Here is a 72089-nt window from a genome sequence, read left to right as displayed (position 1 = left end):
TTGTCACTTTTTTTTCTCTCTTCAGTGGGGCTCTGTGTGAAGTGATTGTACTGGGACTAATCCAAAGTGCAGGTCTTCCTCCTGCCTTATCATAGTGAAGTGATTTTGTAACAAGTTATCAGCTCAGCAAGGCATGGTTGATTTTGAGTCCTTGGAAATAAGGGACGAAGGGGAAGATGGAGGAGTGGGAGTAAATGCCTTCTTTCTCCATGCAGTGACTTGGCAGTGCAGTGTGTTGAGTTCCACACGAAGCAGGATGCCCCAGACTAAGAAACCCCTCATCTAGGAGACTGCGTTTGCCTCCAACTACTATGCAGTGATTCTGCAAGAATGCCTGGACCCAGGGGAGTTTGAGCTCTCTCATATCTCCTGATGTCTGTGGTTAGCATCTTCTGTTCACTCAGGGAGGTGCCTCCTTAGGACCCAGCTGAGAAATGCTGTTGTTGCTTCATTCAGCAATGACTTGTGTTGCATATACCTCCCTGAGGCAGGTCAGGCCTGATGGGATACTGCTTTTATCCCATGGTTTGAACTCTCTCTGGTGGAAAAGGCATTATGTGTCGTCTCCAGTCCTGTGCTAGTGCAGAATTTCCAGTGGTAATCCATTAGAGGAACCTCTTCCTGCTTGCTTTTGTGTCCTGCCCCATCTCTATATTTTCCAGAAAATATAAGGGTGAATTTTACTTAAATTAGGAAATAGTTCTTGAAACACCTGGATTTGACTTTTTGAGGCATAAACTACTCCTCAGTGGTATCTTTTTTTCTCAAAAGCCCAGCTTTGCTCCTCACATAATGTTCCTCACTTACATAATGGATCCATCCTGAATTGCATCCAGCTGAAAGTCAGCCTTTGAAAGATTGGAGGCACATTAGCATTCAGAGGTTCTCAAGGTGCAGAAATTTGGCAGCCTCAGTACATGTCTTCACACTCCATAGTCCTCCCTTGAAAGGTGAAGGCCTTCCAGTTACTGAGTATTATCATACAATTAACCTTGTTGGGAGAAGTGTCCACACAATTGTGGATTATAACTGTAAAACTTGTAACAAATCACAGCGTAATCAACCCCACCAGTGCTGGAAACCTTTCTGGGGCACTTAAAATGTCATTTGCTATGCACATTTTTCCCCTTATTTGCTTTATTATTAATAATAATACAATAATAATGAAAAGATCTTTGAGGAAGCCTCAGGAAAGGAATTTTATAAACATTAAGATGGAATAAAATAAGCACATTCCTTTTTATCAGGACATTTTCCATTATAAATGGCCAGCTTTCTCATCACCCTGCCAACAGCTTTGCCTGCCATCTGTTCACTGATGTCATACTATGAAGTTCACTCACAAAACTGCTTGTTGGGAAGCCCAGGGTTGTGCTAGAAAAGTTTTGTTTAGGAATAAATATGCTGGCATCTCACACGTTTTGGATTTTTTTTTTAGGTTTTTTTTTTTTTTTAGGTTTTTTTTTTTTTTTTTTTTAAAGAATGACTTTTTTGTTTCTTTGAAAGTTCAGGTTGCTATCTTCACTATGCAAAGATAATGACCAACATTTTCTGAAGTTACTGAAGCTTTTGGCTCTTTCTGCTATGGAAATATAAGTATAGGACATCTTGAGACAAGAGAACCAGTTTTCAAGAGATGCTATATACTTCTCTTCTGGAAAAGAGACTCAATTCAGGTCAGGTTAGTTGGGCATCTGGAATCCTTACCAAAGCCTCAGAAAATACAGTTCAAACAGAGCTGGGTGGGGAAAGAGAAAGAAAGGAAAAAGAAATCCACTTTTTGAGGATGAAGAAAAGAAACTTAAAGAGAAGAAATGAATGTAGTAATCAATCAAGCAGTCAGATCTCTCATCTCTCCAGTTTCTAGGAAAACCCAGAGAAATTTCTGGTGGGAAATTAAAATATTATGTATTTAACTCTTTCTTTCTCCCAAAGAAAGAGAATTGTATTTGGAAATGATAATGGGCATGTAATGGAAATGATGTGTGTTTCTATAGCCAAGCTGAGCTTTGGCTGGATTGTGCTCTCCATCATTCTGTATCGGATTTATGCGACAAGGTTTTGGTGATGGGAGGGCTGCAAGGCTGACCTTTTTGAATCCAGAAGCTGCCCCATGTTAGACAAGAGCCAGCTCCAGCTATTCCAGAAGGGACCTGCTGCTGGCCAAAGTGAGCCAATGAGCTGCACTGCTTGCACTTCTGTGAGAGCAAATTTAAGAAAGGGAAAAACTCCTGTGCTGGAGCAGCTCCTGTAGAATGGGCCCCATGGTATGTGCACTATGTTGGAGCAGCTCTTGAGGAGCTGCAGACTGTGGGAAGCCCATGTAGGATCACTTTGGGAAAGACAGCATCACGTGGGAGAGTCCCCATGCTGGAGCAGGAGCAGAGTGTGAGCGTGAAGGAGTGGCGAAAACATTATGGACTGATCACAGCCCCCATTCCTTGTTCCCCTGCTGCTCAGATGGAAGAGGTAAAAGGGAGAAGGGGTTTTCTTAGTTTACTTGTATTTTCTCACTGATCTAGTCTCTCTCAGTAGGCAGTAAATTAATTTTTTTATCTTCCTATGCTGAATATGTTTTGACTCCAATGATAATTGGAGAGTGATATCCCTGTCCTTATCTCAGACCTTATCATATTTTCTCCCCTTGTTCCTTTGAGAAGCGGGAATGAGTGTGATGTGGTGGAGCTTAGTTTGCCATCAGTGTAAAAACACGACAGGCCATCATCATCATTTTCCACGTTTCTGAACTCAGAGAAGCAGACACTTTTCCCTCTTCACCATAGTTACAGCAGCACCCAGAAGCACTGATCTTGTTACCTCTGCTCTGCCCAACCTACTGCTTACTAAATGCTTTCAGTGAACCCTCCTGAGAGATGGAGGTTTGTACTGTCCAAAAATCAGGCTGGATAGCGTGAGAAGCTTTTGTCATCTCCATTTAATGAGACAGCAGCCTTGCACCTGTCCTGTACGCATCTGTAGAGGGTCTGCCATGGGATTTCCTTACTTGAGGAGTAATCTTGCTGTTAACATGAAAGGATGAGACAGGGATTCCTGAGTGGTCTGCATCATGGAGGCTTGAAAGAGGCATGGACGGACATGCTGAGAGCTGACAATCTCAGAACACTGTTCTTTTGTGTAGAAACATGAAAAATACTTCTGGCATAGCCAGGAGGAGTCTTTTGTGTTTTTGCCCTCCAGGACTCTGTTCATCCCCACACCAAATCCTGTTAACTCTGTGTTTATGCTATTGCCTGTGTACTTGTAGCCAGAACTTTCTGCTTTATGATTAGACTTGCAGCCTATTTCTGTACACGTTAGGCACTGAGGTTAGCACAGAAATGAAAAAGTAGGTCCCTAGAAGAAAAATGGAATAGAGGACCCTGTTTCATAAGAGGAAGGAGGGAACTTTGCTTGTTTTTTTCTAGGAAAACAAAGATCAAGGAAGAATGGCATAACTTTTCATGACTATTGTAGGATCATTGAATCACTAAGGTTGGAAAAGTCCTCTAAGATCATCTAGTCCAGCTGTCAATGCTGAGGTTGGAAAGAGAAAGATGCCAGAAAAGGGGAAAGAGCTATTTGTTTGAAAAGTTTCATACTGGAACACACGAAGATAAACGTGGCCAGGAACAAACTAAAACTGGAGAGGGTTTCAGTTCACTTGTGAAGTTTTCTGACCTCCCATAAAGAAGAGTAGGGGTAAGTATGCAAGCCTGCCCTCAAGTGGAACTTTCCTCTATATGTGGAGAGAACAAGCTTGTTAGCAGAAGCCATGCTGGCCCACGAGTGTTGCAGTTCAGTTTGTTTGGGCTAAAGGGGTATAATGAACCCATACTTTCTTTTCCACTGCTTCACAAAACCAAAGTGTTAGGCCTTGACTTCTGAATCATCTCCCTGCTAAATCCAGCATTGCTGCCTATCTAAATTGGAACACCACATTTGTAATTAAGTCTCAGGCAAGATCATTATTCAGAAAGTGGTCCTAAAAAGCTTTTTTTTTTTTTTTCTCCTGTACTTGGCCAGATCTCAGATCATTGAGGAAAGCAGCATAGAAGCTAAAAATGATTCAGTTTAGTAGAAAATGGAAAATGTTCCTCCATCAAGTGTGCATCTGTGTCTCTCTGTATATCCTAGTCTAAATATAGGTGCTCTGAGGGTTTTATACAGATAACTGGAGAAAGGAAGGTGAAAAGAAAGAAATCACTTAATTTCCTCTTGTCCTTTCTCCAGTCTACATAGTGTTTTCAAATGCCTGGGCTATTCCAGTTTAACCTCTTGAAGGCTTTGCACAGTGAAGCCACAAAAATGAGAGGACTGGAGGAAACCCCACCTGCAAAGTAGCGCGCCAAGGAGAGGCCTTTCAGTTTTAATCACCCCTCTTAATCCTGCCATTCCTAAACACTCTCCAAGGTTGGAGTTGGTCATTTGTTTTCTTAAATTAACATAAATTGGAATTTATGGGCCAGGTGATTCTCTTTGAAAAGGGTCCTTGTGTGCTAGGGAGGTGGGGGGTGGGACTGACCTGTCAGCAGGGAGCTTTTGGGCTACTCCAAAAGCAATTCTTTGTTGTTCTCTCTTCCCATCAATGCTACCCAAAGAAAAATAAATAAATAACAGTGCTCAGCCTTCTTTTAACAGCTGCTCACAAAGATTCCTTTCTTAATGCTTTTTTTTCCCCCTCCTTCTCTTGGGCCTTCTGATACCTTGGCACAGCAAATGGGAAGAGAGACAGTGGGATCTTCTTGGGAAAACTTTGTTTTCAGTGTTTGCTTTTTTGTCTGCTTAATATAAGCTGGTATGGGGACAACTAGGTATTGTTTCTTTCCCCAAGGAAGATCGTATAGGATAAATCAAGGAAGCCTTGGGACTTGCAGTTTACCCCTATTAAATCTGACCTTGTATATCCTCTTTGCTGAGGAGGAGAAGCACGTTGTTTTCTGTTCCCAACATCAGAATAGCTTTCCATGGGATGAAAACTCAGAGCAACTATCTACACTGCATACTGTACACTTTTAGTGAAGTATATTCTGATGTGTTTTACCTTGTGCTGCCTGGGGCTAAGAAAGGGAATAAACTGTCTTCTGGCTCTTCTATAAGTTCTGTAAGAAGCAAAGGGATTAAACTGAGAGAGTCAGATTAGACATTAGGAAACACTTTTTCACAATCACAATAGTTAAATACTGGAATACATTGCCAAGGGAAGGGGTGTAATCTGTGTTATTAGAGATTTTTAAGGAGAAGTTAGAAAAGTATTTGGCAGGAATGCTTCAATAGAGCTTAATCCTGCCTTAGGACAGGGGATCAGACTCAACTGGTTCCTCAGCCCCTATTTACCCTCTCTCAGTTCTTCCAAGGATGACTTCACCTTTCTGATCTGGGAGGAATCATAGTCCGTCTAGTACAGTGTTTCTACAGTAGATTACACTTCCAACTGAACTGTTGTCATCCCTTTCCACAGCTTCCTTACTCAGTCCCACATGTGGAAATGAGTATATATGCTGGCAAGTTGTGATGTTTCTGGGCTACTGCCTGATGCATGCCAGACCATGGGCCACAGGCTGAAGAATGCTGGCTGTAGTGACCTCCTGAGGTTCATTTGAGCCATAATTTCTCTGATCCTAGCAGCGCTCATGTGGTCCATCATCACAGCTCTATTAAAACACGGTAATATGAGCTTTGATAATAATTATGCCCCTAAGTCCCAGGAGAAAAAAGACAGCTCATGGGTGAAATTGACAGTCTGGACATATGACAAATAACATAAAATCCCAACCTTTTGGTAAACCTGCTGTTGTAATGCTTGCAAGTCTTTCAGGTCCAAATTTTCAGGTGTATTCTTAGAGGCTGACACACACTGAGGTTAGACAGCCTTGCCTTTCCAACCTCAGAATGCAAATGCTGTTCCTGCTCAAGGACGAAGGAGAATATCTAAGACACTGTATGCCACCTGCAATGAATTGAGGAATCATTCACTGAAAATAGGAATAGGTGTAGATAAAAGTGATGTAATTATCAGTTATACTTTCTTATGCACATATATAGCCAGATTCTTCAAGTTTTTAAAAGTTTGAAGTAGCACATCTGATTATTAAGAACATCCAGGTGAATACAGATCAGAATATTGTGTACCATTAAAACTCTTATAGCCTCTTCTATAGAGACCTATCAAAGCTCTTAAGAAATGTTTGGCCTTTATGTTTTTGGGACTTAATTCTGTAAGGACAAGTTTATTTTACGTGAGTTTTTTGAAAACAAAATCTGAAGTATACACATGATACGAACCTGTCTTGTTCTTTCAAGCATCTCCCACCTATATGGCTGAGACAGAAAAGTAGTTAAGGGTGAGGATGAAGTTAGGCAGTGAAAAAGTCATGTAGAAACTGGATACTTCTTACGTTTTTCCACACCTATAGAAAAAGAAGTCCACTTTCACCCTCTAATCATGAGAGACTTTTCCATTTGCTCTAGCTTAATGGTTGTCATCATCCAAGAGTTATGTTTGAGACTGGGTAGGTGTGTAGATATCCAGAGAGGTGATATAGCTCATGTAGCCCTTCAACAGAGACAGATTTTTTTTTTTTTTTTTTCCTGCCTGTTTCCATCATCTACCCTGCGGGAATCTGATGTATTCAAATAAATATTCTATGAATCATGGTTATCCATTCAAAGCCCAAGCCCTGAGGGCTCTCACTTCTCCTGTGCTCCAGTTCACCTGCCCACACCTGTTCAGCTCTTCATTTGCCCTTGTGTTGTGCCCCTCTTTCATCTAGCTCTAATAGTTTCTAGATGCTCCGTGTGAGACAGGAACGATACAGAAAAACAGATCTATGCCCAGGAGTATGAATCAAACACCAAAAGCCAGGTCCTCATATACTGGAAATGAGTTAGTTCCTCTGAGTGACACGAAGATCTGCTTTTTATTCTAAAAGCATAAATGCTTGGTTTTTTTTTTGTATGTTTTTTTTTTTCTTCTTCCCTGCCCAGGCTTAAGGACACTTAAGTTACAGGATGTGCACTGTCTGGGATATGTTTGTGAACATTTCTTCCATTCTTCGCACATCAAATCCCTCTGCTTTAATGCCATGATTCCTGGCTCAGAGATTTGTGCGCCTTCCAGTAATCTCTGGAAGAGCCACAAGCTTGAGGTTCGCCTAACATAAGGTGACAAGAGGTGTAATTCCCTCTGCATGTTCCCGGAAGCCAGAGGCCTTTGAGGTCTTTGCATCCTGAAAAGAGTGCACAGGATGGTACATCATTTCTCCTTTGCTTTTGGGCTGTGCTTTGCTTTTGCTCTGCGGGGAAAACCTGGATGTTTCCCAAAGATAGAAGGAATCATGTATAGGTGAATGTCTGCAGGCTGGAGAGTGAACAGTACCCTAACAGGGAAGAGAGATAACATATCTGTGAGAGAATGACTGGGGCTGATGCAAGCACTGAATCTTCGTGTTTGAACTGGAATCAAGATTATAATTTTTAATAAACTTTTTTTTTCTTTTTTCTGATGGTTGCTGGGCAATGCAAAGGCTAATGGAATATACCATCATTTCTGGAGCACAGGAAAGGGATTTGCTGACCTTCATAGAGGAAGAATGACTATATAGGGCAGGCATTTGGATAGGACTCCTGGGACTCCTAGTTTTGCCACAGATGCAGGCAAGTCACTTAGGCCAAGTCTTTCAGAAGCATTTAATGAAGAAAGATGGAGAGTAGCTCAAAATGGCAGTCTCCACCCATTTGAAGTGGGAACTGGCTTGCTTTGGGGACAGCTGACGAACAGGATTTGCAAAGTAGAAGCCCGACGACAACAAGATCAGACTGTCTAAACAAAGGAAGAAGCTTGACACCTTTGCAAGGGAAGCAGGATAGACTGATGTGACTGAAGGCCTGAAGTCACCTCAGTGACCTTTATAAGAGAGAAGATCCTTTGATGAATCTCCAGCAAGGCTTATTTTTTAATACTTTTTATCTGATGCTTGTTTTCCCCTAAGAACTAAGCAGTGACATGCTGCCAACCTCCCTTATTAGATACTAGGAAACATGCATGGTGAAGAAGTCATGACTCATGATATAATCTCTTTTGCAAAGTTGAATGCTGTGCAAGTAGTTTTTCTGGTGCCCAATACAGCGTAACGCTTACATTTTTTAGCACTGACTAAGTAACTCTTTTCTAATGGGTCATCTATTTGTATTCAATTTAAAGTGTTTTGAGACCTCTGCTTGTGAGTTTTAGCTTTTTCATGTCTCTAGTAACTGACCAAAGGGGGCAAAATTTAATCAAGTAAGCATTGTTTCCTTAGCTAAACTAGGCAAAGATTTATATGTATGGTATATGAAAATGTATGATTGGTTTTAGTCTTTAGGATCTGAAAAATGGCAGGAGGTCCCCCAAGACCTGCAGAGGGATGAAGTCAGTGACTAGGGAACATCAATTTCAGAGCTCCTGTTTATATGTGGCAGAGCCTGAAAGTGCAACCTATGTGCCATCAAAACACAGAGAGAGGAAGTGTTGTTTATAAGAATGGCCTTTTTAATTTGTGTCTTTTAACATTACCTGTCCTGATATAAGGAGTGTGAAGACTGCTGCATAGTTAAGGGGTTACCTCCACAGCCCAGGCTCTGGTCTCATCTGTAGGCACTCAAAAGTACCAGGTGCCCTAACAGTCACCCTTCTGTGACATGGTAGATACAAGGTTCTTGGTACCTCCTCTGAATTTATTCATTTGGGATGTGGCTCTCCAGGGCCAAAAGCACATATACCTTCAGCCTCCTCATCTGCAAAACACGTTCCTTCCTTTTGTGCAAGATGTCCTGATGGGTAGGATACACTCCGCTGGGAAGAGACAGGGATTACACAAGCAAGAAACTATCCTTCAAACTTAATTTGTATGACAATGCTGGCCTGGTTACCCAGGGAGTTTTCAAATGTGACCTCAGCAGGGTTTTATTAGTGGATTTCTCATTTTGTTTTACTTCTTTTTTTCCTTTCCTCTAGAGCACCTTGGTTTACATGTATCTGTTTTATTCCTTTCACATTTTATACTAATGACAGACTTCCTGGGGAGCAAGGTGTCTTCATTATCTGATACCTTCAGATCTCTTCTCTTGGCCGTGGGCTATTCAAGCTCTTTCATATGAAAGGGAATGGGAGACTGGGTCATGACATATCTCTGTCGTCATCACCACTGCAGCTGCATTAAGCTCCACATGCTGACCAACTCCAAATCATGAGGAATACTTCAAGGTGATATCCTCAGGTGTCCTGAGCTGGTGTCTAGATCAGAGGCTTAACTAGTGAGTCCTCAAATCAATACATTTGCTTATAGCTTCTGAGAGTAAGTGGCTGATTAAATCCTCCAGTGCTTGTCAGTGTTTCAGCAGAAATATACTGCTTAAGGAAGGAGAGGATAGGGAGGGGAAGGAGCTCTGAATTGTTGGGGAAAGAGAATATGTTGTAAATAAAGCTACATTCCATTAATTAACTTTGCAATTACAAGGCAATTAGGCTTTAGTAATCGTTTTATCTTGAGCTCAGACCAAAAACCTTAATGGGAAAAATCCGTCATATCCAGTTTTTGTCCAGATGCTTAATTCCACCATCAAAATAATCCTAACGGTTGTCAGCTTCATTCCATTAGTGATTGAAAAGTAGAAAGTGCTCAAAACTTCTCTGCTTCCCTCCCCTGCTTGTCCCAGCCAATGGGGAGAAAGAATGGAGGAGGAGAGGTAAAATACGGAGGCGACCGTATTGCTAACTGGCCTTGTTAGTAGTTGTGTAAGAACTGTTTGGCAATACTTTGGAAGGAGATTGTAAGTAGAGGATTTTAGGGATTGATGTTATCCTCAGGTAAAGAGCTGGCATGAGGCAAACAGATTGCTTCTGTATTTGTAAAGCCTTTGCACAAATTCGGATCTGGCAGCCTGGAAAATAAGAATGGAATTAAGCTTCAATTAGGCTTCCTGAGAAAGTGTCATTTTTTTGTTGTTGTTCCTATGTCTTGTGTCTTGACTTTAAATTATCACTTATGTCTTGATTTGACCACTATGGAAATGACAAAGATGTGGTAGAAGAGAAAAAGAAATTATCTGTAGGCCACATGAAGAATGGGTGATATTTGGGTATTTGAGCATTCCTCCACATCCTCAGCCACAAGCTACTAGTTAACTCAATTATTTGCATAAATTTACATTGTATATAACTGCTGAGGTCACTGAATACTTGAATAATTGAACAAATTGGTTGGTTGATTGAACAAATATATTAACTGAAAATGAAAGAAGATCTTGGCTGAAGTGTGTTAACACTCATAACTTAAACTGTCAGTCATACTGGTTGTGTCTTGATATGAGACAAGATAATTTTGTAAAAGATTTTCCCACTCTTTCCAGATTTTTATCTTAGCTTGTAAAAAATTACTGCATGTCAGCTCTGTATAGATTAGTCTATATATTGCCTTGCTATTTTTTGAGAAAGAGAAATTGCAAAATGAGGTCCTCTGTTGAAGGTGGAGTTCTTGATCCAGAGAGGAATTTGAATGTTGGCAGCTTCTGTTTCATTTAGGAGCTGCACCCTGTTTCTTTTTAATTCCTCATAAGCATTTGTGAAGAGGTCATATATACTGATGAATACATTCAGGTCCCTGCAGTTAATTATGGCTTTAACAGTGAACCAGCCTTCAAGAACCTGAAACACATCACTGCTTTCTTGAAAAACAACATCTACTTCAACTTCGAATGCATTAACACTATTCTCCTAAAATGAATTCTACTCACCTTCTCCCTTGTCATCTGCTTTTATTTTATTTTAGGGAATCCAAGCTAAGCAAACTACTGTTTTCTTCCAAAGAGGGATGCACTGAAATTCAGTTTATTCTCTCCCATACAAGTTCATAGATCTAATTGTCTGAATTCACGTGCACCTCCTTTGTATGTTGTAAGAAATAAGGCTTTCTGCGCTGGGGAAGGACTTAGAGTCCTATGAACTGCATTTCAAAGTAGCCCTGAGGACCTGGACTGAACAACAGTCTGTGGCTCTGCCTTCCCCAGCCAGCCAAAAGCAACGAATGGGAGAGCTGTGCTTATGGAGGGAACACTGGTAAATGCTCAGTGTGAGCTAGAGAAGCACTAGTCATGGTGTCAGCCTCTGCAGTGTGTGAACCTGAAGAAGGAGAAGCATCCTCCATGCTGGAGAATAGAAAGTTACACTGCAAAGTGATTCACAGAGTATGGAACTTAGTGAGTAAGAAGCTGACTTTTTCTTCTATTAATTTGTCAACAGAGGTCAGCATTAGCTTCCTCTTCATCACTTTTTCTGCACAAAGTTTCATTAGCCCTTCAGGGTGACAAGGCTGAAGAGGCTGGGAAGATGCATGTGTTTGGATGAGCTGTTTTATATGCCAGAGGCCTTGTTGTTGCTCTGGTTGTCCAATATTAGTGCTGCTAAGGTGGAAACAGGCTGTCCAGATCATTAGGTGCTATGCTGTAGGAATCCAGAGCATCACAGTGATGTGCTTAATTGTGTATAGAGTGTGAAAATCCTCGTGTTATCTAAGTGACCCCACCCCATCTCTCAAGGCCTTGATATCACAGCTGAGGCCTGATAATAGCTAGGCTATATGGATCAGCCCCATATTGCATTTAATATTGCCCCTCTCTGATGTTTAATAACCTTTTCTAGGAAGCTGATGACCCAATACGAAAATCTCTCTTCTCTCCTTGCTCACAACACAGAGGTGATCATTGGAGACTTTAGAGGGTGTTTATTTAACAAGGGAAACAAACCTAAACACAAAAAGGGATGGTTAAAAAAAGAATTTTTAAACAAACTCCAAGAACAGCAGCTGATCCTTCTCTTTTGTAAACAAGACCTTACTGTAATCTTTTTAACTCTCACCACAAGCCAGATTTATCTTTGGACATCCTGCCCAGAAATCGTTGCACTTCTCTGCAGCAGAATAAACACTGGAGGGAACTGGCCACATGGACACACACACACAGCGGAGGGGAGAGGGATCAGGGCAAAAATGTTTTATTGCAATGGCTAAAAGAAAAAAAAAAAAAAAAAGAAAAAAAAAAAAAAAGAAAAAAGCCGTGAAATCAAATTGCATGTGGGTGGATAGCTCACTTCCTTCACGCAGTTCTTATCCACTGATCCTGTATGCAGTATGCGAGTACTCTAGCTCCTGCACCTTCTCATCATTTGACTCCTTAAATCACTGCAAATATATACAGGGGAAAAAAAAAAGGAAACATGTCTTGCACAGCAGAGTTGTGGTGATGTGACAATCTCTTGACCCCCATCCAGAGAGCTGACGTGGCTGAGACCTGGAACTGCTGGGCGGTGGCCATTGGGTGCAGGCAGTGTATTCAGGGAGCTGAGGGGATGCAGATGTGTGCGCTGCTGCTTGGATGTGGCCTTGGAATCTCTCCTTTGTGCTTCTGGCCATCCTGGTAACACCAGGAATCACCCAGAACTCTTCTTTCTTTTCTTTTGCTTTAAGGGCAAACTTCTGGGGCGAGTGCCCAGACAATCATTGCTAGGAGCAGGAACAGTGACCAATTAAAGTTCCTTTGTGTACAGTAATGCTGAGATCTCCTCTACCTTTAGTAGAGAGAAGCTCACAGCTTTTCAAAAAGTTTGTATTAGGTGCTGTAATGGTTTTCCTAGTAAATCCCAACATAATGAACCTTAATATAGAAGCTGGCGGTAGGAGCAGAGTTATATGCTGGTGATTGCATTCAATTGATCTGAACATAAAAAATATTTCCAAATCATGCCACAGGTGGCCAAGAAAAGCAGTGGCATTCTGTCTGTATCAGAAATAGTGCGGTCAGCAGGATCAGGCAGGTGACTGTCCCCCTGTGCTTGGCACTGGAAGTTTTGGGCTTCTTACTACAAGAAAGACAATGAGGCCCTGGAGAATGTCCAGAGGACAGTGAAGCTGGTGAAGGGTCTGGAGTTCAAGTCTTATGAGGAGTGGCTGAGCGAACTGGGATCGTCTGGGGCTGAAGAGGAGGCTCAGGGGAGACCTCATCACTCTCTACAGCTACATGAAAGGAGGTTGTAGCGATGTGGGGGTCAGCCACTTCTGAGTAACAGCAATAGAACAAGAGGGAATAGTCTTAAGTTGCATCAGGGGAGGTTCAAGTTGGATATTAGGAAAATTTTTTTCTCAGAAAGAGTGGTGAGACATTGGAACAGGCTGCCCAGGGAGGTGATGGAGTCACCATCCCTAGAGAGTTCAAGAAAAGAGTACATGTGGTACCATGGTCTAGAGAGTTCACAGGCATGAGTTGATAGTTGGACTGGATGACCTTACTGGTATTTGCAACCACAATGATTCTATGATAATGTCTTTTTACTATATTATGTGGATAGGTAAGCAGGAGCCTAGAGACAAAATTTTTTTTCAACTATCCGACACTGTGAAACAGTGAATGTGTAGCAGGCTTTTGTCCTCTTATATGTTGGAGGGGAATAGAACTGAACAAGATTGATCAGGGAGACAGGTGGCAACATGGAACTGATTAGGAAAGAGATAAAGTGAATCAAATGCAAGTAGTCTGGGCACAAGTTCTTACACTCTTGAAGCATGCACTGCAAACGTGTCATTAATTACTAATGAAATTCACTTGATGTTGCACTTGTTCCTGTTGCCAACCTGTGGTCAAGAGTGACATCATTTTTTCTGTGATCAACATCAAAGGAAGGGAAGAGAAGCCTAGGAACCCATGTAAATCCAAAGGGAAGCAAGCAAAAATGTGTCATTAACTCTGTGGATGGCACGATGAGGAAAAAACTTCTATTGCCACTTGTTTTGGGAGGATCTTTGCAGCTTTGCTCATGGCTCTGCATGAGTAATGTGGTTGTCCTGTGTCTCCGACAGTGGAAAAACAATAATTATACTGCACTGTCACATTATTTCCTTCCTTTTCAGTGAGTGAGCTGAAAAGCAACACAAATTTATCCAACTCCAACTGTATTTTTGTCTTCTTTCATTGCTGAGCTGCTGTTTGCATCAGCTTCCTGTTTCATGACAGGCCATTGATGGGGGCATTCTCTGTTTTTCATTCTTTTTGTTCCTTACAGATGCAAAACTTGGGGAGTCTTCACAAGCAATCTGGAGGAATGAGTCTGCGGTAGAAAGGACAGTGCCTGTGAAATTATTACTTAAAACAGAGTCCAGAGTCTCAGGATGTTATCCTTGAGTGACCTGGGAAGGAGTGAACTCCTTCATAGCTGAAGAGCATGTGATGTTGACTGTTGTCAGGAAACCTGCAGCTGCAGGAGAATGGCCTGAAACTTTTTAACGGGGAATCTTCTTTTCTGTTGGCATACTTCTTTACTTTTAACTTGAAGATCTCTGTGATATTCTTCTTTTTTAGCACTTTGGCTTTCTGATTTCATACTGCAAAACAGATAATTTGTAACTCTCAAGATCTTACCAGTGCTTCCAAAGGATGCATGTTGCCTCACAGACTTTTTTTTCTCCTCTTTTATTTCTTTTTTTTTTTCCGGCACATAAAGCTATAAACAAGCAATGAAGAAATCCATCCTTTAAAAATAGCTGGTGACGATCAGAGCACATGTTTTGCTACTCATGCAGAAAAGGCAAGCATCTGCTTTGAAGAGAAGGCTTCAATGGCTCCAGCAGCAATTTATAGTCATGAAGCTGTCAGCTTGCACCTGCACTGCAAGCAGCAAAAGAGAAGGGGAAGAGGATGTCTCTTATTTAAAATTCAGAGTTATTCAATAGAAATCATTCTTTTGGCCCCCCATAATCTTAAAAGGCCAATTTTAAAACTGTGGTAACAATGCTGAGATACAGTAGGTAATATATGCTCTTCTGACACTATCTTGGACTGATCTTGAGAGTGGCTGGGGTGTAAGATAGGAATACAATTTACTAGTAATGATTAAGTTTTCTGTAGTGCCCTAGTCCTTCTAACCTCAAAAACTGTGGCTCAAATCTGTAGGACAGAGGAAGCAAATTATCTTCTTGTTTCCCCCAGACTCCTTTTGCACCTTTCTTCTGCCTGTCCCCATATTTGTGCCTGTATCCAAGCTGCAGTGTCTGTGCCAACAGGGAGAGGATGTGAAGGTGGATTTCAATTTCCAATAACTTTCAGTTGGATAGGTTTCCTGCCAAAGAGGAAAATGAGCCCAAAGTTTCAAATTATGGGAGAAAAGCCCTAGCAGCATAGCAGTGACTGAGGGCAGATTTTTGCTTCTGAGAAGAACTAAGCTGAAGAGCTTTTCAGCAATGACATTGAATAAAAGACCAAACTGAGGTCTGCTGCAGGAGCAGTCCTTTGGTTTAGCATCAATCTTGAGCTGAATGTTAATGGTAAGGCTATCAAGAAATAATTTCATGTTCTGTCAGATATTCAGAGAGGATTCAAATAGATTATCTTAGATTGACACACATAATTAAAAACTCATTTAATACTTAGAATGAAACCACTGCAAGATATTGACTCTGAAATACCAAAATGACTACGTGAGTGGGATTCAACATTTTGTTATAGTCTGAACAACAAACTATACATTCTGTATAAAGACATAAATGTCTTAAGAAGTAGTTTTAGCAGTATCTAGAATGCTTTAACTTGTATGAAAATAATTCAAATCAATGACAAGCTCAATGAAATGGTCTAACGTAGTCCAAATACAAGTCTAGTTTCAGGATGATTTACTCTTGCTGAGAAGATATTCCAGCAAAGCAAGTCTATTCTGTCAAGATGGCATTTGCAAATAAAAAAATACTCATATTCCTTTCCACTTCATCTTTTCTGATCATTGACCTGTTCATTTTTCTTATAAAATTGCAGATTCCTCTGTAAGGAGACTATTTTTCCCTCCAATTCATTGGAAACAAGTAAGTTGCATTTCAGTTTCTCTAGTAAAAAGCTTAAGCTAGTCTCTTTAATCATGCATCTCAGAAAATGTGACTGTTGTCAGAAGAGATTTCAAGCAAGATATTGCCCATGGGAGAAAATGTAGTTGTGTGCCAGGAACACGGAGATAGATTCCCAAAGGGGAAAAAAAATAGTGAAAGACAGAACCAGTCTCGCAGAAGCACCGTTATGCTTTGGTCTGGGAAGTGAAACACCCAACATACTATTTCCTCTGTTAACTAAGAGGGGCAAGGATTAACCAGCCCTTGAAAAGGTAATAATTTAAGCAAGTGGAATGCCAGCAATGCTCACTTTCAGGGGAAAGTTTATAGTGCTTATATCCTGTCTGCTTTACTTTAATAAAATGTAAAATACTTTCAAATAAACTAATGGACTAGGGATACATATCCTCTGGCACTTTTCCCCCTATGTTCACATCCTGATTGCTGTATAATTCAGTATTTTTCAAGTGTAAGTTCAGTGTTTGCTCTGTCATATTTGGCTGTTGGGGGCTGGACTTAGCACTCAATCAGGGGAGAAGCATTGGTTCTTCAGAAAGAAATGATGGTGAGATTGGGAAGGTTCAGACTGTATCCCACAAGCTTGTTTTGCTATAGCTGTATTTCTTCACAAAGTTCTTGTTCTTCATCAGAGAACACTAAGGCACATACACAACAATTCAACACAAAAGCAACATGTTCACTGTTGTGTCCTTTGTCAAAGATAATAACAGAAGTTATGGCTGGTCAACCCTACAGTAACTAACTGTTAGTCACGATTCAGCCCTTAAGATTGTTTATGTACTGATCTTATTTATTATGTTTGTGCACAAAAGATACCAAGGTGCCTTTCTGATAGCTCTTGGAAAGGCCTTCAACAAGAACAGGATTCTGCAGAAATGGAAAGCAGCACCGGTGACAATAATTATTAATGAGGGCTACCTATCCTTGGTGAAAAGAACTTTAAGAAAGACTCTGCATTGTCAGATTTAGAACAGCTTTCAGTGGTTTGGGGGAAAACAAATATGTACTGCAGGTTGGAGAGAGTCTTCAAAAGGCCGTTGTGGTTCATCAGCTACTCACAGGAAGCCTCGGTAACTGCCTCAACTTTACTTCAGAGTCAGTTTAGTTTTAAAACCATAGAAACCTGAAGTCCAGAGTTGGAACCTAATCACTGAAGCATTTTGCTATTGTGTAGTGGGGAAATGTTGATGTTTTTTTCTTCTTATCTTTTTATTTTACATAACTTTGTTAAAATGCTGCTCTAAAACATGTGAAACAGCATTGAAGAGGAGAGAATGACTTTGACTTTCATGAGGTCCAGGCTTATCTTTTGGCTGCTGAGAAAAGCAGCTGATCCAGTACTCCTGTTAGTTACACTTTCACTTCCACGCGTTTGTTCTGTGCCTTAGTCTTTTGGAGCTTTTCCTCTGCAAAAGTGATAGCCATCCAGATTCCCAGCATCTCACAGCAACATCAAACATCCTGAAGGGTCCCTTCTGGAGACTTTGTCTTCTACACAGCACCAGAATAGATGGGCAGCACATCCACAGTGCTAGAGCTCACTAGCTGCTGATGCCAATAGAGAAAGGATGAGTTCTAAGCTATTATCTCCACATTCATCTAGTTTGGAGACTGCAGGATCTCATTGCAGCAAAGCAAAATATCCTGTGGGCAAAAGGAAAGATGAGAAAGTTAATCTGTTCTTCCCCCCTCTATCCAGTTGTCCATGTTACAGGCATATGATTTTTATTTAAAATAAATGGGAAGGCATGAATCTCTACTGGTATCCTGCAGGTCTTATCATTTTTTGTAAGGAGAAAAACCAGAACGGCTTTGAAAGGCAGGAGTTGTTTTTATTTCATTCTCTTCAGATAGCTGCTAAATCTCTGTGCACAGTGAGGCCAGTCCCTGGCTTTCATCTGGCTGTTTTGATGAATTAGTCAAGTCATTGGCATATGCTGGCAATAGGGTGTATGTTAAGATTGTTCCTCTGCCCTCAGCTCTTTACTGTTGTGCTTTGTTCCCCAGGTGTTCCACACCCTAAATTGAGGAATTTTGTACATCTCTCCTTTCGTGTCTTCATCTCTTGACATCTATATCCTCTGCTGGGTTTTAATAGCAATTGTGACTTCAGGCAAAGGGTACCCCTGCCCTGCCCTGCTTTATTGTTTTTCCTGACCTGAGTTGTCTTGGGACTTCTAGTCCAGATGTAAAGGTTGTAGGTTGCACTAAAAGAGATTAAGGGAAGAGAGGCCAAGGGTATATGTGAGTTCTTTCTTCTTCTGTGACAACCTGAAATTAGATGAAGAGGAGGGCTGCTTGTTGGATGTCTTCTGATAAATGGCTTAGGGCTGTTCTTGTAGCAGGCTGAGGAAAAAAAAATAAGAAGGAAGTCCCTGGGAAAGTCACAAATTTACAAGAAGATGACTTGGTTCACAAAAGGCCATCTAGCCAGTTAGAGAGGAAACTGAGGTGAACTCCATATCTGATGATGACAGGATAATCTGCCAGTGTTCAACAAGAACAAGGTTGACCCTTTTATTTTGCTATCAGAAGAGCAAGACAGCAGGCAGCATGTGGGCACGTCTGTCTTTTATCATAGATAAGCCCATGCCATGAAAATGGAGAATCTGTGGTGGGAAGTATTTTTTGTCTGGCTTAAGTCCGATATTTTCTGTGTTGGTAGTGATTTAGGCCAGGTAATGCCCAGCTCAGTCCTTGCCAGCTAGCTGTGTGTCTGTTGCTGCAGATGGGTACATAGGGTACACGTCTCTTGCCATTTAAAAATATGTTATCCAGAGAAGCCAAAATATAACTAACAAGAAAAAAATGCTCTGCACAATAAAACAGAATGCCATAAAAGTGTCAGCGCTTCCAAACCTTTCCCTGGTGGGTCACAGCAGAAATATCCATCGTTCCTCTGGGACACGTCTCCTGCCATCTGCTTCTCATTTATTTTCCCCCCATGCCACCCCTTGGAAGGATTCTGGAAAGAAGAGCTTGGCACCCATTACCAGGAGATTTGCATCCCATGTTTTGATTTGAAGGGTTCCCTCCCCTGAGGGAGAAGTTGGCATTATCCAGTGACCCAAGTTAAAAAAGGAAAACAAAGGGATACACCCAATTCTGCTGCAACTCCCAAATTGATTTTTGAGATTCAGGTGAAAGGCAAGCCAGTGTTTTTCCACTTGATGGCTAAGAAGAGTTTATCTCTGGGGCTGAGCGGGAAGTGTTTGTCTCTGTGGCTCATTTGTTTCAAAGCTGGCTTGGCCTGGCTGCGTGCTGGAGTTCGAAGTGGTTTTAGCACTTGTGAAGGTGACCTGTTGCCTCAAGGCAGCTCTTGAAGCATGAAGGCTATTTCCAGACTCTTAGGTCAGCCCAGGACTGTGGCTTACAACCATCCAATGTCCTGATGTGTCTCTTGTGCCAGTGTAGTGGTTCACTTGCTGCCTCAAACCAGTCTATTTCATCAAGTAGCACAGGAGAAAGTCATGGGTACAACCCTGAATCCCACTCCAGAATGGATGAATTCTGGAACAGCCCTGAGCATCACTCTCTGGGAAAGCCAAGAGAACTTAAAGCACTTGTGTGGCCCCATCTGCTCTGCTTCTGTCTCTTCTGCTGACAGAACTCAGGTATCCCTTCTGGACCTTCAGCTGATCACAGGTGGTTTCCTCCAGAGGGAGCCAGCCTAAGTAACACAAGATTTTCACCTACTCTGTTCTGCCACTCTTTCTGCCGCAGAACGGATGAGTGTTGTCTTACAATTGGATTCTGCCTTTGCAGTTTGCCATCCCTTTTTACAAGAGGCAAAGCAGTGGCAAACTCAACCTGAACTCGTGTGTTTGTGTGTCACAGAGAGGCTTGATAAATCCCAGCACTGTGTGTAATTACACAAGGTTTTCCTGCATTGCTGCCAATGCAACAGTTCTGATTAGAGAAATGACAAAGGTCATTTACAGTCAAATATACAAAGGTCAAAATACAGTCAAATATAATCAGATCTTCCATCAGACCTGCACAGTTTATCCATGCATCTGCAAGGGATGGGGATGTAACTTTTGCATATCTGCAGTCCAGTCCTTGTTACCTATTGCCAATGGCTTTTAGAATGATGCTTCTCATTAGGTGTGGTATTTGTATAGCCTTGGTTTGCTTCATTCTTTGTCTTTTGGAGGCATGATAGTTTTATTTATCCCTGGAATTTAGATCAGCATGGAGCTCAGCAGCCTCGCCTGTGGTCAGCTCCCACTATCCTGGCAGCCAGGCAGCCATCCTCACTCCTTGCACATATGCCAGCAGCTTCCAGCAGAAAGATGGAAGGGAATGGAGACAAAAGTCTGTCCAAAGTGAGGAGGAAAGAACACAAAGGCAGAAAAGGGAGGGAGCAGATGCTGTCCATGTGCATTTGCTGGTTCCTCCCATGCATGCTGTGTTGAGCCCTCACAGCACATGCTGCATTGCTGCTCACAGGCAGCTCAGAGGGAGATGAGCTCTCCTTCACATACCCTCCATTTTGGCCTTCCCAGAAGCTGGAGTTTGGTCTCTAGCAGATATCAGCAAGCCAGGCTGGCAAAATACACCTCTCCCTCTGGCAAAGAAGGACTAAGCGTTGCTTACTGATCCCAGAAGGTCTGGATTATAGAGAGCTACCTTGCAGGAGAATTAATTCTATCATCCAACAAGTGGTTATTTAAGTCCTTGTACCTTATTAGTGATCTCTCCCATGAATATAAGTGATTGATGTGGCTGAGATAGTGGTTTTCATAGGTACTGAGAAGCAGGGGTGGTATTTAACACAGCCAACAGATGTATTTTAGAGCTAGCTGGAAGTTGGAGCTTTCTCTCCTGCCTGTGCAACAAGCAAGAATCACTTCCTGTACCTGCCTCAAGACAGGGAAACTATGAGAGATACTTCAAGCACTGCTAAGTGCAAGCTGCAGGTCTACACCATTGACAGTTAGCAAATGGCCTGAAACGTTTTACTCAGCCCCGGTGTAAATGATCCCCCCACTCTCCCTCTCTGAGATTTTCATTTTAGAGCTGGGGGAAAATGCACTGAAGGAAGAGAGAATTCTTGGCAAGATTCATAACTGTCTGCCAACCAGAAACTGAGGCTGCAGCAAGGCAACCAGTTTGAAATCAGACTGTCCCGCAGGACGGCACTTGGCAAATCCACTGGGATTTCATTCAAATGGCCAGGGAGGACAGGCTCACCAGATGATGCCTATTAGCATAGCTCTGTCCTTTATTGTCTAAGCAACCAAATACACGCACACACAATAGGTCTGGAAGGACTTGTGCTGATGACAGGGCTGAATGCTTGATGCAAAAGCTTTTGTGCCCAGTGGACTTCTGCGGTCTTTCCTGAGATACTTATTTAAATGTTTGTTTGTTTGCTTTTAAGAAAAAGCTTTAGAGTTTCTTACCTTGAGCAAATACAGGTGATGATGTCAGCCCACACTGGAATCACACTTTTGTGTGAGTCTGCTCCTTTTGGCAAACAAGCCATTTCCAGGCCTGAGTCACCTGCCTTTAGTTTGCATACCACAGTACACAATGTCTGGACAAATATTTGAACCAGTGTGCTAAATGCATAGGTCCAAGTATCTCTTTTGTGCTCAGCAGTCAGGCCTTCAGAAAATATAGGTGCTATGCTGCTTAAATCCTTCTTCTCAATGCTCAGGTTATGGATTAAACAATAGCAAATGTATGTAATAATTCAGCAGAAAAACTGCTAATTGTATTAAGCCCTCGATGACGCAAATAGCTTTCAGGTATGGAACCAGGGGTGGCTGGCAGGAATGGCTTTGTGGGTTAGGGTCTGTAACTGAGACTTGGGGGTTTCTCTCAAGAGAGGTGCAGAAATGCTGTGAATTTCAACGAGACTTGCAGGTGAGGAATTACTTTTCATTGCAAGGTCCTTGGGGACAGCCACATCATACAGAGGTCGTGAGTAAAACACAGGTTTAGCCCTCAAAAATTATGTCTCTGTTCCTAACTCTTCCTATGACCACGTGCACTTGGGATAATCGTGCACATGTCCCTTCCAGCCTCAGTTTTCCCATATGGGAAATCAGGATCCTGTTTGTCACCCCTTCCATACACCCTAATATCTACACATGGCAAGTGTTGTAGCATAACTTAGTAGCAGGGATACTTTTGCTCCCAAGTGATGTATGCAACTCAAATATTTACAAGTGTTCAAAAGTCAAGTATTTGAAAATTGCAAGACATATTTTTCCATGAATGCTTTGCAGACATCTGAAAGAAAAAAAGAAACAAAATTGGACATACGCTGTCTACTTTTGCTGAACATCATGCAAACATTACAGTAATTGCAGTGTTAATTGCCTGTCTAAAAGCCTTAATGACTTCAAAACCAGATGCAGTCACCTGGACTTATTCTTGCTGTTGTGTACTCTCACCTTCAAAAATATTAAAATGGTACAAAAAATCAGTTTATAGAGATTTTATGAAAGAGAAGAAAAATCTTTTCCTGAGATGAACTTTAAAGCTGGTACTGACAGTCTGTTCAGGCTTTACTTTTCCTCTTGCCTCCTTCTCTGCACCATTTTTCCTTGTGCAACAAGATTATATGTTGTTATCATTTGAAATTGGACGTACTAGACATCGGCTATCCATTGAAACTAACGGAAAGAAGCCAGATAAAGTTTTTTTTTTTGTTTTTTTGTTTTTTTTTAATTGAGTTCTGGTGACAGTGGTGTGCTATTATAACCTGCCTCAAAGGTCTTAAAGGAGAATGAGTAGTAAAACAGCAGGCTCTGAGATTTTGCCTGAGCAGATTTCAGTGTCTGCCTGGAGTTACAGCATGCCCCTACTGCAGGCTCCAAGCCACCGCGGTTACTTACTGGAGGAAGAGAGGGGGAATGAGGAAACTCTGAGGGTTAACTTCTAGGGGAGTGGAAAAGAAAAAAAAAAAAAAAAAAAAGAATCTTTTGCTTAGTGGGTAAAATCGGAGCATTTCTTCTTCCTTTCCTCCCTCCTCCCCAGTCAGGACAAAATAAATACTGTAATTTCTAATGAAATCAGGAAGGGGGTAATAGTTCCTGGAAGAGGAAGAGAGAGACTGCTAGGAGATCCCTGCCAATGGTGTTCAGTTACTACAGAGAGAGCACTGAGCAGCCCCAGGAAAGCACTTTGTGGGATGGATTCCTTTGGCTAACTCTGATTGAATTTCGCTTTTTCATCAGGCGACGAATTTTTTCACTTTCCTGCACTGGAGTGTGTTCCTATGGTGTGTTTTAAAGTGAAGCTGTTGCAAACAGCCTCATTCTGTCCTTCTCTTGCACGCCTGTAAAATGAAACGCCATCCCATCCCTTTTTCTCTTCCCGCTGAGGTGCTCTGGGGGGTATATTGCCAGGAATCAGCCGTGCTTCCTCAGAAATGTTAATGATACCAATCAAAGCCTTGTTTGCAGGCCCCACACTGAGCCCTGGAAATTCTGGGAGTCAAATAATAGGGAAGCCACCGCTAAAGATCAGAGGGAGCATCTGGGAGGGACTGTAGTGAGGACAGCAGCATGATCTAGTATCTCTTTGTAGTCTGCAAATGCTGTGACTCCCAGCACTTCTAGTAAGTGATGCTGGAGCATTTCACCCAGTCAGCAAACCCTGCTGACATCTGCACATTGCTGCCCACTAGCAGCCGGGCTGCTATATTTCTTTTTCACTTTAGCAGCGGGGGACCTGAAGCATGGTGAAAAAAAGTTAAGATTCTAATCTCCATTGTTTCAGTGCAGAGTTATTTATCACAGTGGCTAGTCTGAATTCATATAGCACCTGGGGGAATGATAACCATTCTTTGTCAGATGCTGTAGAAACGCCAAAGGAAGAAGACAGACCACATCTTAGGGAGTTCATGATTGAAGTAGAAGGCAAGGGTTAAGATATTCTATGGATAGATGGAGAGTAAGCACAAACCAGGGAACTACATGTTGGATATTGCTCAACATCGTACTCAGCAGGATGTGATGTTCACAGAGATATAATAAAAGCCATTGGGAGAGCTAAAAGTGGAGTCTGGATACCCTCACTCCTCTTCTAGCTTTGACTCCAAAGTGAATTTCCTCCCTTTTTTACATCCTGGGATTTCTTTTAACTGCAGTGCTCAGATTCTCTCAATCTTTGAAGATTCTCATTTTCAGTCCAACTGGAGCCATTTCTCCAGGTCAGCCTCTGTGGAGTTATCCTGGCTCATCCCAATGACTCCTATTTGGACAAAATATCTATTTCCAAACCTTTGTAAGTCATTTTCATGTGCATGAAAACACAGAAAGGTCATCTACCACTGTCCTGAGCTTGGTTCTTTATGGTTCTTTCTGGTAGCTGCAGGTGTAAGAGGGGAGCCCTTTCTTTTGGATCAGAATAATGTGCTGCTAGATGGAGGCAACTCCTAGGGCAGAAGAATGATGACTTATTTTGAAAAGGAGGTGTGAAGATGAAAAAGAGTAAATGAAATGTGCTGTTGACAGATCTGTGCACTGTGGACAAGCAGTGTTTGAGCCCTGAGCTAACATGGCACTATACAGACTGGGGTGCAATGGGATTTTGCAAGTCCTGGGGTAAGGCAGTGTACCAAGTTCAGTGGGGAAGGCAGGAAGAGAAGGAAGAAGGCATAACTCCAACATGCATGTGCAGTGCACTCACACACCCTATTACAGACCTGAGCTTTGGGAAGGATTAAAGGCACACGCTGGTTCCATTAACTGAAGTAGAGAAGAGGGAGGTGTATGTGTAGAAGCAGCGAAGTGGGGGAGAGCAGAAATAATGCAGTGCATTAATGAGATAAGAACTAGACAAGGACAAATAATGTATCATTACACCCCAGGGACAAAAGGGCAGCATTTGGAGGGCTGAGGCTTGCACTCTAATCATCTTGACTTTGTAATGTTATACAAGTAAGGGCACATTCTGTGGCTTGGGAGACTTTGCTGAGTAAAACCCTGCAAGCCACAGAAAAATGCTTAAGCAGCCTTTTAAAGCTTGGCAATGTTCCAGCCCTCTTCCCTTCACCATGCCCCCCTTCCCCTACCCACCTTCCTCTCCCATCACCCCACCACCATAACCCAGCCAAAGAAGTGGGAAAATCCTTGAGACAGGCGATCTTTGTTGGTGACAATGTAAAAATCTTTAAAAGACAGTGGGAGCATTAAAGCATTAAGGCCATTGGCTGCATTCTTGTAAGTGATCAGGTTGGCAACAAAATATTTAAGCTCCCGCATGGCCAAAGACTGGGTTCAATGATGAAAGAGGGGGTGGCTGGGAGGGAATGGCTTCTGACCATTGGGTTTGATTTATTTTTCAATGCAATGGGGCTCAACCTCTGCACACTGTCTTCTAGGTCCTGGCAGAGGCGGGGAGAGAACAAAGGAAAGAGTCAGACTGTGTCGAGGTGCATCCCGGTAGGATGTGACCTTGGCACCAAAAGGCCATCTTGCCGCAGCCCTCACTCCCAAATGTCACCCTACTGTTCCTGATCTCAACATGCAGCTTTCGCTGCTGCTGCTATTTCAGGAGGTGGCAGCCCCCTCCAGATTTGTCTGGAGCCACCAGCTTGTAATTTGAAACAGCGAAATCCCTTTTGGTTGAACTTCCCCCTTCAGGATAAGGCAGAGTCTGTTCTCTCTCAGCTGCACAGTCACTCAGCACTTCTTGGCTCCTATCTGCAGTGCCCCAGCTCTCAGCTTCTTAGGATAAGTGCAGCACAGGCATCTCCTGCCTGTACCAGCCACTCATCCCTGCCCTGCTGTCAGTTACAGCTCACTTAAATCATGGGGCGGACATACACCACCCTTGCACTGGCACTGGTGATGAGAGAGAGAAGGGCTGCCAATGGGAAGCAAAATTTTGATGACATGAGGTGGAGCTGTGCCCACTCAGGAAAAAAAAAAAATAAGAAAGAAAGAAAAAATACCTCTAGGAATATGCCAAGCTGGGATATGAGCAGAGCTGGGAAAGAACAGATACCAGAAGTACTAATGGAGTTCTTCCAACCTCACTCCAATGTTGAACAGGTCTGATTGGATTAAAACCATTTTGAATGGTGGTCATTCCAGATGAGTTTCCCAATGGTTCCTGCTAGCAATCCCATTGCAAGCCAGGACTGTTGTAGCTAGCAGGAGTTTCACATGTCTGTGTGCATGTATATCCTTAAAGGCTACTGCTGTTGGTGCTCTAGGAATTCTCTTGTAAAATTGTTCAGGAATGAAAAATAGGAGCCACCACTTTGCTATGGGATTGTGAACGAAGTCTACTTATGAGGTGACCAGGTTTCAGGTATCCAGAGACTGGACTGTAGATGCATAAAGTGTCTGGATTATTTTCTGAATGGTAAAACAAGCACTCAAACATTCCACAAACATGAAGGGAGAAAGAAAGACAAGGAGAGTCAGACCTGCTCCATGTAACTACAAGTTTCACCAGAGTAAGTAATTTCAGAAGACGTCTGTGTATCTTTGGTCAGGAGAAGAGTGGCAGCTGAATTAATTATAAACTTCATTTTACCTGGTTTCAAACCCAGTGCCTTTTTCAAGGGCCTGTTTTTGCCTACTTATAACTTTTGTTTCTCTTCTTTATTGAAGCAAGAAGGGGCTCTTTTCAGCTTCAGTGCAGTGGTTTATTGAAAATTATCAAATTTGCTCTGTCTTTCATGGTATGGTCAATTCTGAGTGCTTGATCTGTGTATGAACCTGTTGTACCCAACTTCAGAATCTCATTGGTTATATTTTTTCATTCATGATTTTGTGCACCTTGAAGTTTGTCTCTTTTTATCTTTCTTTTCCTTCCTCTCTCCCTCTCTATTCTCTTGCCATCGAGTTAAGAGAACATATTTCTGTTGTCTACTCTCTATTCTTATACTCATGATTATGTTCATAAGTGCTGGCATGCTTTCCAGTTATGTATTAAACATTGCAAAGAGCAGAAGAAATGGGAGTAGTGGAACATCACAGCTGAGGAAGGCTTAAATAAATATGCATGCATTTCCTCATGTTTACACTGCAGGAGGCAAGAAGGAAATCACTTGACGTGTAAATGGACCTGAAGGTGGTGTGGTTTGGGATGGTTCTCCTGTCTTTCGAGGATTTGTTTCAAAGTGTTGGACCCACTCCCGGAAAAAGTTCTGTGTCTCTTCCACATGAAATAACTTTCATAACTACCCTTATGGTAGAAAGCTCTGGGGTTCCAGGGGAACAAAGTTGTCAGACATCTTTCATCTTTTGCTAGCAGTGCTGCTATGGATGTGATGGCAAAAGGAGATCATTGAGACTAGATCTGTCCGGAGAAGAAGAGATTTTCCAACTATAACTACTTCCTGATGCTACATGTCTGGCTTCTTGGCCCTGATCCTCCAGGGAGACTTACAAAATACTCTAGAAATCTTTGCTGGAAAGTTAAAGTCCATAATTCTACGGTATTCCTAAAGTCATAACTCAGAGGAGTTTCTTGGTGTGTCACATAATACACATATATAAAATTATAATTTAATCTGCACCTTGCCAATGACAAGACTTCAGTATCTCATAGGCAATAATTGTGTGCTGAGGGATGAAGACAAGCGCCAACCTAATCAACTTTCCCATTGCAAACTTCAACTTTCCTTCAGCAAACTTTTCCCTCAAAGTGTGCAGTGATTTTAAAGTTAGGGCAACTGCGCATGCCTTGAAATCTGTAGCTTCTATTTTACATCAAGATAAAGACTTCTTATGATGGCAATATGTAGATTGTTTCCAGATAGATTATCAACTGTAACATTAAGAGATTGCTTCTTTCTCTCTGAAAAAAACTTTTTCTCTTTTACCTTTTACCTTTTACATTTATGTAGACTTTAGTAGTATTATGAGCTTATTTTTATAAGCTGGGAAAGCAGTGGTTATCTCTATGTTTTGGCTAAGTGTTCCTGCAAAACAGAACAGAATTTAGTTTGGTCTTGCTGCAAAATAAAAATCTTAACAGAGACATTGATGTGTTATCTACCCCAAGTTAAGCTTGGTCAGATGTGGTCTTGTAGCAACAACAGTAATGGTGCAGGACTTTTCAAATTTGCCTTGATCACTTCCCTGTCTTTCAATTGTTATGGTTGGGATGAAATTCTTTTATTTGAAACTTCCAGAAAGATGAAGACTTTGTATCCTGGCACACTATGTTGCTGCAATCTATCCAGTACATGGTGCAGGAATGAATAACTAACACTGAATTTTTTTTTTCTGCCAGGAGCTTGCATCTCCTGGATAATTATCCATAGCTGAAACCATTACTCATGTCTGCTGCTGTATGAAATGTACAGCCTCTCTGTCCAAGATTGTTCACTGGTCAATACAAAGTTCAACTGCAGAAAACCAGCCTATATGCTGCAAACAACAGTTATTTCCTATCTCCTGCCTTCACTGGCCTCAAACTACTTTCAGCTTCAACAAACTGTTCTTAAATTTCGGGATGGATAAATCTATGTGCTAGTTCTGAGATATTCAAATGATGGGTTCAGATCTAGACTCAGACTGAGCAAATTTAGATTAAATGCTTGCAAATTTTATTAAAAAGCTTTGTTTGAGAACATCGAGAAGATATTCAAGAAAAAGAAGAATGCCAATATTCTCAATGCTTTTTCTTCACTAGTAATAAAGCATGACAGAAGAGAACTGTAAATTAGCTTTTGTGGCATTAGAAGCTGAGAACATCTTCATTTTTGATGCACAAGCTGAGCATATTGGGTCTGGAAACAACTGAGAAGGAATAAATCAAAAGTCACCCAGTGACATTTTTGGGGGATAGTCATTATTTTGATGGCAGCCATAACCACACTTCAAAGTCTGTTTGCTTCAATCCATTTGGAAATTTTAGAACAAACATATCAAAGGGGGAGGAGGGCAGAGGAATCTTTTCGGTAAGTGACTCACTTCAGGCAAGATGATTTATCTTGTGAAGAGCTGTATGACACAAACAGCAAGGGATCAACAGTGAGATACTGTATGTGAAGTGTTTCCATATTTTCTTAGGCTACCAAGTAGCTATGTGCTGGGATCATTCTGTTAACCAGTAGTAGGCAGCAGGGTGAAAATGTGTTGCTATTTTTTAATGGTATTTGAGAAATTGGACATGCTGGTGACTGAGGAATGATTGTTGCATCAGCTCCCTTTGAAAAGGTTAGTCTTGCTATTCTTAAGTACTTTATTTTAAGTATCTTTTTTTTTTTTTTTTTTTTTTTTTTTTTTTTTAATCCAGCTCAGTGCCAGAGGACCTGATGCTGTGCATGCAAATACAACACTATGTATAGTACATCACCACAGATATGTCCCACACTTTCCTTTCTAAGGTCATGTAGCTCTGGCAACACATAAAGTCATGGTAGTTGGAGATGGAAAAGAACCTAATTAGCTCATCTATCTCCTTTGAAGGCTAACTCCTTGCCAAATATTTTTTAGGAATTTAGTCCAATATAACTGAAATGTTCCAAGCATTTAAGTTCTCTCCTTATCTCTTGGGAGACCACTTAAAGGTCAAATCCATATCAAGAAGCACTCTGATAATGTTTAAGCCACAAATTCCACTTAGCTTCACCTTTTCATTAGGAGGTCTGCTCCCCTGCAAAAAGTAATTCCTTTGCTTCCTTGACCCTTTCATGCCCTTCGCAAGATTAGTGTAGTTTATTTATAAACTCTTCAAGGCAGAGGCTGGTTTGTCATTTCTCTTGGTGTAGCACAAAAAAGAAAGTGAGATTTGTATTACAAATTGTTAGAATTAATATATCCAGCTGACCAATAATTATATTTTTTTCTCCATAAACTCCTTTTTTGTTGAACATTCTAAGTTAAGATAATGTAGAATCCAGAAATAATCTCTAAGTGAGCCAGTGGAAAGTCATAGGATTACAACTTCCCAACTGCTGGCCATAGACCCTTGTTAACATTCATCATTCCATCTGACCAGCCACAAGTCATCTTTTATAGGAATCCTATATATCTCATGGATGATCTAACAGTCTCTAGGTGACAGTCTGGGAGCTAGCTTTCATCTAGAGGGTTATTATCTGCTCAGCTCTATCACGAGGTCTTGCTTAAACCTGCAGTGTCCTACTTGACATAATACTCCTGTCTAACTTTTCATCTACTTTCCATGATTTACCTTCTTGATGCAGTTGCCAGCTACAGCTGGAAGTACTCTGAAGCAGTTTCTTGCCCATTCGTATGCAGTATTTAAAATGGGGCAGATCATGGCACTCAGCCTGACAGTTATTCTTTTTCTTGATGCCAGCATATTCCTAAACTGACTGTGGCTCCAGGCATTGTGACCATATGGAGGAAGTTGGCTTGGGTTGCTGCTTCTTACAGAGGCAAAGCACAGGATAGGTATAATCAACGTTTGCCAAATCTCTGTGGGATGGATACAACTCCAGGAACTGATCCTCTCTTCCTCTTCAAGAAATGTCTGAAAAAAAGTCCCACAGGGCAACTAAAAGATTGTCATTGCCACCCGTTTGCCCAGGAGAAAAGCAGATAGATGGATGGATGGATAAAATCTGTTGACTCTCAGAGGAGGAGCCTGGCATGTGCATGCAGGCTATGCTTGCAGCTTAAGCATGCATCGTGTTCCTCCATATTTCACTACTACCTTGAACAAAGTCTACTGACAGGATGAACAGCAACATATGAGAGCTTTGAGGAAAGGAACGCATTACATCAGCAGGGTTCCTCCCAGACTTAAGGCTTCGTTACCACAAGGGCATCATAATTTCCTTTGTCTTATGTTTATCCTATAAAAGATCAGAATACAACGGGTGTCATTTCTTGTGTCATTAGGAGAATGACTTTCAATCCATAGTCAAGCTTGAAACATCTCCTAGTCAGGTCTGTCAAAATGCTCCAACGTTACCCGAGATCTAGTTCAAGGAAAGGATGGAAGAAGTGTAGATTAAGTATGCAATATCGTGGAATTCCTTTTGAAGTTTGTTTGTTTGTTCTATGCATTTAATATATTTACAGAGTTCATGCCTTGTTCACATCTCTAACGATTATTACTCACTGAGTTGAAGGAGCCATCTTCTTCCTTGCATTTTGCTTCCTAGGTGTCGGAAAGGCCATGGGGTGATTAGATTTCATATCTGGTTCAGCCTATGAAGAAGCGAATCCAAGAGAAGCAATGCCACACAGAAGCTGAGGTGCCACTGCAGAAAACACTATCATTACTCTATGCTCAGCAGCTAGAATATTCTTTTAAAAGAAAATTACTGTGAAATAACATCATAGTTGAGCTTGAGACCCAAATTGCATGTGTAGGCTTGTGCTGGGCTCTGTTACAAACACAGAAAGAGAAACTGTTGTAATATAATGTAAGCATTTTTTTTAAGCTTAGGGAGAGCTGCTCAAGGGATTTTCTAAAAAACTTTGATTGCTATTGGAATATGCGTACTCATCCAAATGTATGAGTTGGGGGAGAAAGAGCTGTTTTTGACAGTGCTGTGGATTCAAAAGTGAAAAAAAGCTTGCAGATTTGTTGAAACATTCCAACATTTTTAAAATGAAATAAGCTGGGAGATTTTTAAATTCAAAAATACTCTTTGGTTGAGCTGTTTTTATATGTTAAAAGAAAAACAAGGTTTAAAATTAGAATAGAACCAACTCTGAAATGTTTCAATGGATGCAATGTAATATTTCTTAAATAATTGGTTTTTTAACATGAAAATTTTGGCTTTGTCCTTGTTTGAGGGTTGGGGGGGAGGGGGTGAAGTGGAAATAAAAGTCTTGATAGTTTTTGGGAGAGGAGAGAAAGAAAAATCCGTATGTACACTGCTTACCAAACAATGATCGTTGCTTTAAAGAACTGAGCTCAGCACTGGAGATATAGATATTGGATGTTGTATAGATCTTAACCTGTAAATACTTTTTTTTTCATGCTAAAGCAACTTGTGAGAAAATGGACAGTACTGTATGTAGTGAAGTAGAAATTTTTTACTTGCTCTTGTTCAGATCAATCTGTTTCATCTGAGCATATAATGGCCATTTAATTCTTCAGTAACATAGCCATTTGCTGTCACTGTTTGTAAGGGCATTCACATGAGCAACCTGTAAGCAACAGGCAAGGTTATAAGATGATAGTATGTACTTTTTCACCTTCTCCTCTATTATGTCCATTGTTCTTACCAAGTATGTTACCTCCAAGATGAGTCACAGCACAGCACTCTCCAGATGTCTTCCATGCAAGCCTTTTATTCCAAGTTATTTACATTTAATTTGACAGGCTGTATGGGAGCATTTCAGGAAGTCTTGATGACACATTTAGAGATTTACTGCTGCTCCTAGAAGAACTCTCCTCTTCCTCTGATAGAGACCCTCAGGCTATTCCAGTGCTTCCTAAAGTTTGGAGCACAGTGAATTAATGCACTGACTCTAGGAAGAGGAAGACAGGAGAGCAATGAAATCTTCTTTATAAGAGGAAGAGGCTACTACCCCAAGATTTGCTCTAGGAAAAACATCTCTCCTTAGTCTATACATTGCATCAGCAGGACAAATAAACATGCTTATTTCAGATTCATTGTATTGAGAGAATAATCTCTCTGCTTTGGTTTCTCAGAGTCTAACTGAGTGGCTTAGCCTATAGGCCTAACCTTAGATCCATTAGTGCATTATGAGATAAAGCTGAGAAACATAAACTGCTTTCAGCCATCCTACCATCAAAGGAGTCTCTTCATACAGTCTGTCGGTTCTTTTTTCTCTTTCACCTTTCCTCACGGAGCTCTTTAGAAACATGTAGATCTAGTGTGACAATGTGAAATCACACTGGAAGTCACCAAAGCCTTTAAACATACTGTTAGACCCACAAGACTCACTTTGCTTAAAGAGAAATGCATGTCTTGGCTGTTCTAACTGAACTGAGGTTTTCAAGTTAAATCACACAGTACTTACAGGAAGCAGGAGTTTATCATTAGCTTCAGCAAGGAAACAAAAGCCTTAATCATGAGGAGAAAGATATCTGGGCAAGTGGAGTGCCTGCTAGGAATTGGTGGTTCTGAAAGGGACTGTTAAAGATATACTACCAGCGCATATTTGTTAGGGCTTTTGTCATCAAATACATCAAGTTCTTAAGGAGACAAATAGATGTCACAAGGAAAAGGGTGAAGTGTATTATTGTGGTAAAATGATACTAGAATACTAAGTCTAGCTTTGGGGTTGAGATTGGATCTTCCATTAAAAGAAATAAAAAGTAAATAATAGGTTTTCTAGCATATGCAACAGGACAGTAGAAATCCCCGTGGGTTGCAGAAGAACACTCGAGAGCAAGTTTTTCAAGCTTGCGCTGAAAATGTAACAGGGGTCAACACTAAATGGCAGAGACTGCACAGCTGCAGTACCACTGGCCATGTAAAGTGGTGCAGACATATGATTGCTCCCGCCAATGTTCCCCTTCTCTGAGAAAACCATTGTTTCATAGAAGTTTGTGTAAGATTCTGGCCTACCTGGAGACTTTTGTCTTCTGATGGATTTAGAAGGTGGCTGAAATAAATGGAGGAAGCATTTAAGAGAGATTTTAATGGAAGCACAGACAGGATTCTGTTGTTGAAGGGTGAAAATTGGTTATTTGAAAAGGAGGTATGAGGGCTACCATGGTATGGAATCAAAGGAATGTCCAGGACTCCATCTAGCTTATCTGTTTGCCGTGTTACTGCATGGAGAGGAAAATCCCATTCTCTGCAAGCGTGACATCATTTCAGAAGTAGATATTTGTCCTTGAGTGCTACAAGAGATGATAAGCCTCTGAACTCTCCAAGAGGCAGGTCATTGTTCTGTGTCACTTCTTGTTTTCATTGCAATCCATTGCTTTCCTTCAAACTTGGACAGATTCTAAATGAATTACATGAACAACAGGAAAAAAAGAGTATTTCTAATCACTGTTTAGCTAAATCGATGATTATCTAAATAGCCTCACATCATTGAAATGAGTAAAACTGTGGCAATTTACAACATCATGGATCCCAGTGCCCATGGGTTTCTGCATCACAAAATACATGGTGACTGGTAATTAATTCAGACTTTTGAGATTGATTCCTCCAATTCTTCTGTGAAAACTTTAACTTGTGGAAAAGTATAAAGACTCATTTCTGTATTATTCCAATTTGGTCTGCTTGCATTGAAACTCTTTTGCTCATTTATAACTAGATGGGTGGTAATCCAGCTTTTCTTCCAGTGATAGCAAGCAGCTGAATTGACCCAAGATTGCAGAAAATGAGATAGTTTGCCATCCTGGGAACACCATCCCATGTGAAATTAAATCAAGGAGATCTCATGGCCCTGCTTTGAGCAGGGTACTGGAATGGAGACCTACTAAGGTTTCTTGAAGCTCAAGTTGTTCTGTGATTCTATGGTCCTAAAATTTTAAGTACCATGCACTCTTTGTATTTCCTGTGCCATTTTTGTCATTACTCTATTGCTCTTGCTGCAGCCCACCTTGCTCAGAGACAGATTATGAAAGATTTGCTGAATGTGCTTTTTTACTGATGTACAAGGAGTTGCAGAGGAGAAAAAAGCCACTCTGTCATCCTCAAAGCCAGATGCAATCACAATATGAGATATTTGAGCCCAATACTGTGCAGCTACTGGTGTGTAGCCACTTCCTTGCTAGAGCCCCAGGCTCCCCTAGGGATGGAGCTGAAGGAATACTTTCTAGCCCTTTACATTTCAGAGCTTGTTGCTGCAAGGATTGATGAATAGCCCTCATTGTGGACGCTCCTTCCCTGCCATGGCTCCCACCCTTGTCTCAACATTCCCATCTGGATATAAATCTTGCTTTTCCCTATTCCCTTCCCCCACGCTTCTCTTCTTCTCCCCCTGTAGTCTCCTCCACCCTACTCACCTCCCCTCTGCCTGCCCTCTGTGGAAAGCTGGAAAGCTGATAAATAAATCATACCTGCCTAGCTGACCAGGATGATAGTCACCCAATCCATAACCACTACACGATTTCCTTTGCCAAATGTTGGAAAATGAAAAACACACTGTCCTTTTGAACAGATCAGCATCTGTGTACATATAAAACTGTTATTGTGGGACTACCAGCATATCTGTGTTAGGGTCTATCATTTTCCTCCATGTACCGACCCAGGCAAAAGCTTTCATTGAGTATGACTTACAGTTCACTGAGGGACCTACTGTTGACTCAGGTCATTATTATTATTTTGTAGATATTACTTGGTCACTGCCAAAGAAAGTTAAAAAAAAGAAAAAAGGAAAGAAAAGGATCAAGGAAATAAACTGCTTTAATTGAAAGCTACATAACTTATCCAATTTTGCCATCATACTGAAAACCATTTGAAAGATGAGCTTCAGACAGTCTCTTACATGCAAACATTTTTGTGATTTTATACTCCAGACCTTGGAGAGGCATTTGAAGAGCAAATGATAGATTGTGGAATTTATGCCACGTTTATGCCCATAAAATTGCATCAACCCTGCACTCTTGATCAGATCTGGATCTTTCCAGATGGAGAGGACACATCTTTGATATTCTGAGGCACTGTTTGGAACCAGACTTTGAAGTTTCAGACTAGTGTCTGGTACTGTGCATTAGTAAAATACTTGAAGGGAATTAAAAACAACAACAGCAACAATAACAAAAAACTTTAGAGGGGGCATGATGTGGAGAAAACATAATTTGGAGAGGGACATTCATGTTGCATCATTTCCTAAGGGTGAGAAGTGCCAGGCTACAGAACAGTCTCTGGAGATAAGTGGTAAATGAGGTATTGGTTGGGCTATTTTAAAAGACGACTGAACACTGCCTGGGTGGAAAGAGGGAATATTTCTCATTGCTTGTATATCCTGCTACAGTGAAGTACGTGCATGCAGCTTGTTACAACTGCTGTTCCAGGAAACAGGGCTGGTGTTTGTGTAAGAAATGAACAAATTGCAACAATTTGTGATTCCACATCACTAGTGCACTGCGTCATGTGAGAAACTGGCTTAGATAGTTCTGAAATCTGCTTCCACTTGCTAAGAGATAACAAAGTACAGCCAAAGGGAATATACCAGTCTACAAGACTACTTTGAACCTGGCTTTGGGCTTTTCCTTTAAATATCTGACATTCAAAAACAGTGAGGCAGAATAGAGCCTCCGTTCAACTTGATGACCCAGCAAGGACAACTTTCATCACCACATATGAGCTGGAGACTCATAGATCTGGAAAGAAATTTCAGTTACGAGGTAGACTCAGTCACTCCTGGCAAGTGCTTCTCCTCTCTTTCAGCATGTGGAATGAATGTGGGACAATTAAACCCCTAGTTCAGGTAGGTTGGAGGAGCGTAAGTCTGGAAGCACAAGTGAGCTATTGACTGAAGGCAGGAGAGAGGAGGAGAAGATTCAATACCTGTCTAGAAAATGAGGATATGTTTCAAGGGGAAATGCAACCATACCAATAGAGATGGATTTGCTGGACAAGAAAAGAGCAAAGTTGTGTAATACCCAATGGGTAGTTGGGAATATTTGTGTGAAAAATTGTGTAAGAGCCCATCGTTCTCCATCTGGCCCCAGCTCTCCAACATGAATTTTCATCAATTCCTTGCTCAGCATTTCCCATTCCCCCCCCTCCCCCTCCCTTTTTTTTTTTTTTTTAATTTTATTATTATTATTATTTGTTATTTTTGCTTTCAATCAGAATTTATTTAGCAAAATGCATCTTTGGTAAAGATATGAGTGGACACACTGTAACAGTTACTGAGCTCAGCACAGTAACCCATGCAGTGATGCTCTTTACACTTTCTGAGGACTGGGTCCAGTTTTTGCTGGCTTGGGAGGCAGGGAAGAAAGGGTGTCATTTTATTTTTTTATTCTGTTCTTCTCTGGCATGTGGTAAGATCCTTTGCATGGTGACTTGCGATGTGAGAAAAAGCAGGTGAAGAAATGTGTGCATGCAATTGCACACACACACACACTTCAGCCTGCTGGGCAGCCTTCCCACTTAGCACTTGATGTACTACAAGTCATGATGCTTAGCGGAGCTTCCTCTTGCAGCCTGCTTGATAACTACAAGTCTGGCAAACAGAGATACACCTTCAGCTTGAGGGCAGAATTTACTTGGTGATCTTCAAAACCACACAGGCCCACTGGCACAAAGCAGTAGAGTATATATATGAAAGTACAGGTTATATATTTATGGAAAATCAGGGAAATTTGTTAATCAGCATAATTTCACAGAGGGAGTGCTGGGAGTTTTCTTAGTAAAAGGAGAAAACGTACCATCTGTCCTTGCACCTTTAATAGATAATGTCACTGATTGTCACTGCAGTCATAATCAAGTGTGCACAGAAGTTCAGTACTAGGCTTTTTCATCCAATTATATTTTGAATGACAAACAACTTCCCACCTCCCAAAACCTCTGGGGTCTAAATTTCGTGTTAGTCCTTGAGACCCATAAAAACTTTGAGCTTCACCTCCAAAGGACACTGAAATTGGCTAAAACTTACTAGAACATAGGACAGACTCATCATGAATGCTAAATTTCCTGCTCAACACTGCACTGATTCAGTTACCAGGTCTTCTTCAATCTTTAAACCTTACTCGCATGCCAATTTCAGGTGTTAGCCTTAAAGATAGTTGTATTTATTCTCTTCATCACCTTTTAGAAGAGCAGAAGACTGCAGACAGTTCATCTCATGTTTAGCCAGCATCTCCAGAAATAATAAGTTGTTGCCTGAGTAGCTGAACTATTGAAGCCAGATTTCCTGTGGAATTGTGTTTTCTTTTCCAGATGTTCCATTCTTCTACCTCCTCCATAATAACCTCATGTTTCTTATGTCCTTTCCACCTGGCAAGAGATGATGTGCACTGAGGCAGTGTGCCTTGAGAAAGTAAGAAAGATATGATCGATTACTATCAGATATGATCGAATATGATCATTCTGATCAATATGAGGAAAATAATCTTTCACAAAGCAAACTGTCATAGGAAAAGAGAAGGGAGTGTGTAAATGACAATTCGAGAACAGCTTTTCATGTTATTGTTCCTTCACTTTGTATGTATAAAGCTTGTATATAAGTTTTTCTTTATTGAAAAACATAATCTGAAATTCTAAACTTTTATTTTTCCCTCACTGAAACATGTTTTCATTTATTGGACAGTATACTTTGATATTATGACAATGAAAACTTTCAATAGTCCCCTGTTGAAATGTTTAGTGTGCTCTTTTCACAAGAAATTTCATAATGTTGGCTTTCTATTCTAATTTGGAACACAAACTCTCATCTTTCAAATGCCAGAGTATCCTAAGGAAAGGAAATTCTGGTTTCTGACCAGCTATAATTATAATCCAAAAGCAGCAAATATTTCATCAGGAAAATAATACTATAAACTTTGGGTTTCAAGCAGGGAGGAGTTGGTAGTTAATAAGAGAGACCAAGAATTGTTTGAAAACCAAGTAGCAAAGTCAAGCTGAATTTATTCTCCAGATTTAACCTTGAGATGAAGACCATGGCAAACCTTTCCAAACATTTGAAAGTCTTGAGCACAGAGAGCTGCATATTCAGAGACATCATCCTTCCAATTTGTGGCTTACATCTGTACTGAGAGAAGTCTGATCTCTAATCACGTAGTAATCTACATTCCTTGAGTTTCAAACTGTGGTGGCACAGAGCTTCACATTAGTGGTAGCACCTAAAGAGAAACATCAATATCAAAGCTTTTTGCAAGAGAGCAGTTGCTCAGATTCACTACTGTCATTTTGCTTTTTGAATCTGCAGAGGAACTGTTAGGTCATGGCCTGAACTGATGATTGAGCACCTGGTGAAGGGGCATGGCTCACCCAGGGAGCACAGGTGCAAACAATTTACCTGTGCTTTCCAAGTGGAAGGAGTCACGTGGAAGGTACCACCCCACTCCCCTGCCCTCAGGCTCATTTAAGGGCTAGCCTCTGAAGGGAGAGCTTCTTCTGGATGAAGGCCCTTGTGTAGGAGAGTTCCATAGCCAAAATTTCAATGCCGGCTGGGTGAGTCAATGTTTTTTTTCTGTTTTTGGTTGTTGGTATTCTTCATGATACTTTGCCTGGTATCGTAAGGATCTTGTCAGAAACAGTTTTGCTGCTTCTTGGGATTATCAGTATCCCACTGGTTTTTTGGTTTTCATATGCTTTTAAGTTTTTTTTAAGGCAATGTGTTACGACTTTCGTTTACTTTATTTATTACCAATTCAGTGTCAAAGTGTTTAAAGACTGCATTTAGCAGAATTACTTCTTAAAGTAAATGTATCTGCTTTATAACTGAGAAGGAGATATTGGGTTTTGAGTTGAATTAGTTATATAACTGGCTCTAAAACTTTGCTCTATGTATTTTCTGCTGGTGTGCTTCTTCCAAAATATCGTGTGAATCTGTTCTTCTTGCTGGTTAAGAAGCAAAATACAGAATATTGCTCTGAGATTAGAAAATAGTCTCACTGTTTTAGTTGGTTTGGCTATGAGGAACAGTTATTAAAACGAGATAAATGTATGTATGTAGGTGTATTAAATTTTACATAAATATGTGTATTTATGAATGCATTTTAAGAACGTGGGTACTTGTTCTTTATTCACTGGGAAAGCTGGAAACTGTTGACCAAAACAGAAGTGAATGCTGTGTAGAAATTCTTTCTTCTTTTCTTTCAAAGCACTTAGAATGTGTTTCTGAAGTACAGAAGCAGTGTTTGTTACTTGACTTCACATGCTTACTTAAACTGGAATGGAAAATTGATTGTTGTGAATCTACTGTCAGTATATTGGTTCATTTCTGTACATCCAAGATCTGTTATTTAGTATTGTGGCCTTCTGCAGGAGAGTGGCCCAGAAACAATTCAGTATGGAAGTCTATCTCTCATCAGGACGGCTGTCCACTTTATTGACAGTAGCATATGTAATTTTGTCTAGGGTAGGGGTGTTGCTCTTAACATTTGGAATAACATGAGTTGCCAATGTTGTGACAGTTCTAATGTGCAGAAGAGCTAGAGTTCGGAGGAGATATTATTTCATGCTCTGTTCCAGTGTTTGCTGTGTGTATTTATCACCTTCAAAGACTCGCTGCTGCTATAATCTTTACAAAAAGTCTCGTTTATGTTCAAAACATCCCTATGAGTTTCCTTAATGTCAATTTCCTAAAATTAATTTAATTCAAAATATCTTTCAAAAAAGTGTTTTCATATGATACTCTACACATCTATGCATGCACATACATGTATACAAATACATATATTCTTAAAATCATGAAGTGCAAAGCCAGAAGAAACCCTTTAGTCTGATCATAAAATCTACATGTCTCTAGCACAAGAGGTTTTCTAAAATTAATTTTCGCTGCAACTGTAATGGACATATAAAAGACTTCTAAGAAATAAGATCAATCTTGATCTCAAAACTGATTGTGAGGAAGCTTCACCACTAACCTCCTTTGTACGGGCTGCGTCTGGGTACTCAGGTGTACATAGATATAACTGAATATAAATAGGCACGTTTGTATAAGTGACTTAAGAATTCTGACAATGATTGAGTAAACCAGGATGGCTTAATGGGTACAACAAACCTCTTTAGGCCTCAGTGATATTTCTAATCTTAAGACTGTAACTGGTCTTTGCCAGGTCAGCATATGCAAGAGACTTGGGCGGCAGCCTGAAAGCTCTTCTGCACTCCATAACTGTGTTGTGGCTGTTCATTCTAAAGTCATGTGCTAATATTAACAAAAAAAGAAACATCTGGTAAGAGGGACTGAGCTTACAAAAGCCCATCCTGCAGTTCCAGCACTTGGACAGCGATGGGAAAAGGGAAATAGACTTCACACCCTCAGCACGCCATCCATCAATAGAGTGTGAGAGAAATGTGAGGATTACTGCCCTAGCCTTCAGGTGCCAGGCATAATTATCTAGAGATTGCAGAGTTCAGTTTTTACTTTGCCCTGCTTATATAACTAAGAACTCCCCTTCCTTCTCCTCACAAAGGTGCTTATAGGGTGAGGAGGAGGAGAGAAGTTAAAATAAAAAAATCCAGCTTTGAAAAGAAAGCAGATGTTTCTGGGATCCTGTACCAAGCACTTTAGCTATGGGTTTTGCCTGGGACTTTGAGAAAACCAAATACCAGAGCTCCTGTTTATTGGCTGTTTCCTTGCTCGCACTGCAATATGGCTTCCAAGTGGAACAAGGCACTGACCCAAAAATGAGCAGAATTGGCTCAGAAAAGGGGGGGGGATTTCTTTTCAGGGGAGGCAGTAGAGTTGCTTTCAGGGAAGGAACCTTTCCACCCATCATGAATCTGAAAAATGAAGTAAAATCCTTGGCATATCCCACTCTCCAAGCAAGAGAGCTATGGTGAGGGAGACCCCAGCTGAACCTCTAAATAAAGATGCATGTGTCATCGCTCCCTTTATTAGCATCTAATCAGAAGCATTTGAAATGAAAGCAGCACCCACCAGTTTGGCATTTGTCAAAAGAACACGAGAAATTTGGATTGTAAAGCTGTGAATATCTTGCCAGAAATATTTGTGTTTTTTTTTTTTTTACCCCCCTCAAGCCTTGGTCACTAGTTTTCCTTTCACTTTCCCAGTTCTTCAGACAATGCAAAAAACTGCAACATCTTTGGGGTGTAAGGATATTGCCTGTTTGAAGTTACCACTAGTAGGTTTCCATACCTTCTTTAATGTCAAGAAATTACTGAGCACCTCAGGGATTTGCAACTGACAAACCAGAGCCTTTGTCCCTGCTTCAGGGACCCCAGCCAGGCTGGGGTCATGATGTTACTGTCATCTCTGCAGTGCTCCTCACTCAGAAACTGCAATATGTTTTTCAAAGATGGCATCTAAATGTATTTGAATTAGGTTGGAATGACTATCAGAAGCTCTGTTTCTCCTGAATGGCCATTTAAGAATATTGATCTAATTCACGTGTGTGAATGTTGTCCAGAATTGATTGGGTGTTGGAGGGATTTAAATGGGCCTTCTGAAGATTTACCCTTGATTATAGTTCTACCAGATGCTCTCCACAACATAGTGAATCTTGGTCAAACTAGCATGGGTACTTGTCTTAGATTGTGATGAATGGAGCTCATGCAGAAAACACACAAAAGCTCAGAAATGGGCTATCACTTGCTAGTGTTACATGCATGCATAGCTGATGAAACAAGCTAATTAATAGTTGTATAAATTTGCATTGATAAAAGTCTACCAGAACCAACTGCTGTAAAGAGTGAGGTGACAGACCAAGTGATAGCTTTAAAGTGATAGCTTTAAAGCTTCACCAGATGTATCTTTCTATGCTTTTATGACTGCAAAACCAAGACATGCCAGTGTTTTGGTTTCTTTTAGAATGGGTTTTAGTGTTATTCCATCTTTAAAGAGAATGTGTTGTTTTGATGCTCGGGTTGTTTAAAAATTTTCCTTCAAGCTTTCAATTTGCAGCGCTTCATTAATCATTGACAAAGGTGGCAAGGATTGGGGAGGGGAAAAAAAAAAGAGCATTCTTCTTTGTGACCCCAGCCAAGAAAAATACACTTAATGAAGCTATATACTATGACTAGAAAAGGCCTACTTCAGCACAGGGTAGCTTGACTAAATAACCCATTCATCTTACCTGGGCATTTGAAATCTGCTGTAGCAAACCCTAGAGATCTGTCTCCTATGATGTGACTTGCCTGTGAGTGACAACTCTTCATGGAGACCCTTGTTGCATCCAGAATATTGTTCTTTAATTGAAATTAATGGGCTTCTGTTTGTAATCAGTAACCAGGAATACACAGACAGAGGAAGCTGTGTCTACAGTTCACTGAAAGTAAAAGTGTTGGTAAGGAACAAAGGAAGCTGATGCAGAGTTGAGGGTTTTTTCCCAGTGCATCTGCAATTTCCATTTCTCACGGAGGTTAAATCAGTTGTGGGAAGGGTGTGTCCCTCTTCAGGTGTGAATGCACACATGTACTACTTGGATACTTGGTGAATGATGTAGAATGGTTGGTTTTTCTCTTAATGTTGCTTTGTTTCCTTGCTGAATTTCTGTGAAATAAAATTATGAAAATTTCAAGGATGCTTGGAATAAATAACTATAAGGGAGTAAGCTTTTAATGCTTTTGTTGTTTACTGTCTGTTCCCCTATGTGTTCTCACAGTATTTAACATATTTCAGTGAAACCTGAGAGGTGAATGTCTCAGGTCTCAAATGTATGTTTCTGCATTGGGGAGAAAAGATTGTAATATTGCTCAGTTACCTATTTATTATGATTATTTATATTTTTCTCATTTTTTGACTGGTCAGCTAGGACATATTCGGAGCATTCCAAAATATGTTAACTTTCCCCCCACAGGGAAGGAAGATGAAGGGTACATGGAGGAGAATTATTATTCACAGGAATGAATTTAAAGATGTGGTGGGCTTCAGGGATGAAACAATGTGAAGGTATGCTAGGGACTCAGTAACGGGAGGTACAAAGTGGACAAGTGGAGTTGCTGGCAGCAAGATTTCATGGTGGAGGACACCTGGAAGAAATCATGTCCTTCGTTTCAGTCTGGCACCCATCAGGCTATTTGTTTTACTTCTCAGGGAACTCCCATCCTGAAACCTCTAGGCATTTTGGCAGCTACTACTATTGGTATTATGACAGTGTTTGAAGTCTCTAGGCAAGAACTATATCTTTTGCTTATTGCTGTATATACTAAAAGTCTGAAGGCACCAAAGCACTTGGGTAGAAACAAAGGTGGTGTACAGAGTACAACATAAAGTCTGAAAATGACTTTGCTGAAGTCTCCTGAAGTATGGGACTAATAGCTGTACAAGGGGTGTCAAATTTGTATTTGTTTCATTTGGGCCATGTTAAGTATTTGATAGTGGTCAAATCACATGGAACTAGTTGGTGTTTATTGGAGAGAATTGCCTGAATAACTTAGCTGTTGAATTCTCCTCAGCTTTGTTTGGACTCTACATCCTGTGCATTTTCAAAGGTATTAATTTTACTTACTGAGAAACATTTTACAGGCCAATGAAATTTTATACAAATATTACAGAATAGCCACTGAGATTTTGTTATGATTATTCATGTTTGTGTTTGGTGGCTAATCCTATGGGCCACACACAAGCACCACCACAAAACCTATACCTTGACTTATAACAGCTTGGAGCTCTGACCTCAAGTACAGCTAACGAGCGGGTTTTAAGAAGAAAAAAAAATCTGCTAATGAGGTATACAAAACTAAATGAGATGTACAATTATGTCCACTAAAAGCTACATCTACACAAGAAAAGCAAAGAATGTTTGGAAAAACTTTCAGGCACTGGGGCATGATTGCCTGTACTATTACAATGTTAGAACGGTCCCTGTCATGGTTTTGTCCATGCTGAGTAATAGTCTCCAATATTTATTTTCTAGTGTTTTTCAGAGACTGATCCAGAAACCTTTTGCAGGAGGCAGTTCTCAAGCGGCCAGCCTGCCTTGGGGTTCTGAGAGAGTCTGCAAAGCAGTCGGTCTGTGCCAGTTGATTTTAATGCTAGAGAACATTCCTGGGCACATGTACTCCCTTTATTTGTATCAGTGTAGTTTGGGGCGCGTCTGGCTCGTACTTACAGTTAATCAAGTTACTGGGATTGGGGGCGGAGAGGAATTTTTCCCATGGTTGCATTTGCCTTTGTGTTCCTCTACAGAAAGGGTCAAGGTTTATTCTTAAATACCATATGCCAATTTATTTCTTTTAGAGCAGGACATTCACAATGGCTTCTGTTAACTGTTGTGGCAACTACCCATCCTTTCCTACAGTTTCTATTTTGCCATGCATTGGGAGAATTCTCCAATTCTTCTGTGTGGGAACATATGAAGTAGAAAATTTGTAGTTCCCCTAAGTAAAAGTTATTGAAGGGCTGCTGCAGTCATGGAGACAGAACTCAGTAACTTGTGAAAACCGTCTGAGGCCTCTGTTCCTAACTTCAGGAAGGAAAAAAAAAATCATATTTCAAGTCACAGAACTCAAGAAAAGACTTAATCCAATTAACAAGCTAACTTGAAATACCCACCGAAGCCTTTTTTGCTACCAAGACAAAAGCCTAGGATAAGCAGGTTCTGAGTAGCTACAGGCTTTATAAGCAGACCAGGCTTATGCCAGTCAGTGCATGGTGGATATAGTTTCCAAAATGCAGCACTTCAGGAAAAGTAATTGTAACACATTTTGCAGCTGTAAGCAGTTAATTGTCATGGCTTTTACTTTCAAGGCAGGTACATATGGGGAGTAGGGAAAAGAGTCAGGTTTTTTGGCAGTTTGGGATTTTCAGTGGTTATCCAGTGTCTAATGTGCTATGTGTCAGTGTGCTAATGATTTGCCTTTTGAATGTTTGTTATCAGAGAAAACAATTGCAGATGTATTCAGTTAGCAATTTAAAGCTTCAACTGCTAGGTGTTCCTTCATCTCTACGTTTAGCAAAAGAATTGTGATTGAGGTCAAAAAGACCTGTGTGTGTGTGTATATATGGAAAACCAATTCCAGGAGATAGCCCTGTTCACCTCTCTGCTGCCCTGTAACTGAGGTATGTCTGAGCAGACTGAGTTCAGAAGAGGATGCAAGAGAATGTTGCATTCAGAGGAATTAAACTTTTTTTTTCCTGCTGCTCTAATCTGCCCAATCAGCAGAGGAAAACATCCAAAATTTCAGAGAAAAAGTGCAAGGGGAGACTTAAAATCTCATTCCCATAGAAGTCAATTTATCTTTTGGAGTTCCAGGGTTTTTTTTTTCCCCTTTTTCTTCTCCTGTTATGCCTAAATTTGGCCTTCTAATAACATTTTTATAATATACCATTACACAAAGAACACAGCAAAAGCCCATTCAGCTCAAGCCCAGCTGCTTGTAAAGAGTGGATGAATGAACTGTTTTTTCTTCTTGCTCTGCTCTGTGTGTTTCTCAGCACCTCTGAATTTAACTTTTATTTTTTTTTTTAAAGAGGAACTGGGACAGGATTTTCCTGTTCATTTTATAGGTCAGTTACCTTTCATCAGCTCTGTTCCAGAATTGTGAGGAAATATCTCCTGTGCTCAGTATTTGGTGATCCAACATGCCCTCTGTGGAACACAGCAATTTCTTGAGGAGTAATAAATCTGTAGGATGCCATTTTCATTAGTCTTGTTTGTAGGCAAGGTGAGAAAATATGGGCATCTTTGTCACACAGAGGCATTGTACTTATCAGTCCAATATTCTCCAAATGACAAGTCTTCTGTAGTCCTTTATCATATCAGCCAGCCCTGAGAGGATGTGTTTGCCACTTTAGGAGGTAAAATACAGTGTTTTAGATACATGAGGCATTCAAAGAATATAGGAGGGTCATCCCAGTGTGTGTAAAGAGAATGTGCTCAACCACAGAATGCTTTGTACACAGTTATAAAGTTTAACCTAGTTTCAATGTGGCAAGGAGGGAGCTGGAAGGATGCATACCAGTGTTCTTCTGCATGGGAAAAGAAATGTTATTACCATGCCAGTAATCATGAACAGGGAGTGATTGTCCACTCTTTCATTATTTCAGTGAATGTCTTCTGCTTCTAGTAGAATTTCAAAAGGCAAATTAAAACAACCGAAATACCATAATTTGGGCAGAATGCAGGAGCCATATAACCTATAGTCACAGAATACTACAGATGATAAATTTTACATAGCTTTAGGGAGAGTTAATTTGAATGAATTCATGGAGGAAAAATCCATCTTTGACTGTTTAAGATTCTACCTCTAGTTCAGGTGGATGGTAAATAAAAGCAGCAGGAACTAAGGCACTTGTCCTCTCCTTAAACTGTTCTTAGGCACTCCTGTGAGGATTCTGAAAAAGAAACCAGGTGAGATAGATTTACTTAAGTTGTGTCCAAAAGAAAAATAGCATTTTGAAAAGTCAAAATGTTTTACTTCTACTTGCCAACTTCAGTCTGTTTTGTTTTACAACTGAGTCAGCTTCAGTCTTGAGGAAACATTTTAAAAGATTTTATTTCACAGTGAATTAAACATTCTGTGCTTTATTCAAAGTGGATTTTTGTTTTTCCTCTTTTGGAAAGCAAAACTGACATTTTTGTTTGGGGTGACATGAAGCTTCTCTTTCTTTCTTGACTCCTCTAAAATTGATTATATTCATGCAGCTGTCCCTGAGAAAATAGCTGCCTTTTTTTCCCATGCTATCAAATTTGCTATTAAAACACAACAAAGAAATAACAGCAGTGGCCTAGAGAAATACTCATGGAACATTGGAAACCAAAAGGAAAACCGCGCCAATTGCAGTTAGTTTTCAACCTTGAGTGGAATGAGGGGGTGAATATCATGATATAGTTTGCGAAGTCACTTGTAAAGTGCTCAGAGTTCCTCCAGGATGAAAGGCATTATGTGAGCAAAAGTCATTGTTATTAGGACTTGTGAAATGTGTAAATATTATTAAAGGTTGTGGTCAAATTTCCCAAGGGGGAAAGAAATTCCCCCATCAGTTTTGCTCACTCCAATCGGATGCTTACAGGGTGCTTGTAATTGCCTGATTCCCTTCTCATTATTCAACTCTATTTCAGTGTTCCTATTCCTTTTCATTGTCAGCATGTTATTTAATTCCTTGGAAATGAGTTTTGCTCAGCAGTTTTCACTGCTGCTGGATGTTAGATACCCTGTCTTAATCGCCATTCTCTACTGATGTTTCTTCTCTCATCCTTGAGGGTCAGAGCTGGACACTTCTTTATGGCTGAGGTTTTATCAGGCAGATCAAATGTGAGACTGGCCGGAAAGCAGATGTTTTCCATCATCTTTCTCAACATGTAGTAATCCATGACGTGGGCAGAGACTGCGGCATCAGCATGACCTGTGCAGGCTGCAGGTATAACCTATAGATTTAATAAAGTGAAATAAATACCTCCTTTCCCTCTTTCTGCAGACCACTTCTGCCAAAAAGCAAATGCTGATGTTTGTGTTTTGGTGCATGGGAACACTTCTTCAACGTGCCAAGCATTTCCATTACAGTAGACCTCTTCCTGCCCCATCTCTGTCCTAGGTTTTAAAAACTGCTAGTGAGGTTGACAGTTTGACAACCTTTCTTTGAAATTTACCTCTAGCACAGAAGATAAAGGGCCTGGATTCAGTCCATGTTTACATGGAGAGTCGCGCATTTAATAGTAAATACCACAGAGATAATGTGCTGCTAAGTTTTACAAGCAAATTCACCCAGCAGCTAGCTTGTGGTTTCTGGCATGAACCCAGTGCTACTCTCCCAGAGGGTGAAGAGAAAGGGATACATGAAGAGAAAGGGATGAGCTAGCATCCATGTTATGTGACAGGCTGAGAGGGAAAGGGAGGGGTACAACCCTCAGGTGTGACAAAATGGGATTGCTTTGCTGTGTCAGTTCAAGGAAATTCTGAAGAGAAAGGAGCTGGGCTGAGCTTTCTTGTCACTTGGTTCTCCAGGTACTAGAGCAGTAAATGGAGATCTTCTGATGCTCTTACCAGCCCCCAAATAACTTGCTGGATGCAGCCAGAAGTTGCTGTGTATTGCCATAATGAAATCATTCTGTCTGACTTTGTGCTGTCAGTTTTTATAGGCATAGAGAGATGAGCACGTTCGAGGAGTCTCATGGCTCTTTAAAGTGCAAATCACTTGAAATGAAGCAGCAGCCTGGGAGAAAACGTTGGCCATAGCACATTTTCCAGTCTGCTGGCAATGACTTCAGTGTGTCCCCTCACAGATGTGTAGCATGTGCATTTCTCTGAGTGAGGCCATAGGTTTCTAAAGGAATTATGCAAGAGGCCCAACAGGCTGAGGACCAGATGAGGATCCTTGTTTTATCTGCCTCAGCAGAGGGATAAACAAATCTGTTGCTGCCCTTCAGATGTGACACTGTGCTGAACTTGCAGCCTAAAGGTCTGAAAGGCACTTAGAGGTCTCAGTGGCCTTCAGAGGTCCTGAAGGAAGGCTGCCGAAGCAGGGCTGCAGCAAATGCCGCAATGGCTTTCTGTCCTGCTTTGGAAGAAGTTGTTCATCCAAGGAAGTGGTGAGGCTCCCGCTAGCATCCCATCCCTTTGTTTCAAAGTTGAAATTGATTCAGTGTGAGGCTTGGTACCAGGATTCACTCCAGGGCAGGAAGGTGGGTGAGGAAGCAGGAGGGGGCTTTGGGAGTGGCTCATACTGTAAATTGATTTAAACTGCTGTTTTAGGTTCTTTAAGGTAGGGATTTAGCAAGCTCTTACAGTGCCCTTGCCATCTTTGAATGCAAGCACTTCAGGCTATTTTAAGATTCTGAAATAACAGAGCAGCATGTAAAATTTTCTCAGCTGATGTGTGGGGGAGAGGGAGCTGCAAGTAAAACAAACAAACAAACAAACAAAAAAACACCTTTGAAACTTCCTACCTCTTCCACTTTGAGCTACCTCCAGGCTTGAATTGCACTAACCACTGAGCTCCTTGCATAGCTGTGGGAAGACCCCTGAGGTACATTGTGTGGAGAAATGCCAGGACCAGGCACCTGACTAGAAAGTAGAGTGCTTACACAAAGATCACCCCTCGCAAAAGGGCAGGAGGTGATCTCTAATACCTTGCTTTGCATGTGCACATTTCAATCAAGAGTTAATGTGATTAAAATCCCATCAGATTTCAGTCTGTGGTTAAACTTTTTCTTCTCAGTCTCTGTATCCCTTTAGATTGTTGGAGTCTGCAAGAGATTTTCCTCTACCTTTTTTTTTCTTATTTGAGGATTTCATCTCCATGGCTGCCCTGGGAAGCCAAGAAATGGATCCATAAGGCATCTGTATGAGCAGAGAGGGAACTAAGAATCCAGGCCAGAGGGATTCCTGGTAGCAGCAGAAGTAGAGAAAGATTGTAGATATTCTGTGCATGTTATACTCGGTATACTTTGGAAAGAAAGGAAGCTGCATTTTGACTTATGTGAGAGTATGCTTTGATTTAGACCACTTCTCGCACTCGGCTGTCAGAAATTTAATGTAGAGAAAATGAAGAATAATAATATTGGAAAACAAACAAACAAAACCACCAAAAATAAAACAGAAAAAGCCATGAGAAGCAGACCCAGCTTATGAAGATCTACAGATTCACTGCTGTAACAGGTCTTGAAGATGCTTCTTGCTCCTGACATTAATGCTCAGTCTCACGCAGACCTCCCAGTTCCATTTACATTTAATATGATAAATTCAGGGTTGTGGGAAGCTTATTTTAAAACCCTATTTCCAAAGTATTTCTCCAAGTCAGGATGGGATGCTGACACCAAGTAAAATGTTTGTGAATGTAGAATCTTTAACTAAATTAGAATATGCAATTTTTGAAACCATTCTGTCCCTGAATTTTTTGGCTTAGGAAGAAGGAATATTTTGTTTAGATCCATTTACATTTAGTTGAGCTTTGTCTGTGTTTATTTTGATCAGACTAAATAGCTTTCAACTCTTTGAAGGGGTGGATAACAACAGGACAAGGGGAAATTGTTTTAAGTTGAAGTAAGGGTTAGGTTGGATGTCAAGGTGAAACTCTTTACTATGAGAGTAGCGAGGTGCTGGCACAGGCTGCCTAGAGAGGTTGTGGATGCCCTGTCCCTGGCCAGATTCAAGGATGGGGCCCTGGTCTAGTATTAAATGTGGAGGTTGGTGGCCCTGCCTGTGGGTGCAGGTGGGCAGGGGTTGGAGATTTATGATCCTTGAGGTCCCTTCTGACCTGGGCCATTCTGTGATTCCATTCTGTGAATGAAAAACATAAAATATAAGAAAATGGAAAATATATAAGTATGCTCCAAATCAGAAAGCTACTTAGCTGCCTGTGCAGTTAGATGCCAGTAACTTTTTTTCTGTGTAAAAATTACGTGAATGCTTAAATAAGGGATTAATAACTCCATTGTGGTATCTATATAGTGTTATTTAATGATATTTCACTGAGTTAGGGCTCAGGTTCCCACTAATTCCTGGTTCAACAAGGACAGAGTTTCTCAGTTTTTTGGGGGTCATAACCCATTTCTAGAAGTCAGTGATTTTTTCCATAAAAGTGGAAAATCTACTCATGATAACATGAATTCTCTCTAGCATGTTTGTATTCAGGTTTTTTGAAATCTTGATGGGATATTTGACCTTGGAGATAAAGGTGGTGCAGGGAGGTAAACGGCAAGATTTCTTGACCTCAGACTGTAACATTTCAGTGCCTCACAAACCCTCTTGATTGCCTTTCTGACCCCTCCCTTTTCCTCTACCCTAGTTTTGTAGTGCATAAGTTGAGAAACATTAGTTACAGAGATGATTAAGTATAGTGATCAAGTGGTAGAGAATTCTATTGCTTGGTAGCCATGAAATGCTTGACCCTCCCTGATAGATAAACAGAAAACAAAACTGTTTATAGCATAGATTGGCCAAAATGGTGGGGAGGAGGAGAAAAATAGTAAGCATACAGTTGTGCCAGTGGCTCTGTTAACTGAACAAGAGTTTTCCTGTGTAGTCTTTATGCCCCATGATTTCCTCTGGGATCAAATCACAACTCAGAGAAAGATTCCCACACTTGTTCTGTTTTAAAGCAGGTTTTCTAGATTTCATATTGTTTCTGGAGAATACTGTTTCACTTTGTATGAAAACACTGGTATCAGAGCTAGACTCCAGATCTCAGTTACAGTCTTTCTAAAGCAATATGTGAAACTAACTTGGGTTTCCTAATCCCAGCTAGCATTTCATAGTATAGTGTTGTGCTTTTACAATATGAATGATACATGTTTATGCTGGCCAGCTACACAAGTCCCTCTGTCAGTCTCTCTACAAATGGCAATATAATTGGGAGAACATGTTCACAAACTTAATTCACACCTCTCTGACTGGTTCCAGGTCTGTCTCACTCTGAGGGTTTCCATTTTGCTGGAACAGCCCAGCAAGAACACTTGTTCACTTCAGAGCCAAGAGTTTTAGCTTAGCTTTTGAATAAATGGATTGCCTGAATATGAGGACTTTTCTCTGGTCTCACTACCTTGAAGCTTAGGTCTCTCTAACTTTAATGTTGTAGCCAAGAGGTAGAAAAGGGCTAACAGCTCCACTTTTTTTTCTGTATCCACAGGAAATCTTTCAGTAAAACTGGACCCAAAGATGGGTTTCTGAATTCCACAACCCATACTTAAAGCAAGACCATCTTTTCCTTCCTGTCCTTTATTGGCAGGAACAGTATTCCCATGGTGCTTCTGTATGCAAGTTATTCAGCCTCCCAGCATGCCATTTTCCATTTCATTTCCACACAATGGTACCTCACAAAGATACCTTTTTTTTTTTTTTTTTTTTTTTTTTTTTTTTTTTAAGTGGTTAGCTCTGATTTGCAATTAGCTGGTGCTATTCAGGCAGCCTTTATGTGGCACTGGGGTTTTTCCTTGATATGGTTTCCACATCTACGTTCTGCAGGTCACTAAAGGTTTTATGAGCTCATACCTGTACTGCATTTCTCAGTTGTGACTCACTAGCAGTCGGTCAGCTTATGTGCTTCCAGAACACCATTTTACATTTGGAAACCTCTTTGGCTGTAAATATGTCTGAAGGTTAGTGTGGATCTGTCAGTCATTGACCTTGCAGACAGATGTTTACAATTACTTTCTCAGCAAATATAGGCCAAGAGTGTAGTAAAGAATATGAATCATTTATGTGCCCAGTTTATCATTTGGGGTCACAGAATCAGCAGCCTTAGCCTTGGAAACTTGGTTAAAGTGAACTTGGCAATTTAAATATTCATAAAACACAAGATTTGAAGGAAATTCTTTTCTTGACTGCTTGTAGGAAAACAGTTTTTCTTTTTGCTTTGCCTATGCAATAGCTTTGTGACCACTGTCCCACCTCTGACTTTTTGTTAGCATGTATCATATTGATCCATTAAAGCCAGGAAAGCACTGGAATACAGTTGAGCAGAATATGTAAAAGCATTCTGAAAACTTTGGGGGGAAGGGAACAGCTTCAGTTCAGTGTGATATGACCATCCTATAAATCTTAAATATCTCTCCAGTGTAAGGCAACCACACACTTCACCCAATTGTGCTCACTTTGAAACTTCAGGTGACTGTTATCAGGTCTAGTTCAGTGGTACCTTGACTATTGGAGGCAAGGGGCATCTTAAGCACTTTTTAAAAAGGCTTTTGCTCTTTCAATTGAAATTAGTAACTGCAGTAATTCCCTAAATGTTCAATTCATTATTAATATTTGCTTTATCTGTTTGAACTTACTAATAATTTCTTTTGGAGATGCAATCATACACTTAGTTTTCTACTAAATGAATGCGGGGTTTGTAAATTAAGTTCATATTCTGTGAAATGTTTTATCTGTCTTGCTTCTATTTGGGAGTAGAGCTTGGTTAGTTTATTTTGGATGTTCTTCATTTCTTTCAGCAATGAGGGCACGTGTGCAAAAGATCATGTTTAAATGTTGTTCAAAGTTTTATTTCTTAAATTATTTAAAATATGGGAAAACTGAGGCAGAGCAATTCACTTGTCTACTTTCACCTGTTTAATTATTGATGGGGATGGGAAATAGACAGGAAATAGAGTCAGAGCTCCTAAAATGAAAGTATTTTATATACTAATGGAAAAAGGATTCTATAAAACCTATGACTTCCAATTTCTGGCCTGGGAGGCAACTAGGTAAAATACTCAGGTTTTCCCTTAATTTTGACACTGTGGTATTTGTGGAGCTACAGGAAAAGACTGTTGCAATGTTTACTGCTTCTTCCCTGTTTGTGTCTGCTTCTGCTCTTTATCCTAGAGACGCTGTGTTTTTTTGTTTTTTTTTTTTTTAAATTCTCTTGTCTGTTTATCCAGACTAAAGAGATTTCTGAACCAGGACTTTGGTATGCTAGAACCTACAATAGTGTGAACAGTTTTCTAGAAGTCATCATTGCTTTCCCAGCTACACTGTTTTTTTTATAATGAGCTGTCCTCTGAAGTGTTTCTCAGCTCTTGAATGTCTTCCAGCCTGTTTCTTATGAATGTGAAACCTGATCGGTGTTGGTGGCAATGCTCAAAGTGATGTAAAGTGCTGATGAAATGCCTATAGCCTTTTGACATGCTTTTTCCCAGCTGAACTCTTCAAGATGCTGAGAGTCAGAAGTTTAACTTCAGTTTGGTGCCACAGAAGTCAACGAAGGTCTGCAGGATCAGTTGTTTCCAAACTGGAAAAGAATTGCTAAAAATCATAGTGTGGTATTCTTGGAGAAACTAAAGTATGTCATCAAGCAGCTTCTGTCTACCATCTAGGCCCCCCCCCATGAAATTTGCCTCCCCTCAAACCTGCTTGCCTTTGAAACTGAAGCTGTCACCCACCTAACTGTTGAGCAATAATGTCTATACTATTTTTTATGAGGGGAAGATGATTTCAATAGAAAGGCAGTAATGTTTTTTCCTAAAAATAAGTATAGCAACAGGGACTGCTTTTGGTTTAGTGCAATAGTAGTTGGGCCTGGGGCCTGTATACAGATCCTTATTGTGCTATGCTTAATGTTAGAGTGCCAAAATGGAGATAGCCATAAGGGCATAGCAAGTTCTTGTGGTATGTCTGTGCAACACGAGGGTTGAGTCCCACATAGTTTGGAGTCATAGAATCACATTTTCTTAGAGTTCTTCTTTCAAATAAGACAGTCGCAAGCCTCAGTACCAGTCAAAGAATAATTAGTGCTTTTTCAGATTACTGAGAGTAGATTCACTAGTCTGTTCATTTAAGAGGGCTTCTGGGGTCAATCAAAGTTCAGTTAGAGCAAACTCAACTGTGTCTGATTTTACACATGTCCCTAACGTGCTCGTAAGGAAAGCAAATATCGCAGCCATTTTTCACCTCAGCCTTATTGTCTTAATTATTTATCCCTCTCAGGAGCTGTTGCTGGTGCAGAAGCTGGAAATCTTGTGCAGGTGCAGACTTACCTATTAAAAAGCAGGGTTCATTACTCCTGTGGCCCACATGTTGGCTAACCAGATGTTTCTCCATCCCTCTATTACTCCATAGTGTTCCCTTGTGGTTTTATGAAGGTAAATGAACTTTCAGGACAGCAACTTAGCTATGCTCCAAAAGCTTCTCCTGAATGGGGACATATCTAACTCAGCATTCTGGAGATATGTAAATGGCCATGTAAGTCCTTCAGGGAAAGAGCGCAGAGATGCTGCTTACTTTTATAGCTTCAATTTACCTTGCTGCCAATGGGAGTGGAAGCTGGGATGTCTTTTCACCTGATTTTTCTAGAAAGTAGCTGTTTAAGCTCCCTGCACAGCAGTGGAAAGACATCTTTGCATGTGTAATTCCTCTCTTTTAAATGCTTAGAAGGTTGGGATGAATGCAATCTTTCAACACTAGGAACAATAAGCATCTCTGTATTATGCATAGAAGAAACTTGTGACGTTCTGGAGTCTAAGTCATAGTTAAGGGTAAGACTGAAATGTAGGCTACAATAATAGCTGGTTGCAATTTGAAATTTTAGAAAGGAATCTGTAGACTGTATAAGTAAGGAGACTGAATGATTGTATGCCTAAAGCATATAACCACATCCAGACTGTGGTGCAGTGCTGATGGCCTAATGCTATGAGAGCATTACTCTGAGGAGGCAATGGAGTATCGTGTGCTCAGCCTAGCTCTAAATATCTTTTAAAAAGCCAGGTTGAAGAAGGAGGAAAAAATGTCTTGATTGTTAAAGTTCCTGTGCAAACAGTAGATGCAGTTTAATCTGCTCATTGACTGCTAAACTGATTGTGGATCAAAATGCATCAGGATTAGAAATTAATTGCAGGAAAAAAAAGAAGTGGAAGAAGCCCTGCTCTGTTGCTGGAGCTCTAACAGGTTATTCAGAGGGAGGGGGAAAGAAAATTGCACTGTCTTTATGAATAAAGGTACCAGCAAAGTTGTTCCTGGCATGCTTTCCAGCCTTAGTCCATACCCCCCAGTGGGGTAAATATCTCAATTCGATAATATGTGATAGAATGGTGGTGGGCTAGAAATTTAACAAATGCCATGCAGCATGTGAATGACAATCAGGCCAGGAGCTTCATGCTCTTCAGCTTGTGACTTGTACCACAGGGATATGTGATAATTAAGGGAATGTTTCCTTTTGTCCCAAAATCTTTTGAGACTTCAGGGTGTGCTGAGCCCTCTGCTTCAAGGAGTATAAATACAGCAAACAGACTGAAATGAGGTGAGATACATAATTTGAATACCAGTCAAATCTACAACAAAGGGGCACAGTCCTTTATAGACTTAGAGTTTTAGGTAGCTGGGTAGATAACTTTGTTTATCCTGTACCTTAGATGCTTGGTATGCCTATGTGCTTGTTTGATGGTTCATTTTAACCTCTCATTATAATAAATGCTTTTTTAGGTCATGTATGCACTTTGTGTCTGGGGACAGTAACAAAATGCTTCCTTATTTTACCATATTACTATTAATCTGTTATGGACATTTCTCATAAGGAACATTCAACAGTAAACTGAACTCTACAGATTGATAACATGCATATTTGAACTTAAGACTTACTGAATGTGTCAGCTGATGTGAAATCCAACCTTGCACATCCTGTATTTCTGATAAGAATTTATAGGCAGAAACTTAACTTGTCATGCAGCCAGTACATATGAAATGTGCTCAAGGTATATGTAGAGGTACCTTCAGCTTGTAGTTGCAAGTTCAACTTCTAGCTTATTAACCTGAGAAATACCTAATGAATTTCTCTGGTCTACTCTGAATTCTGGTATGTGGTCTGTAGGTTGGAGAAGTTATTCGGCATGAACAGCACTCCAGTCCAGGCTAGTTGAGCTGCTTTTCTTGACAGGGTACTGTTCATTGCCTTCTACGTGAGCTGGGGTACATGCTGCATTTGGAATCACAAATGATGGGATTACATGATCTATGCACAACCACCAGGAAAATTGTTTTCTGAGGTTGCTGTGAGACAGCTGGGACACACTTCTTGGGATCTGCTTCCAGTGTTTGTTATACTCTGAGTATCATAGTGTAGATATTGTCCAGAAAGGTAAAAATGTAGAAATATTCAGTATTTATCTTTTTAAGCCTTGTTGCTTCTATGTTTTGGAAATACTATGTTAAAAGTTCTGTGAGTGTTGTTAGGTGTGTCTCATCTATCACTAACCAGAGCTTTGGTGTTTTTATGTCAGCAAGCTTTCAAAACAGATTTTGTACATTTAAATGTGTAGACCTTCAGAATTCAAATGGAACAAGGGAATTAAAAAAAAAAAAAAAGAAACACAACAAACATCAAATCAGAACAAACAAAACAATATAGTCAGCCTTTATACAATCAAACTGCTGGGTGATTTATATATTCATGTCATCTTACAATGGCTCAGCTCTCAGCTGCCCAAAATGTGTAGGAATGGCTGCCACTTCATTTAGCCTCCAGCAAAGAGCTGGCATACACTTTGCCATTGTGCTTAAAACTCCGAAGACAGAAGATCAGGTATCATGCTTCTGTCGTTGGCTCGGGGGGAGGAATGTGACTTAGTTCTCTGATAAGGGGGGTAATCAAAGTTTATTCAGTCTGAAAGGTATTGCAACTCAGTGAAGGTATAGGTTTACTGTGCTGTAGTCCTGCTTTCTGGCCCAGGTGACCTTTGGTAACCTGTGTGTTAGCGTTGCTGTGAGATATGGCAGCAGCTTGAACTCAGCTGTCCTCCATAATTGGAATTTATGGCCTTGGTCAGTAATAAGGACAAAGAAATGTACAATATCAATCACAAAGTTATGAGCACGTGAGCATGAATTAGCTCAGGCAACTGGCTCTGGGGTTACAGCAGTATTGGTATGGGAGCAACATTCATCTATACTTCACACCTGACCCTGAAGCAATCTTATGTCATTATTGCGATCACTTCTTCGTGATGCATCTTTTCACCTAGGGAGAAAAAGTGTAAGATCAAAATGTGCTGAATGTCTTCTATCTGTAATGCTGTTGCTTTCATTAGTATTTGAGGGTGATTCTGCAGAGCACAGGGTTTTTGAGTAGGTCTTTGAAGAGATATCAAGGCAATCTGATGAAAAACTTCATATTCCAAAAGTAAGTTTTTCTATTTTTTTATCAATTCCTTTTTCATCAAAGGGATTCTGCTTAGACCTTTCTTTCCTTGGTGGTGCTTGCCATTGTATGGAAGTGTCACACAAGCTTCTGCGCAAGTGAGTTTCTGATTCTGCCTCTTCTATGGAATTGCAGCTTGTTATCTCCATTACAACTGCCTACCAATCACTTCCAACAGTTGTCTGAATTGATTAAAAACAAAACAAAACAACTGTTCTGTTTTCTGATGATAAATGATACTGTCTCAGGACCAGTGTCCAGGTTCTCAACAATTCTGATCTGCAAAAGATTGGCCCATTGGCCGCTTGATTTTTGCTGTATTCTATTTGGGCTGTTTCTATGGGTGTTATATTTAAGATAACTCTGATGTGGCCATTAGTAAATTGTAGTCTCCAAGTGGTTAAGGACTCTTCCCAAAATTGTTGGATGTCTTCCAGTACAGCAATACAATATAAATTTTACAAATTTAATCTCACATTTTCAGTTTCAAAACTTGCAAATTCACAGTGCAATTTGCAGATGAGGTCATCAGTTCTAGTTTCTTAATTATTCAATCCCTCACAATTAATATGGGAACTTCAACTTCTATTTTTTTTATTTACACTTCTCCCCTTTTGAGTTATTTTTCATGTAAGTGCTTCCAATGTCACAATGGCTTTCATGAGACTGAAGGGAAAACCAACCACCTTTCTGCCAGGTGTTTTGAATCTCCTTCTTTTAATAAAAAGCAGTATTCCATCTGCTCTTGAATGTGCACATCTCCACTGTTAGTTCTATCCCAACCTCACACCCCTCCAGCTGTGTGCATGTTTCTTATTACAAGACAAGTCTGGGGAGGAGGATGGCAATTATTGCTTGGTCCCCATCTGAAACAAATTCCCAAGATGAAGGATGACTTCTCAGATTGAAAGTTCTTGTAAGAATAATGGCTTTCCAGACCCTAGCAGTCTAAGTTTCCTTCAAAACAGGCACCTTTCAGTAAAAGATGCCATTAGAAACCTATATTTTGTTTCATTTTATTCTTAGCAAATCCTATTATTGACATAGATTATCTGAGTGATGTTTCTTACGACTGTGAAATGAGTGAAGGGTAGGCCATTGCATCTCTATTGTAAGTTTTCTTAAGATGTTATGACATTTGAATGCTTTCCTTTGTGGGATGGAAATGATGTGGCCCACATAGATGGTTTCTTTCTGCATGCTGTATGGAGAGAACTTTTATTATTAAAAATGCTTAAAATTTCCATGTAAAGAGTGTTAGTATGAGTGATTGGGAGATACTACAACTGCTGTAATGGAAAGGTAAGATGAAGAGTCGGATCAAACGAGAAGAGCAGAAGGGACTGGAAGCACTGTTAAGTGCTGCCTGAAGAGTAAATTAGGTGGCTACAGGCATCCTTGATTTTCCTGGGGACCTTGTGGACTTGTAGTTAAACCCTTTTGGAAGCTGCCTCTTACTATTCTGGTAGGTTTTGCAGCAGTCCCTTGGTGCTTGACCAGATATTCCTGTTATTTATGACTCCCTGTTTCACTCTTCCTGGCTGGATTTGTTCCACTGTGGCTATTCCAATGGGATTCAGATTTCCTTTCTAAAATAAATGGCTGTCCTCCATCAATCTTCTTCCCTGTATCCACCCCAAATTAGCCAATTACATAGCCACAAAGTATTCCCACTGGTTTCTGCCTTCCCCTGTTCACCACCCACTCACATGACAACTGTGGGACAGAAACATTGCTTCTGTGTCTCTGACTTCCTCCTCCAGGACAATGTTTTTCTCTTTAATTTTATTTCTCTTATGTAAATGGCCCTTTGGGTTGGAGAAGGTCGTGTTTTTGTTGCTTTAGGGAGGTGGGGAGGGTATTTGGTTTTACCCACAGCAGCTAGAGTGCAGTGTGTTGTTTCTATAAATGGACCACTACAGTGTTATGAAATGGCCTTTGATACAGGATGGCCTCAATCAGTTTCCAATTACATTTTAGCCTTCTATAAAAAAGACAAATCTCTTTGTGCCCACGGGGTGTGCACATGCATGCTTCCAAGAGCTCAGCTGTGCCATCCTGCAATTAAATTGAGAACTGCTGACATCATGTTGAGGATGAGTGTTTTCTCTTTCCCACCTATTCAGTTTCTGCGTTTGAATTCTGGACCTGGACCATTAAATTCTAGGAAAAAGGGGACAGGAAATGGTCTAAGAGTTATCTGCTCCTTAAGTGATTTGATACTAAGGAAACGACACAGAAAAAGACTGGTCCTTCTGAATTGCTAAAAGGGGTACTGGTTCAGATTAAGATGGAAGACTTCTGTCTTGATCCAAAAGAACCTGGAGTTAGGAGACTTTTAAAGATAGCCTCTCAAGCAATGTAGGAGAATGCATTGATATCAGGAATATGACAGGGATTTATTACCCTGGGAGTTTTGTTGCCATTTTAAAGATAATGTTTTTTTGTTTTTTTGTTTGTTTCATTGCATCCTGTGACCAGCAAGATTAGGCGGAGATGGAAAAGGGGGTGGGGGGGAGGGTGTGGAATCAAACAAGCAGGGCACTAAAAATGGTGCCCATTTTGTGAAATGGTCTTACTGGCAAAGGCACGAAAGATTTCTCCAGGGTAGGCTCAGAGAAATGTCCGAGCCTTTCAGAATTTACTTCCCAAATTCATCTTTGAATCTTATGTGTTTTGTTCATCAGAGCCACAGCAATGGGACACCACATTTCCCAGGGATAATTAAATACTTGCTTAATGCTGCCAGGTGACCCACAGGTCCTGCAGTAACATTACTCAGCGAGACAGAAATGGGACCGCTGGACAAAGCCCTTCCTTCAAGCTACTTTTTTCCTGTTTTCGGGAAAGCAGCAGGTCATTCAGAATGAGAGGCTCATGGGTCAATGAGGAATTTTGACATGAAATAGTGGATTTTTGAGAAATGATCCAACCTTCCAGGGCTGAAGTGTTGCAAACACTTATTGTCCATGATGTATGCAGTAATTGTGATCCAGAAACAAAGGCATATGCCAAATGGCTCCATATGTATACTGAATGTTCCATTTTCATTATACAAGAGCAACAATTATCTATTTATAGACAATAGTAAGACATAACTGATCAAGATCAGTTCCGGGCATCGGTTCCTCCTGGCTAGGCATTAAACCTCCAGGAAATATCTCTCTGCTTTGCTGTTAGTCTCATTATTTATACTAACTATCACAACCGTTTGTGTAAATATTTGCTTTTCTGATACTGGCACCCTGAATGAGTTCAGGTCAGGACGTTGTCTGCATATTGTATAGCATTACAACATGCAAATACTTAAGTAACTGTGGAAAAGAACAGGAGACTTCAGAACTGACTGAGAAATCAAGGGGTCAGGCTTGGAGCACCTGCTTTGTACAGTTGGCTTTTATTAAGCAAAACAGTGCAGCTCTGCAGGAGGTCAGAGCGAATGATCTCATGGGTCTTCCTGCCCTTAAAGTACACAGATTACGTTACTGTAAAATTAGTGTCAGTACAGCCAGTGAAGTGAATTTAGGCTTGTCCATTTAGATTATCACAAAAATGGAATTTGGTGGAACAGTTTCCTTGATCTCTTTTATTTCCAGAGAATACAGTTTTGTTATGGGAGGGGAAGGGAGCTATTTCAAGTCACTGAAGATGTCTGCATTCCCAAATAGACTGTTTGCAATCAGACACTGCAGCTTTGTGATAGGCATCGGCTGAACTTTGCTTCTACTCAGTTTCACTTCCCGGATGTTTTCCTTATTTGGCTGAATGATGAGCAAAATGTTACATCAAGTATGTCCTAGACATATCAGCACATTGGAATTTAAGATCTCTTCTACTTGTAACGAGCAGAGGAATTACAACACAAAGCACACCTTTCTCTCAAATTGACTGGTTAGCATAATAAAGTTAAACTCAAAGCAGCTTGTTCTCAACCTGTATCTAGCCTGAAGTGCTTTACTTGTGTTTCAGATCTGACAAAGGGCTCGTGCTTGACAGCACGTGCCTGCTGTTTTCCAGCTGTATCAGCTCTAATTAAAAACCTTGCCTCTTCCTACAAACTTTGCCTCGGGAATCTTTGTGGCTAAGCAGTTTTTTTTTCTTTGTCATTTAAATTTTGCGCAATTTTAAGCCACTAGAGCATCTTGCACATGAGTGGCCTAGCCTTCTGGTGACGCTCTCCTTTATACTTTTAAAGTTGTTCTATTTGTTTCACATATGGAAAATATGCATTGCAACCTAGTAACGCAGAAGCTAGGTAAACTTATTTCTATGAAATCAAAGATTAAGGGGAGACTTGTGCACTGCCAATAAACAGATGTGTAGGCAGCAAATTTAGATGTTTAATTGAGTAGATGAAGAAATTGCTGGATTCAGTCCGAGACACAGAAGCTAGAAATCTGAATATTAAAAGGCAGGTTGTTTAAAAACTATTATATTTTTATTAGTTTGATATGCCAGAGGACGTGGTAAATCCTCCAGTCAGCTGGCATTTGTTTGGAAAGCTTACTAACTGCCAAACCAGTTTAAGTTTGTGGGCTTGACAGAAGGCTCACTGGAGAAGCTAAACGTCCAGAGTTCTGCAGTAGGATGAAGTTAAATGATCAAAAAATTGCTGTTTGCTCTTATTGAAGTTGGAGGAGCACATCTGAAAGACAGTGTGTTTACACATTAAGGTGACCTCTGCTCCAATAGATTAGTTCAAAGGGATGCATTGTCTCCCAACAAGAGCATCCAGCTGACGTGCCTTAACTCTTTGAAAAGCAGCAAGATGCCAAGTTTACCTACTCATTGTGTGTAAGGCCAACATCAATCCTGAACTCAGACAAGTTTGGATTAGCCCTGTTGTGGGTGGGCACACTGAAACCTTTAAGTTTCATTAAATGGTGGAGTGTTTCATTTTTGTTTTCTTTTCTACCAGGCTGCTGTCCCTAGCAGGACTGTGTGATGTGAGGAATGGGTGTACCCAGCAACTTGCATAATCCCCTGGTAACTAATGTAGAAGTAGGGGTTACTTTGATCATAGCACAGATATACAGGCACAGCAAGAATTTGGGATGGGATTCCTGGTCAGGTTATCTAAGTTGAATTGCCTGACCCATGGTTTAGAGAGTTCCTCAGCAGGTGCTCTGTCATGGAAAGAGGGAAGTATTTCTAGGCAAGATGATTGTCTAACAGCAAAACAGAAGTCTGTGCTGCAGCAGTATGGAAAAGGAAAGAGCAGAACTCTTTTGGTGTGCAAAGCTGTGGCTAATGTGGTTCTATGTGGTCACGCTGTTTCTTCCTGTCTTACACAAGAGGTGTTTGCTTAGCTCTTCAGCCTTATAAGTTTGTGGACTCGTGGATTTTCCCTTGCTAGTACAGGCTTCTGGTGGGCCTTAGGTCTAATGACAATGGTGAGTAATTCTTTGTGATCTGCTGCTGATCTCTTAAGAGTTGAATATTCCAGTTGATTTGAAAACTATTGGAGGCCTGTAGAGCTCCATTTCATGAAATGCTAGCTTTAAAGCTATGAAGGTGACCTAAAAAATCCTACTTTAGATTTTTATGCTGGAACTCAGTTCTGCTGCGTGCTTTCTATACTGCAACTCTTGCCAGTTTTTGCTCTTCCTATGCAATATAGCAGAAGCCAGTTTCCAAGCACTGGCACCTTCTCTAAATGCCAGCAGTCAGATCCTATTATCTTAATGCCTGATCAGGAGCTAAAATTAAGCTACAATCCAGATATTTGAAGGTTACCAATAAAATTTCCTCTGATGTACAGAAGATCATGGCTCAGGAGTTCTTAAAAGTTGTAACAATAATAATAATAATAAAAACTATGACTAAATTACTGCCAAAAAATCATGGTCCCAAAGTCAATTTCTGGTAGAAACATTTGTTTCTTCTCTTAAAAAGAATAAAAAGTGTAGAGAGTAAAAAGACGAAAATGGAATTTTGGTTTCCAAAAACAATTTCATTAGCTTGGATTAGGGAGAGAAGGAGGTGCAGTAATTTTTTTTAAAGAAATGCCAGAAATTTCAGTGGAAACAAATTCTTCCACAGTTTGAATGTCCTCTGTGTTGGGGAGATAATGATGATGATTATACTTTAGTCAAAACAAAGTTGGGGAGGGGGGGGGTAAACAGGACAGAAGCACTTCTGCATGGGTGTTTCTTTCAGGAAGCATAACTTACTGTTGTCCATGCTTAAACTCATATGCCTGTTTTTCTAACAGCATTTCTGTGGATCATTCTGGGGCTTTTCCCTCAATAATAGTGAACTCAATTATTATTTGCCTACAGGACTGTAATTGAGAACAGCACCTTCTATTGTTATTTGTTTTTGTTCTTCCAGATGTGAGATGACCTGATCTGACTGACAGATTAAATGACTTTGCATATAATATCCAGATAAAACAATCACACATAATTGGAAATATCTGTTCTAATCAGAAGTTTTTAAAAGCAAATTAGTCTTCCCTTCTTCCTGCTTCTTTCATGGTGAGTTCACTTTCAAGGTGTGATAACAAAGTCATTCCTTGCTTGTAAACCTTTCCCAGCTAGGAGTCAGTGAAGATTTGTTCAAGCTATGCAGAATTCTAAGGCATGAGACGTAACCTCTTAGGATGCTCTTTGAGTTAATCCCTTCTCAGTTTCCACCAAGATCTCAGTGACATCTTCCAGTGGTTAAATAACCCACCATAAATCCTTACTAGCTTTAGCAGGAGCTGATTTACCCCGGTAGGTAGTAATATGCAGAAGTATTAGCTACTTGCTAGTTGTTTATCTTTTTTTCCTTCCTCTATAGTTGAATACATTAACTCTTCTATTGGAGAATTTGTTTGCATGTGGTATAATTGTAACTAAGAAATCTTGTGTGCTGAAAGACATACTAGGACACATTAGTCTTAAAGTCTTGCTTAATGTCCTTGAAATGCCATGCCAAAATTTGGCAAGTTAGAATAACTTTGATAATGTTTTAATAGAATGCAACAGTCAAGGAATCTACTCAGAAATAGGACTGAATAGCATATTGCCTTTGGGATATTGAGAAGTCCATGAACAGTATATATATGCTTAATACTGCAGTTTCTTATTGAAAACTCTGTTTTAGCTGGTTCTGAGTTCTTATTTTAATTTTCTCTACAAGCAAGCACTGATTTAATACTTTGCTTCTAGGTATCAAATTTTAGTTTGTTCCTTTTTAAAACTACCCTGGTTAACATTAGGCACTTAACATTAGTTAACATGAGCATCTAAATATAAGCTATATACTTACACACCTACGTGAATCTGGACCTTACCAGCTTGTTCATATTACCTATCACCTCTCTTTCTCTTGTCAGTAGCAGATTACAGACTATGGCCTCTGAAAGCTATACAATACTGTGGTGTTTTTTTCCTGGGAAAGCAAAACAAATCAGTCCATATTCTTCCCAGCCTTATGAGTTACTGTAAGGAATTACAGGACTCCCCAGAAGGAGAAAGTATACTATTGGTCCTCTACTAAGGATAATCATGTCACATGATGCTGAGTCCACTCTAGCTTTCAAAAGCATCTGTTCTGCTATTACACTTACCCCAGAACTCAGAACAACAAGAGACTAAAAACTTTCTTTTAATTCACCTCTGTTATGGATAATTTTTGCCTGGAGCTCTGAAGGACTGAATGAAAGGTTCTCTAGGTCAAAATGCTGGCATAATATTGTGAAACATGGTTTTATTAATGTGTGAAGCTGGATGCTGCCAATTAAAAGCGTTACCATGTAAATATGCATATGCTGTACAATGAAGCTGCTTATGCATGTAGTTCAGTTTTTATTTTTCTATTTTTTACAAATTAGATCAGATGAGAAAACTGTGAAGAAAAATGTGTGAGTGGGGAGTAGATTTGTAGGAAAGAAACACTAGCCCACATAAAGGGTTGGGAGATCTTCTGTTGGCTATGAGCCCTGTAGTTCTATAGGAGTTCTCCAGGCCCAAGGACAAGGAGGAGTCATCCTGGTTTGACAAACTGGGTGTTAGTGGATACTAGTGATCTAAAGGGCAAAGGACTGTAATGCTTCTTTGGCTTGTGAATATTCCCCAGGCCACAACTCCCACTTTTGTAATTTGCTCTTGTCATCTTTATTTATGGCCAATTGTTCATTTGAATGCATCGGTTGCTGTTAGTGACAGGAGAGCCGTGCAGTGAGAATGCTGGATGTGCACCACAGAAATATGGTTTACCCATTAATGTCAGAGCGAGCTGATGAAGGAAACATTTGTACTAATTTTGAGTGGGTGTTTATGCTCTTAAAAACAACTCTGTTAAAATGACAAGAAGGGGATGCAGGCAGGCACAAGCCCCCAGTTTGTTCTTCATGATGTCAGATGAAATTTGTTCCATTTACAATTGAAGTATGATTGTTCGTAGCCTTTTCACAGAGCTATTCTTTGGGAGGCATAGTTCAGGCTAAATGTGTTCTGACTCAAGCGTCATTGGCAGGGATTGGCACAGTCCAAAGCTGCATGCTCAGATTGATGCCAAATTTTTTGATCAGTACAGATCTATTCTGCTAGTCTCCTATCCCCTGGGACATCTGGAGAAGATGAATTTTCCATGTGAGCTAAAAGAAAACTTCATCCCCTTCCCAGCACTTGTCTTTATTAATGAAAATACTAGCATAATTTCCTTAGTTGTTTGTACAGTTCTCCCTAAATACTGATTTGCCAATACCAGATTTCCAGTTCTTCTCTCTTAACCCTCTTACTTAATTCCTACTTACTTTCTTTCCTCAGAGTGAAAGAAACAATCCTCAGTGAATCAGCTGAGTCTCTTTTGGACTTGATTGGTGGGTGGATGGATGGACAGTTCCCTGTGGGGAAGTTCCTTCAGGCAGCTGTGTGATCAGAACAGATACCTCTGGTCACGGGCATGAGTGGGCATCTGCAGTGCTGTAGAAGCAGTGCAGCATTTCTAAAAGGAAAGGATCATGCAACTGAAAACTGTACTGCGGTGTCCTAAATAAGGACAGCTGCAGGGCTGAAGCTTATCACCTGCCCTTCCTGAGCTCAGTAATATATGGATTTGCTTTTATTTAATTTTTACTGTTGCACTAGCTCCTGGCAGGTGTACTCTTAATGTGTTGATCATAGCTGCCCTACAATTGCTCTGTTCTGCACCCAATTGTTATTTCTTTTTCATCTACAAGTTTTATCAAGCAAGTTTTAAGAGATGACAGCATCATTCCAGATTACATTTGGTAATAATGATACTGCTGCTGGGCAGGTATTTTTCTCTTCTGCTCTGCTCAAACTCAGCAACGACCTTCAAACTCTTGTGATCTGTGGCACAAAGATGGATGCATCTCTGCCTTTCTTACAGCCCTAGTGAAGGGCTATAGCATACATGAGATCTAATGTAAAAATGCAAGCCAATTCAGGTTGTCTTTCCCTTCTGAGTAATGGTAGTGAGTAGACAGTGCTTAGGTAGTCTTCCCAGAGCAATATCTTATTTTGAGCCAAAACATTGAACAGAGAGGTTAACCAAGTTCTGAGCAATCAGATTATTTACCAACTCTTGTACCTTGGGATGTACCCATGTTGTCTTGGGCATTTCTGCAGGTCCTCCTTCTGAGGAGTTCCCTGAAACTTTGACCCCAACTGTCTTCCACAGCTTGCTGCCATGCAGAGCTGAATATAACCAGCACCCTGTCAGACCAAACCAGTAATAAGACTGTGGAGAATAGTGGTTAGTCTGCAGTCAGGGAAGGAATCACTGGGAAATAGGTTTTTTTTTGTTTTTTTTTTTAAGCTGTGAAATACCATTGTGGTGTTTCCCAGAAAAGCCTCTCTTGGACATGAGGAGCTCTAGTCCAGACCAGTGCAAGTCTAGAGCATTAGCAGCCCGTTTGCATCTTGCCACATGCAGCATACATAAACAATTACTACTCCTAAGTCATTCTGGGGCACCTCGCCTTGAGACATACATGATATTTCACCCAGTAGGTCAAGTCTCCAGGGGTGACTTGCAGCCACAAGTGGGTTGGATAAGATGTGTAACTTTCCTCTGTAATATTACTTTTTTTTCTTTATAGTATAGCCCCATTAGGCTGTTGAGTGTTTTCCTAACCACAACTGACTTAGGATAATACAAGTCTAGCAGAAAAGGCATGAAGAGACTTAGCAGCTGGGAGTAAATTTGACACAAATTTAGTGTAGAAATAAATTTCAGATTACTATTTTAAAACAATGGAAGGTGATTAATCATTATAACAAATTCCTTGGGCTTGTGGTAGGATTTCCCAAACTTGAAATCTTTTCTGAATGTTGTCTTAAAACCTCTGCCTGAGTTTCAATAGAGCTTACTAGCTGGATGCTAAAAGCTTCATTGGAATTCTTTGGAATGTATACACAGTAGTCCAGATGAGAGCTCATAGGCACCCTTCTGATTTCAAAAGTCATGATTATTCAGTTGATTTAAGACCTTGTTGACTTCAACTTATGTCTACTTGCTTAAGTTTTCACTCCCAGTATGAAATCTCTATGCTGAGTTTGAAGCCTATTGTTATTTTTTATTTACGAGCTCTCCATGTAATTCTAGATTAATATCTTTGGGTAAGTGTAACTCTAAAGTTATTGCCAGTGTTGTCATTGATATATTCTGTTTAGATCTGAATGTTCTCTCAAACTGAGCAAGGTAAAAAGAATAAGTTGGACTAAGTGTCCTATGTCCTGTATATTCTGCCAGGCTTTTCTGTAAGAGTGACTTTTTTTTTTAATTGCTGTAACAGGAAGTTTAGATGTATTACAATCAGAAGATGTCAAAGTATTTCCCCAGATCCAAATAGGGAAAGGTAACAGATTTCTGCCTCCACACTGTACAATTTATTTCAGATATATCCTTATCTTTAATAAAAGTACTCTAGTATCATGTTTTGCTTGGTTTTCTTAGATGCTCCTGAACCATAGATGGGCCAAAGCAGGATGAAACGTGATGCAAAACAAAAGGCTCTCTGAAACCTTCTTCCTGTTCCAAGCATAGCTAAGCAATTTCACTCTCTGAGAAAATTACAGGAAAACAGGACTAACAAGGACCCAAAGAAGCAGTTCAGCATATCTCACTGGCTTATGGCCAGATAGTTTCTGTGACCTATTCATGACAGATACCACTCTAATCTGTCTTTCAGTGTTAGAGATTTCACCTTCTCCCTCAATAACATTCTGAGCTCCTGTCAATAAGAGATTTTTCTCTCAGTGTCTAACCTGAGTTGAAAAGGCTTCCAGGAACCTGTAGAAAAGTCTTACTTTCTCTTGGCAGGAAACTTGTAAGACAATCCCCAATCCATTCTCTTCTCAGTTAACTCTGCTTTCAAAGATCTTGTTTTCTAGGTGTTAGGTATTCTGGGGGTTTGACTCCTCCACCTTGTCACTGTTGCATAAGTAAGCATACATGCATGGTTGGGGATGTTCATATAAGAGACCTCTCATAGATAGTGACCTCTCATTTGCTAATCATACTAAAAGAGGAGCTCTGATAGTCCAGAATTTGAGATCCTGTTGAATGTTAAGTACAAGATACTGGCCAGGAACCTGGGCAAGACCCCCTGGCCAGACACCTGGGCAAGGCAAGAAAAAAATGATGTGCCACCTGCTCTCACTGTATTCTACCCTCTCCATGGAAGAATTGTTCTCTTATTTTAAACTCTTGGAAGCTCATACAAGAGCTCAGCTCCTCGTGGGTAGTCCTGGCAAGGAGGACATTAGGCTTGAGAAGCATCAGCTCATATGCACGTGCTTGGAGGCTGTGACAGTGTGCTCTAAAAGATTGCCCCCTCTGCATATGGCAGCTAAGTGTGTAGCTAGATCTGCTGGGGCTGAGTGTCCATAGGTGGTAAGGGGCACAATCACACATTGCCTGTGCTGTGCTAGGAGCAGAGAAGCTGCACTGACCTCCCAGTCTTGTTTTCAAGCAGCTGACTCAACAGCAGGGTAGGTGTTGTTTGTACAGATGGTGCTAGGCTGTTTGTAAGGAAGACAGGTAGAGGGAGTGCCCACTGAGGTTGCCTGCAACAGATGCATCTCTGCAAGGCTTGGGTCTTCCTGTGGTCCTCCACACCCAGAGTCATTCAAGAAATGGCAAGAAATGAAAGGATTTACAGGAGGAATGGAGAATCTTATTTCCCAATTCCTGGCTCATGTCATACTCAGCCCAGGCCTCTCCCTCTCCCAATTACCTGTGTCACCAGGGCTGCCTGTTGCTCTACCAACTTTCTTTCTCAGGCATCGTAACTGCTCGCCTTATGGGAGGAACAACCTCCTTGCAGCCTTTTGCTTTCTTCTTGTGGTGCAGTGTGTGCCTATCTGCTCTCATGAAGACAAACATTTTTCTTTGGTATCTTGTAGTCATTGCACTATCTAATTAAAATAAGCAAATGAATCAAACAATCCTCCCTCTATTGACAGAAAAAACCTGCAACCAAGTTTCTGTTGAGAGATTATAGAAATAAGGGAACCTGAGAATCAATTTATTTCCTTGAAGTCAAGACCGTACTAGTTGTTAACTCAATGTAAGAGTTTAAGGTATTAAATATGTCTCTCTAAGCACTTTGCAATTCTTCATTTCTTTATCTGTGGGGAATAACTTTTCAGTATCAAGTCTAAATAGCCTGTCTTCTCTGGAAAAACACTTGAATGCATCTTCCCCATTTTAATAAAGTTTGGGTTAGAGAAGGGAAGTGAGCAGCTTATTAAACAATGCATGAAAACACAAAAGCTGCCACTTGAGCCTTGGGGCTGACGTCACATTGTAAATCCATTGACACAGCTCTGCTCACCAGTTGAAATGGGGCAGGCTGGGCTTTTCTGAGAAGGGATTTTTGCAGCAGATTGTTAGTTTAGATGGGAGCCTATGCTGTGACAATCCTTTAGGAAGATGTTTACTTGCATTAAAAAATCTTGGTTGCTTCTAAATTCTCAAGCAAGAGACTGGAGAAGGGGATTGGTAATTGTACTCCTCTGCTTAATCCAAGGTTAGAAAGCTGTACTTTTGTAATCTATGCTCCTTAAAGTTGCGGCAGAAAGTATTCTGCCTGCAGCTGTCTCTGCCCAACACTTCAGCTCAGGGCTGTCAGGAGACTGCTTCTATTTTTCATGCTGCCAGTTCAAATCTCAATATTGGTGCACTGACTCTGGAAAACTTCGGGGTCCATAGGTGTTGAGCTTGTCATCTTTTATTCTGCTTTTCAATCCGCAGGATGCAGGGATGGAATGTGGTGATTGCTGTTGCTTGGAGCTGGTGGTACTAGTAATGAAGCGTAACAAGTGGTGGATGCTCACACTGACTTTGAGGTTCCCTTATAGAATTAGGGAGACACTAATGTGTCTTGCAAGTCTGAAAGACACCAGAGAGCTGTGAGGGTGACTTGCCATTTTAGCAGCCCCGTTATTGATATTTGCTACTCAGAACAAGGTCTTCAACTTCATAAGCAATAAATTCCCATTACAGAACAAAAGAAAAGAAAATTGTCAAAGAAATAATATAGAGCTAAGACTGTAGAGCTGTAAATCTTTTAGTTGCTTACTGATCAGTTCTGTATTTCTGGAACATCATTATGGCATAGAAGACCAAACTACAGATTACAGCCCATTTTTTTTCTTTTTTTTTTTTTTTTTTTTTTTTCCAAATTCTGACAAAGCAATTTCACCCAAAGGCAGTCTGAGTTCTTCTGATTGCAGTGGTTCATTTCTTTTTTTTTTTTTTTTTTTTTTTTTCTTGAGTGTCCTTTTTTCTGAGAACCTTCATTTCTGTTTGCTAGGCATGGAGATGTTTTGAGGAAAGAAAGGTCTACCGCTGTTTGCTTCGGTGGGATCCTCTAGAGAGCTTTACAGGCTCTGGTAGTGTGGCACTGACTATCTGAGAGACTTTCCCTGTGCTGTAAAAAGAAAATGAATATTTACAGTGAGAACTGTTAAATTGCACAGTAAGACATAATTGCACAAAACATGGAAAAATCAATGCTGTTGTTTACTTTCTGATGTCTTTATGAGAGCAGATAGCAGAAGCATTTCGTATTCTACTACAATCTATCTCACCTAATGTATTCAAATAAATTCCTGGTATCTCTTATGGAACAATAACTTGTGAAACACTGTTGGTTTTGATATGATGAAAAAATTACAGCTGTTGAAGACTTTTTTTTGCTTACCTTTATTTACTGAATAGATGACTCAATTATCTTCTA

The 72089-nt window shown here is 40.5% G+C and overlaps 2 long non-coding RNA genes across 2 annotated transcripts in view; both read left to right on the top strand.

The window, feature by feature from the left end:
* The window catches only part of LOC128077032 (uncharacterized), a 17741-nt gene extending 3360 nt beyond the window's left edge, over positions 1-14381 (top strand). The window contains exon 2 of the long non-coding RNA XR_008204807.1: positions 14087-14381. This is a non-coding gene — a long non-coding RNA (uncharacterized LOC128077032). The remainder of the gene's footprint in view (positions 1-14086) is intronic.
* Positions 14382-38766: 24385 nt separating this feature from the next.
* On the top strand, positions 38767-68766 carry LOC128076984 (uncharacterized). Its single transcript, XR_008204757.1, has 3 exons — positions 38767-38890; positions 64227-64365; positions 66646-68766. It is a non-coding gene; the product is annotated as an uncharacterized LOC128076984 (long non-coding RNA).
* Positions 68767-72089: the final 3323 nt, after the last annotated feature.

This window comes from Tympanuchus pallidicinctus, unplaced genomic scaffold (genome assembly GCF_026119805.1).
Source record: "Tympanuchus pallidicinctus isolate F22 unplaced genomic scaffold, pur_lepc_1.0 scaffold15, whole genome shotgun sequence".
Lineage (NCBI taxonomy): Eukaryota > Metazoa > Chordata > Aves > Galliformes > Phasianidae > Tympanuchus > Tympanuchus pallidicinctus.
The sequence above is the reverse complement of the archived record's forward strand: the minus strand, read 5'-3'. Positions and strand labels throughout refer to the sequence as shown.